The sequence below is a fragment of the Amborella trichopoda genome, chromosome 6 (assembly GCF_054954075.1).
Source record: "Amborella trichopoda isolate Santa Cruz 75 chromosome 6, AtrichopodaSantaCruz75HAP2 v2.0, whole genome shotgun sequence".
Classification (NCBI taxonomy): domain Eukaryota; kingdom Viridiplantae; phylum Streptophyta; class Magnoliopsida; order Amborellales; family Amborellaceae; genus Amborella; species Amborella trichopoda.
In genome coordinates, this window is record NC_142341.1 from 20,632,568 (window position 1) to 20,696,530 (window position 63,963).

General features: G+C 44.7%; 1 protein-coding gene across 1 annotated transcript; it reads left to right on the forward strand.

Moving 5' to 3' along the window:
• Positions 1 to 46,242: 46,242 nt before the first annotated feature.
• On the forward strand, positions 46,243 to 47,732 carry LOC148781664 (uncharacterized). Its single transcript, XM_088870876.1, has 2 exons — positions 46,243 to 46,300; positions 47,182 to 47,732. Exons 1-2 carry the CDS (start codon positions 46,243 to 46,245, stop codon positions 47,730 to 47,732), a joined length of 609 nt encoding a protein of 202 aa, XP_088727002.1.
• Positions 47,733 to 63,963: the final 16,231 nt, after the last annotated feature.

Here is a 63,963-nt window from a genome sequence, read left to right on the forward strand (position 1 = left end):
AGAAAGAGAAAGACGAGAAAAAAATAAAGATGGTGGTGAGAGAGAAAGAAAAGAGATAGAAGGAGAGAGAAAGAGAAAGAAAACAAAGATACCCACGCCGTTGTCCCTATGATGAGAAAGAAAGACAAAGAGAGAGAAAAATGAGAGATAAAGAATAAAGACAGAGGAGAGACAAAAAGGAGATATAAGAAGAGAGAGAAAGAGGAGAGAGAAAGAAGAGAAAAAAAGAGAAGAAGAAAGAGAAAATTACTTGTGATGTTCAAGGAGAACCGCTCGATTTTTTCTCTCTCCTCTCTCTTCTCTCTTTCCAAACCGTGGCCCAAACTTTAGTCAAAAGATTATTTTATTTATTGATTCAGAAAAGTCCTTTTACATGAGGTGTGTACATGTTTATATAGAAGTAGGGCCCAAACATGGGTGTATAATCAAATTTTGACCTAATTGATGAAAATTAACAATTAAATAAATTAAATAAATTCTAAATATTGGGGGCAAAAAGAGGATTTTTCCCTGCCTGAACAATTTGTGAAATTTCAAATCAATCCCTGTCATGACCGTTCAAACATGCGAACTTTTTACCACTGATTTGGGGCTTATCCGGTCTCCATTCGACCAAAATATTATTCTTTTTCAGATAAGCTCAAGAAGACGATCATTTTGATATCAATTTCGAACCATAGATCGGAGTTTTGAATCATGATCATGATGTGGCAAAAACATGGAGAAAACGTGCAATCTCAAATTTCGGATTTAACCTGTTTCTCAGTGTTTTTTGCTGATTTCTTCGCTATAGCATAATGAGCAAGTTGTCACGAAAATTCTACAAAAAGAACGGCTCGATTTGATCCCTAGATAACCGTTTTCCAAATTGGGAAACTTTGGCCGGAATCTGGATTCCGATAGTCGAAATTTGTCACTGTTCATCCTTGATTTCTAACGAATCTGACCATCCATCTTACACGAGGTTTGACCCGGAGGAAGCTCTCGACCTTGTAGTCATAACGGATCCAATTTTGCGTTGATCCGACACACAAGTTCCATGATGTAGGCGTTTAATCGAGGAGACGTGTGGCTGGAAAGTTTCTGCTACTTTTGAAACTTTCCGACAAACTTCTCTCTTCGATTTCTCTCGGCTCAAGCCGTGTCATCGTGCGAGCCATATATCAACTCAATCGAGTCAATGAGACGAGCATGCTTCCAAAATTTGGGCTCGATCCGACCCAGGATGAGGAAGATACGGCCATGTGAAGTTTTCCCCCGAAATTGAGAACCACCGTTTCCATTAATGGAAACTGGTTCACAGAGGGTTGACCATAATAGTGTACGACCTGCCTATTTTAGGTAATTTGGACATAACTTACTCTAGAAGTATCTAAATGGGCCAAAAATTGATACGCGGGGCTTTTCGAATGTTCTAAATTCAATGGCGATGGTTTGGAGACCATTTGATGCTCCGATAATGGCTCTATAGTTCATGGTCCATTTTCGGGATGATAGAGGCAGAATTTTCTGAAACTGCTTTGTCGTATGCACTACCTAAAACTCATCAGATTGTGACGAAACTTGGCAAGTGTTCTTAGGAGATCCTTAAGCACGATCTTGAACCTTATACGGCCATTCTGAGGCTTTTGAAAATTTTACTTCTGGATAAGGGCTTATTGACCTACAGCTTTCGTAGTCCACATGCATCTTGGTACCTGCATACCGAAGTTGCGAACTGCTCACTCCTTATTCGCATCGAGGATAAGTGATGGAAAATAACCTCAAACAACTTGTCCTACCGAATGTTGTGCTTTGAGAGAAGCGAGAAGTACAATACTCGAAAAAACAAGTTGTTCCTTCGACTTTAATTTTCTTCCTGGTCACCGGATCACACGAATGCCACAGGGACACTCATACAAAGCTGCTTGCCGGAGGGGTGACCAAGGTGATCTGATGGCTGGGGGCCTTGTTTAAGGGCTTGTAGACCCAGACGTGGAGACTTTCTGAGGGAGAAGAGACATTTGAGGGATGATTTTAGAGTTTACACCCTATTGGACGTACAAGGTGCTTTAAAATTCTTCACCCTTGTCGAACTTTTTGCGGCTTTGTTTGCTGCTACACCATGTTTACTTTGACAAGCAGGTACCTCTAAGGGCCCCATCCTACCGAGCCCAGTCGGGTGTCTTTTGTTGGTTGTCCCGAATGTTTGATCCGGCTAAGGAGGGATTTTAGCGAGGCGGCCTTGAAAGGGAACTACCCTGGTTGTTGTGGGCAGGTATTTACCTGATTTGACAGTTTCTTGCCTGTGATGGATCTTGTTTTTAGGTCCCAATAATAGGGTATTCAACTACTAAGGAATTTTCTTGAAATGTCTGCTGAAGCCGCCTATGGAGGCGAGCACTGCATCAACCTGCTTATTGGTCCAAGTGTCATAACAGGTTTTCACTTGGACAGGGGGAAGCGGTGTCGTAGAGACGATTTTCACCAACTCCTTTTTATTAGGCTATTTTGCCCATGACCTGATGGCCATGTCTGCCCTCTTTTCATTTTTGCTCTTGGTGCCCGGTTTTTATTTTACGAAACACTCTTACTCATGGTTTCGTGACCATGCCCATCCGTCATTTTTACTCATGGTATTCCCCTTTCGAGTTTACACCATTCCCGTTTTTCTTGTGGGCGCAAGTTTAAGGTCATGCCTCTGAGACTTGCGCAAAGCAGTTTAACGTCATGCGGCTAGGACATACACTATAGTTTAAGGTCATATAGCTGAACCGTGTTGGTGATGGATGATGATCTATAAAGGCCATGGAGTGAGTATGGTGGTGGTTTGACTCACTTTGGGGTGATGGCATGAGACCGTCTGTGAATGATGGATTGTGTTTGGATGGAATGTGAATAATGGTGACCCACTAGCTGACGGTAAGTATGAATGGTGGAATGGTTCACCATGGTTCCATGAGCGTGGGTCCGACTCACTAGGGAATGTTGCGAGTTCTTGAAGGGTTAAGGAGATGGACTCGCTGGGAGGCAGTGGAGATGGTGCGGACATGTTTAACGTCATGCCACGAGGCTAAGCAGTTTAACGTCATGCGGTCAGGACGTGTACTATAGTTTAGGGTCATACAACTGGACCGTTGTGCAAAGTTGTTTAACATCATGCGACCAGAACGTGCACTATAGTTTAGGGTCATAAAGTTGGACCGTTGCGCAAAGCAGTTTATCATCATGCGACCAAGACGTGCACTATAGTTTAGGGTCATACAGCTAGACCATGATGAGTTGCCATGTATGTGGGTCGCCAACGAGGGGTGGACTCACTGGGAGATGTGAAGTGGATGAGGCTCCATGGAAAATGGGTCCACAAATGGTGATTTGACTCACTGAGGATGAAAATGGTTGAGACCATGGTGATAGTAGCCCAGTGCGATGGTAGTCGGAAGCAGACTCACTAGGGATTATGGGGTGTGAGAATGACTCCCTGGAGATAAAAGATTAGGGCATGAATATGACTCCAATGGGGATGGCCAAGTGATGATGGTCGAACCTTGCTGATGTGAACACGAACGGGCCGGCTTGGGGGGGCATGCATGGAGGCGCATGCAAAAGGTGGGTTGCAAAGGCAGACGGGTTACGCTCGGCAGTACAGGGGTTGTTCTCTGTGGTAGTCTCCAAGAGACAGATGCATAGTGTCCAGCAGCGGGACTTCTCCTTAGGGAGGCACTCTCGCGTGCACGACAGCTAGACGGCGTGTGGAACGCACACGGCATCTTGAGTGAGTGTGTTTGAGCACACACGGCGTTGAACACGCACGGCGATGAACACGCACGGCGGTAAACACATGCGGTGGTGAACACACATGACAGTGAACATGCATGGCGGTGGACGCGCTCGGCGGTGGACGAGCGGCGGTGAACACGCACGGAGGTGAATACGCACGGCGGTGAACACGCACGGTAGTGAACGCACACGGCGGTGAACGCGCATGGCAGTGAACATGCACGGCAGTGATCACGCATGGCGGCTTGAGTGAGTGTGCCTAAACACGCGCGAGTGGCGGTTTATTGAAGGACCTCGGACTTAGGGCTTGGGACCTGCAACCCTAATCGATTTGACTTCATGGGGAAAGGTCTTTTAAGGTATTTTGCCCCGAATTGACACCCGAGGGGTGCTTTTAATGGTCCTCATCCTTGTTGGACATGCTGCGGTAGGGACTCGCATGACAAGGAGTGGGATCATGGGAAATTAAGGTGTATGATGGAGGCTTAAGGGGGGCTATGAGTGGTGTGACTCAACTAGGATGGAGGCCAGGAGAGTCTTGAGGTAATGATGTGTTTCGTCATGGTGATGCGTGGAATGAATACAATGGGTGGTGAAAGCGCCCCATCAGGTGTAGGGGTACACGATGGAGACTGTTGTACGCCTCTTTGGGATATTTCTTTGTAGAGGAGGGTGTATGCCTTGCATGCTCTACTTCGAAGGCTCACAGTCAAAACTGTGGTACACCTCTTTGTGATATGGCATTGCAGAGGCAACCACATGGCTTGCATGCTCTGCTTCGAAGGCTCACAGTCGAAACTGTGGTACACCTCTTTGTGATATGGCATTGTAGAGGCAATCACATGGCTTGCATGCTCTGCTTCGAAGGCTCACAACTGGAACTGTGGTACCTCTTTGGGATATGGCATTGTAGAGGTGGTCGCATGCCTTGCATGCTATGCTTTGAAGACTCATAGTCGAAACTGTGGTACACCTCTTTGTGACATGGCATTGTAGAGACGGTCACATGCCTTGACGGTTGCATGCTTTGCTTCAAAACCTCACAGTCGGAACTGTGGTACACCTCCTTGGGATATTACTTTGTAGAGGCAGTCGCATGCTTTGGAATGCATGCTATGCTTCGAAGACTTACAGCTAGAACTGTGGTACACCTCTTTGGGATAGGGCATTGTAGAGGTGGTCGCATGCTTTGCATATTTTGCTTTGAAGCCTGACAGTTCAAACTGTGCTACACCTCTTTGGGATATGGCATTGTAGAGGTGGTCGCATGCTTTGCTTTGAAGTCTCACAGTCGAAACTGTAGTACACCTCTTTGAGATATGGCATTATAGAGGTGGTCGCACGCCTTGATGATTGCATGCTTTGCTTCGAAGCCTCACAACCGCAACCGAGGTACACCTTGATTAGGGAGGTGTCACAACCCCACTCCCTGACCCCTACCGTCCCATACCGGAGGGCGACAGCGTGCGAAATCATGATCACAGAGGTCACGAATGTTACTCAGGTGGGAGTGGCTCAATGCATATGATAAAAAGAATCAGAAGAAAACTACAAAAGAAAACTAAAACTCCCACTAGAAACATAACAAAAGTTAGATAAATTAAAACCTTTCATATCCATAGCATTCTCCAAAAGCCATATACAAAAATCCAACATATTACAATCGTCCAAGGCACTGCTGGCCTGCCATCAAAAATACATAACTTCAATAACAAGAACTGCGCAGTCGACAACTAACAAACACCTACATAAGAACTATAGAAGAATAAGGATCTACTCGTCGAGCGTGAGCTTTCCATCCACCAAACACAATCACGTCCTGCCGTTCTCGACTTGCAGCAGTCAATCTACAAGGGTGGAAGCAAAAGAATGAGTTAAAAGCCCAGTAAGTAGATCACAGCATTATGCTTCCCTGCCTATGAGTATTATCGCACAGCACAGATCAAGATGCTCAGCCATGCTCATAAAACAGGAGTCATGCATCACAATTATGTCACAATAATAGGATGATGCTTTTCAGGTAGAGCAGGCATAATATAAGATATCAAAATTCACATTTGTTCAATGTTGTAATTATCATTCATATTCCCAGTACAGATAATGGATATCACCTGAATTAGCAGTTCAGGAAGACATTTCCTCAGGAGTATCATGATATGCATTCCTCAATAGTAGTCATTCATCTATAACTAAACATGCTCTACAGTATACATACTTATCACAAAGGAGCATACTCTTATTTGATAATAAAGCATATTTTCATCCCTTAGCACTCACAGAGCCAGGTAGTGCATTACACTCCAAGGTATGTACCTTACTGGCATCAAACACACAGGCAGGCCTTGCGATACTCTCAAAGCGGCGCCCACTCAGATAACAAAATCAGAATATCCACTACTAATGGAGAACCCATTGTGTAGTGGCCAGAATTACAGCATTAGTCAATGCAGTATGCCTAAAGCATACCGAGAAATCACTTATTATCTCGTGGTCATGCAATACGCTCAAAGCACACCACTCAGTCACTTAACATAGTATGGTCATATAATCAGGCCCTACAATACCCTCAAAGCAGGCACCTCACTAATATCAAACTATCACATATCTCAGGCAATGCAATACTCTCAAAGCATGCCGAGAAGTCACACATAGCTTATCACCTCATGCGCACCTCATGAGAAGTTACGTCCCAGGTAATGCGATACGCACAAAGCATGCCAAGAAATTCCCATATCACTAGAAATATCATCATGTCACAGCTGGTCGTGCAATACACTCAAAGCATGCCAATAACTCAGTATGTTAGTACCATCACTCACACAATAGGTACCCACATACATAATACATAAGCAACATGATACCATCATTCACACAATAGGTATCCATTCACATATCACATATCACATAATGACGATATCATTATCTTATTATGATAGTAGCAATATCACATTTTGGGTGTGGCACATCACATTTTAACAGTATCACAAGAACAGTAATTTAGTAACAGTGGCATTATTTCAGTTACGCCTTACCGCTCAATTTCCTGCCATCAAGGCAATGACGTGTGCTTACCATTAGGGCCGTAATCATAGAACCATTTAGAGTTTGAAGATGGTTCGAAAACTAATTTTCCTCCTATCTTTCAAATCAGGTAGTTTGAAAATAATTGGACCTCGTTTGGCCCCTCAAAAGTTCAAAAAAATGAAGATATTTTATCTGAAATCTGCTGTGCAGTGATGGCAGTGACATATCTTTAACATTTACTTCATAACTCACAATCAAGAAGAAATTTCAAAAAGTGCCAAACATGTAAATTTAAGTTTACTCATGAACCGTTCAAATGGCAGTTGTTTGGATAGAGGCATAAATTCCGAGTTTTATAAAAGTTGTCCACAGTGACAGAAATGGAAGTGATTTGAAAGAAATTGAACCTCACTTGGTTGTTCAAAACTCTTGACATCAGAGACATCAGTTCTGTGTTTTTACCAAAACTGTCTATAGTGATCTACTGGCAGGTTTCAAAGTATAACTTTACATAAATAAAGAATCAGAGCAAGGTCAAAACATAAAAATTATAGTAGACTCATTAATCGTTCAAATGGCTATGATTTCATGTCATTTGGACTCTAATAGGTCAAGCAAACTCTCAGTACAACAGAAGCGATGTTCCTGAAAATTTCCGCAATTTGATAACAGTGACATTCATGCACTTTTCACATCATATCTTCCAATCTATCAAGAATATCATTTAGACATAAACATCAAACTCAAACTAGACTTAGAAATATTTTCAATGGAGGTGCTTAAAGCAATTCTGATATCATTTGATAGGTCAACAGAGGGACGTACAATACTCCCTGGAATTCCACAGTCCAGCCATACATACCTCAAAGAACAAAGCATAACTTTTAAACTACACAAGATAATCGCATGAAACCAATTCTAGATTAAATTAGATTCACAAGAACATCAACTCACAAATTTAAAGGCTCAACATAAATCAGAATAGTGCATATCATGTTATACAAAGGAGCCTAAATTTCAGGAAAAACAGAGCACAAACACATACATGCAAATCCTATTCTTCCACACAAATTTCTATACAATCTCATGCTAATCTCATGCTTACTTTCAAGCTTATTCATGCCCAAATCATTCTTCATACATGCTTAGATCCATTCTTCAATTCATGCTTCATAATAAAATACACAATAACATGATCTACTTACCTTGAGCTCTAAACTTGCTCCAAAACTCTTTCACATAGCCACTTCTCCAAGCTCCCCAACATGAGACTCTAAGTGTCTTAGAGAGAGAGAGAAAGAGAAAGCAAAACGTGGGAGAGAGAGGGGGCCAAAGCTCTTGAGAAGGGCTGAGAAAGGCTCTATTTATAGAAGAGAAAAGGGCAGCAAATGACAAGTGTCATTCATGCAAAGCTAAATAACATGCATGAGGAGAGACAGAGAGCAAGCATGGAGACATAATGATTATGGGTACAGCAAGCATGGGAAACAAAATGATTATGAGAGAGAGAGAGAGAGAGAGAGAGAGCTCCCTAGATTACCATGCACTCAACCACTCATGCACGACGGTACACAATCGGCACTGGGCAACTGAACAGGCGCTGGCCTCTCACACGACTCCAACCGGCGCTGACCTCTCACACAACTCCAACCGGCACTGGCCTCTCATACAATTCCAACCGGTGCTGGCCTCTCACAACAACTCCAATCAGCGCTGGCCTCTCACACAACTCCATCCGACGCTAGCCTCTCACACAACTCCAATCAGTGCTAGTCTCTCACACAATTCCAACTGGCGTTGGCCTTTCCACACAACTCCAACCGGAGCTGACCTCTCCACACAACTCCAACTGGCACTGGCCTCTCTACACAGCTCCAACCAGCGTTGGCCTCTCCACACGGTTCCAACCAACGCTGGCCTCTTCTCCTCAGTCGGGAATAGTTTGGGTCATCACACCTCGGAGGGGTGGTGTCCTTTCACCGAGGACATAGTGAAGGAGGATGTGGTAGGGGATGTGTAGGATGATGTCATGCGGTAACCCCGTGAAGACATGTAAGAATAAGAAGCAGTTTATAGTTGTGAGACTGGACTATACATTGTGTAATTTAATGTCTTGCTGCAAGGACGTGACATTTTTACTCGTGATGACCCATAGGGCAAGATCAACATGCCCATCATTTGAGAGTGAGTTCCTCGAAGGGTTTTGACCACCCCCCCTTTTTTTGACAATCTTGCCCATAATACCCTTGCGGGTTTTCACTATGCCATCTCTTTTTTTTTTTCTTTTTCTTTTTGACATATTTTGGCCATGGTGGCCTTAAGGGGTGCACACCATGTCCGTCATTTCTTTTCTCTTCTTGCTCTCTTTTGATATTTTTACCCATGAAGCCCTTGAGGGTTTTCATCACGTCCGTCTTCTTCTCTATTTTGTGGAGGCGTGTTTAAGGTTATACCATCGTGACCGTCGATTTGGCATGATCTAAGGTCATCCGCCGAGACCTGAGGGCATGTTTAAGATCTTGCCTCCGGGACTGTAGGGCATGTTTAAGGTCTTGCCTTCGAGACCATAAGGGTAGTGTGTTTTATGGTCGTACACCAAGATCGGAGGGCATATTTAAGGTCTTGCCTTCGAGACCGTATGTTGTGCAGTTTAACGTCGTGCCACTAGGACATGTGCTATAGTATAAGGTCGTATAGCTTGGACCAAGTGTGGCACTGAATCATGTATGGAATCAAGACCCAAGTTTAACTTTCCCTTCTTTATGAAGTTTTGGATGATGTCCTTAGTAGCACGGCACTCGTCACTCTCGTGATCAAGCATCCTATGACATTGGCAGTAATTGGGTTTGTTTTCCCTTCCAACGTCCCCCGGTCATTTTGGCACGGGTAGCTCGATCATCCCCTCTGATAGGAGGGTCTCAAGCAATTTGAGGACCATGCCCTTATCAAAGGAATAACTCCTGTGTTGACTTTGATTTGAGGAGTGCATGGTATTTTCCATGGCAGCTGATGACTGATCATCATCCTTGACCGATATGAAGGGCCCAGATATACCTTCATGGTGCTTGAGCAAGCCTTCGATTTGTATTGCCTTGTTGATCATCTTGGTGAATGTAGCGAGCCATGATGAAGTGACATAACAGGTCAATTCTGAGTGCATCCCGTCTATGCAGTACTTCATCTCTTGAGGCTCACCTATTGGTGTGGCCAAATTGATGGCCAGAGTGTGCCACCTCCTGATATATTCGATCACTGGCTCGTGTGGCTTTTGTTTCACTTCAAGGAGTTCAAAGAGTTGCACTTTCCTTTCAATGTCATAGAAGCACTTGAGGAACTCTTCTTCCATTTTCTCCCATGATGAAATTGACCCTGGTGGTAACCGAGAGTACCATTTGAATGCAGCTCTTGTAAGGGTTCCCACAAATTGACGAAGAAATAGATGGTCATTGTTCGTCATATTGCCACAAGCAGCAATGAAGTAGGCTTTATGTTGTTGTGATGAGCCAGTGCCATCATACTTGGAGAAGTCGAGTCTTTGGTAACCCGGTGGGAATGGAATTTGATCAACAGAGGTTGGGTAAGGCTTTTGATTACGGTTCAGCTCCTCCATCACTGGGATATTACACTTCTTCAATGATTTAGCTACCATGCCTTTTACTAGTTCTCAATTCCCAACTTGAGTCGATGGGGAAGAGACCGACATTGAGGGAGGCGAGGGTTGGAGTGGCCCTTCTTTTGATTGTGCTATTTCGATTACCAAGCAAGGTGCTTGAGGGACGATAAATAAGGTTTGGTGCCTCGAGGGGGTGCACTCAAGCATACGAGACACTAATACCTCTTAGTGCAAAGTTTCCATCATTTCATCTTTTGACCTCATTTGGGCTTGTAACTGCCTTAATGTGGCCTTCAACTACACAATCTCATCTCCATAGGATTCTGGTACTTCATTGATTATCATAGCCTCAATAGCTGCCATACTTGAGGGCTCTTCTTTGATTTTCCCATTACATGCCACGAAGCTTACAATCTTGGAATCAACTGTTGTCGCTTCAACAACATCATTAGTGAGAGTCATCGAGCCTTCCCCTGGGCCTACTTCATTTTCAAGGCTTGGGTATCCTCATCATCTAATGAGAATGTGAAACTCTCATAAAATGATGAGGTCACTGTTTTAGCGTATTTTTCAGCACCTTGGTCCTTGATAGGATGTAGGTCAATAAAGCCTACAAAACAGTGGAAATTCTCGACGGTCTCAGAATGGCCGAATTGGTCAAGATCTTCATTAGCAATTCAAAAGACCACCTACCAAGTTTCATCGCGATCAGACATGCTTAAGGCAGTGAACACAGAGAAACAATTTCAGCGAAATCAGTCTCTAACACCTTGAAATGGACCCTGTAACTAGAGCCATACTTTTGGTACGTCAAACAGCTATGGGACAATCTCCATTAGATCCGACATGGTCGAAAACCCCTATGGCTCAAGTTTCGACTTAGTCGGGCACTCCAAGACAAAATTATTAGTAAACTATAGAAAAGGGGTAGGCCGCACACTATTCCCGTGTGGCCACCCTGCACTAAAATACCATTAAAGGTGGTTGTTTTTACAGTCACTTTCGAGGTGGCCTATAACTCACTCGTTCTAAGTCGGATTGCTCCCAAATTTGGTGAGCTTGTTCGTCTCATCAACACGAGCAATTCAATATGTGGTACGTCCCCATGATGACGCCCGAGCAAAGAGAAAAACTAAATGAAAGTTGTTGATCCGTGAAGGAAGTTGCAGAAAATTCAGCAGCAGCACACCTCGTTCGAGCAGCCAGGTCACAACGCTCGCATACCCGATCGGCACGAAACCAATTGCATTATGTGCATGAGGTCCAAGGCTATCTCTGATCCGAACCTCGCGTATGATGAGCGGCTGGATTTCACACATGAAAGCATCAAAGCTGCTATAAATTCTGGCAGCCGGATTTCAAGATTCCGGTCAAAACTCAAGACGACAAAATCTTCATCTGGATACGAAATCAATCTATAGTTGTTGCAACGTGATCGTGAAGGCATGCTCAGTGTGATTCAATGAAGAAGTCACGAAGAAACATCAAGGAAAGAGCACACAATCAATCCAAAGTTTTCAAGATTTATCCAAAATTCAAGTCTCATGATCATGGCTCAAAAACATGATTCATGACTCGAAGTTGGTATCAAAATGACCGTCATGCCAAGCCTTATAAGAAAATTATAGTCTTTCGATCAAACGGGCATCGGAATGACCCTGGGTCAGCCACGAAAGATCACACAAGTTCTCGGGCAGCAGCAGGGAATGTTCTGAAATTCCACACATTGCTAGGCCGAGGCAAAACAGTCCTTTTGCACCCATTTTTAGAATTTCTTTAAATTCAATTAAATTGTAATTATCTTCAATTCTAGGTATTTTTTTAGCGTACACCCACGTTATAGCCCAATTCTATATAAACAAGCAAAACAAGCAATGCCTCATTGTAAAAAAAAGACGGATTCATTCTTCTTGAATCAATCAATAAAATTCTAAATTTTTCTTGAGCTTGTGGGTATGTCTTGGAGAGAGAGAGAAGAGAGAGAAGAAAATGGTCGGTACCCTTCGAGCAGGTAACTTTCTCTCTCTTCCCCTTTCTCTCTCCTCTCCCCTTTCTCTCTCCTCCCCCCTTTCTCTCTCCTCCCCTCTTTCTCATCTCTATCTCTTTCTCTCTTCTCATCTCTATCTTTTTCTCTCTCTTCTTCTCGTATCTATCTCTTTCTCTCTCTTCATCTCGTCTCTATCTGTTTCTCTCTCTCCTTCTCATCTCTTCCTTTTCTTCCATCACAATCGGCCCTAGTGCCGGCTAGGTCTCTTCTTTTCTTCTCTTCTGGAATAGTCGGTGAAGCCTAGTACGGACTGCATCTTCCCTCTCTTCTTTTGACACAGTCGGCGAAGCCTAGCGCCAACTGCATCTTCTCTCTCTTCTTCTGACACAGTCAACATAGCCTAACATCAACTGCATCTTCTCTCTCTTCTTCTGATAAAATTGATGAAACCAAGTGTCGACTGCATCTTCTCTCTCTCTTCTTTTGACACAATCAGTGAAGCCTAGCATCGACTGTGTTTTCTCTCTTCTTTTAGCACAATCAATGAAGCCTAGTGTCGACTGCCTCTTTTCTCTCTTCTCCTCTGTATAACACAGTCGGCGAAGCCTAGCGCCGACTACCCCTTGTAAGGGCCAAAATTTTCTCCCAATCCAGTATTGCCACGTGAGAAGAGAGATGTAATGGCGAGCGAGAATGGGTAAGGATTTTCACCGTGAGGGAAAGGCATATGGAGTATGATCGTCTGAGGCATTACCGCACATGTTTAAGGAGGAGCGCCAGGTAGAGTAGCACCGATTGGAGTAGCGCCGGTGGGATAAGAAGAGAGTAGCACCAGTTGGAGCAGTGTCGGTTGGAGCAGCGCCAGTGGGATAAAAAGAGAGTAGCGCTGGTTGGAGCAGTGCCGGTGGGATAAGAAGAGAGTAGCACTGGTTGGAGCAGCATCAGTGGGATAAGAAGAGAGTAGCACCAGTTAGAGCAGCGATGGGTGGAGCAGTGCTGGTTGGAGCAGCGCCGGTTGGATAAGAAGAGAGTAGCGTGCTGGTTGGAGCAACACCGGTTGGAAGAGAAGAGAGCAGCACCAGCTAGATGTTTGATAGTGCAGCATCGGGAGTGTCTTAATCAAACGTACAGCCTCTGTACATGTCAGAGCCGCCCCGTACATGTTAGAGAAATGAGTGATTGTGTCAGCCACAGTGTTTTCCAACCACCCTCCCCTTTTAAGCGTTAGGCAACATGAGTCTCTCTCATTTTTCTCAACTCTTCCTTCTCTCTTGAAGTTCTGCTACCCCTTTCAACACTAGCCCACTGGTGAAGCCAAGGAAAGCCCATGAAGGCCATGAGTGAGGATTTGTGATACCATGAGGAGTCAAGGTAAATGGGTTTAGCTTTATGCATCCATGAGTGTTGTAAAAATGTTGAAATGGATTAGATGATATAAAGGAAAATGTGAATAATGAATGGGTTAACATGAGGTTGAAGTTTCAGTTTGTGCTTCTCAATGCCATGACTGTGTCTATCACATGTTTGATCTTTTTATTTATGGAAACTCATGAAATCACTCACTGTGAGACTCTTTATCACAAATAAGGTTCCAAGCCCAAAGTGTAGCTTGGCTAGGAAATATTAAGTGTTCTTTAAAAGTACATTAACTTGAGCATGTGAATTTCTAGAACTATGGATGTTTTTTAATCTATACGTTCGATGACCAAATGGTGTCCAAATATGACCTAATTGGTCCAAATGAAAGACATGTTTGTATACTCCAAGTTTACTTTTTTTGTCATGATAATATTTTGCATGGATAAAAAGATATGACTCTAAATGTCGAGGCATGACACTGTTCACAGTCGCTGCTATTTCCAGCAACTATGGCCCTCTTTGAGCAATACTTTTGACCTAGCTAATGGTATCCAAAAAATTTGAAATTACTTCCATTGGAAAGATTTATGAATGTACTTAAAGTTTCATGTTTTGAGATGTTTGAAACTCCCCACTGATTTAGAGCTATGACCTCGAAATGCGCGAACACATCACTGCGCACTGTTGCAAGGAAATTTCCAGCAACTAAGTTTCACATTTTACTGAGCTATTGACCCATCAAATGGCACCCGAATTTCTTCAAATCACTGTTTTTGTAAAGAAATGTGTATTAGCTCAAAGTTTCATGTTTGAGCCATCTTGAAACTCCCCCTACATTGGGAGCTACACCCTCTCTAAGAGGGGCATGTCACTATTACCTGTCACTACATCATTGTATGACCATGCGACGCCAAGTTATCTTGATATATGATAAATGTAAATTCCGTATGATAAATTCCATGAGAATTCCATAAAGATATGTGAATGATGTCGTGTAAACTGTACTGTACTTTGTGAGAAAAAAGGGCTACAAGCACGATAATGATAAAATGAATTAACAATGAATGTCAAATGCTACAAAGAAAGCTTGTGTAAATGCCCTGTGATAGCTTATGAAATGCATGTCTTTTGCTAAATGCTATGACGTTATGATGAAATATGATTCATCTGTTATGAGGCAATGAATGGCCACTGTTTATATTATTATTAGCCACTACGCGGTGGGACACTCACTAGTAGTGGGTGTTACTATGATATTGCCTGCTACACGATGAGACACTCATCGGTAGTAAGGAAAGAGATGCCATCATATCCCCTAACCTGCTTAATGATAGGAACGAGTTAAGGGAGAGGATAAAGGGTCGCACCCTAGATTTATGAAATGATATGGGATTGATGCCTTGCAAGGTAAGGGTCAATCGAAACCCCAATCCGCACTGGGGACTGTGTGAGTGTGTTGCATGTATTACAAAGAGGATATCCCACTTGTCATTATCCTCCCTCCTGTGTGATGGTAGAGGTCTTAAGCAATGGGATTGGCTTAGCCTGATGGATAGGGCCTCTACTACGAGAGTAGGTGATTTAGGAAGTGCATGGGTAATGATTGAATATCTTTATAGCATTATAATGATGGAATGATTTATGATTTCACAAATTGAAGGCTCTGATCTCACTGATATAGCGATGACTGTCGTTTAAATGAAATGTTCATATTCGTTGTCTTGACTTGATATGCATTTATGATAAATTATGACTTTATATTGATAAACTGTACTGTTGTCACATATGTATAGAACCACCATAGATTCATAACACTAGACCTGCTTGCTGGGCTATATAGCTCATCCCATTATTTCTCCTCTCCATGTAGATTGATAGCGGCAGGTACAGGGTTGGAAGTTCGTGTTTGGCAGCTTGAAGATAAAGCTAGTGTCCTTGAAGAATGTGCTTAGACCTTGTTTATGTCTAGGCTATTTAGCCCTGGTTTTGTTTTGTTCTTGATAGATATGTGTAATATTGGGCCTAGATGCCCCAAACTGAATGCAATATTTTGGAAGATTTTTATATTATGAATTTTGGTGTGCGGAGTTTTTCCTTACTCTACTGCTAGTTAAGCTTGTCGCTTTAGCTATCTTCCATGGTTTACTCGATTTCCGAATATAAAGGCATTGAGTCCACTTCTACCGGAGTGACAAACGTTACATTAAATCACGAACCTGAGCTCGATCGCCCGTCACAGTAAGTAGGGCAGGGTCGTGACACCCCTTCTCTCTCTTCTCCTCTCTATAATATAGTCGGTGAAGCCTAGCTCCGACTGCGTCTTCTCTCTATTATCTTCTGTATAACACAGTCGTCAAAGCCTAACGTCGACTACAGTTTGTCTCTCTTCCTTCTAAACACAGTCAGTAATGCCTAGTGCCGACTACGTTTTCCTTTCCTCTCTCTCTTTTATTCTCTTGCCTTTCATACTCTTCTCTAACTTTCTTCTCCCTCCTTCCTTCTGTTCCCTTCTTCTCTTATTTCATTTCTTATTCTTTCCTCATAACCATCATTCTGCTAATCTTTCATTCGACTAAAAGGGATTGAGGCTATCCTCTCATGGTAGTCATGTCATCTAGCTATAATGTTGTTGTGCCAGGATTACTTGGCCCGCTTTATTGCCACGACAGACTGACCATCGTGCCTAGCTAGTCGATATTGGCAATGACGTCTAGTAGTAATCCTGTGAGCCGGTCTTAGTTACTGAGCCAGTTTTGCTACCACGTCAAGCCAATTATTCACCAGCTTAGTCACCGCTCTGATCCTCTCCCTCAGTTGAATTCTTCTCTCCCCCGTCTTTCTTCTCTTTTTCTTTTTGAATGCGCATGCTTGTGTACATTCATCAAAGAGGAAAAAGGCAAGGTCTAACTCACCTGTATTAGAACCTTTGCCATTTATGTGTGTGATTATAAAAAACAGAAGAATACACGCTAAGGGAGCAGATTCCGAATCATATTTATTACTGTGGGGCTTTATTCATAATCTAAGAGGGCGCCCACGTGAGCCAGCCCGAGTAAGTCCTGAACCCACCGTAAATTCCTCTCTCACATGTTGGTAACACCTGCCCCCATTCTCGAGCGAGGTTTCTGAGAGAGCGATCTCAAAAATGTCACAGGTCTTCCTCCAAAACTTGAGACGCGTGCCGCCCGATCCCCAAAGCATTCGGAGGGTGCGATCGAGGCACCTTACCAGCTTCGCGACTCCACTGGGGACTTACTACCCCTTAATCAGATTGATCTTGTTTGGCTAGTTTCTTATTTTATCATCTGCTTTCATTATCTTTTCACATTTTATTTATGGCTTGCAGGTTCTGTAACCCATTTATCTGTATCGGGGATTTTCTTATCCCCACATTCAAGAGTGTCCCTAGGGAACAAGTTCCTTCGACTTCGTTCCCAACCATCCTCTTGAGCAAAGACCCCTGGTCTAGCTCCCAAGTCTTAACCTGGAACGGTGTGAGGCGGGACTTAAAGGTCCCTCACCCCATATCCTCGCTCTGGTGGAAACTCCACTAAGGTGCCCTGCATCGGCAGTACTTCTGTTGCCCCACACAACATGCACCCAGCCACGGCAAGTCACTTGTTGGTCGTGTTCCTGAGGTACATCGAAAGGCTTCCCAGTCCCTTTTTGCAAAAGGCAAACAAGTTGTCATTGCTTCAGGGGGTCGCCATAAGGCTACCCCCCACATTTTGTACCATTAGTCTCTATCCCTAGAGGCTCAACACATCGAGGTGGAAACCCCATGGTTTCCATACCTCACACACACCACAAGGCTCGTGGGTCACCCACTCGAGTCACACTTCGGAGCAACTTTTGTGCTACCCCGAGTCAGCATCCAGGATCGTACCTTCGAAGGTCAAATCTTGCGCACGCTGATCACATGCATCTCACTGCTTGGAGCAACGCCATCATTACGCCAACTGAGTACACAGGAGACGACCTCCTCGTCTTTGCACTTTGCACACCCAAGCGCACCCTGTAAGGGGTAGGCCTATACCTGTTCTCTTACAGACACCAACTTGTAGTTCTTAGCCTCCTAGGGCCAGATCACTTTCACGAGCCCGGGCTGACCCCTAAAACTCCCATAATCCTTCTTCAAGGGCCGCACACGTGTCACCATCACAGATGCCCCCTCGCCCTTGACTCAGACCTCCTCATGAGTCAACCCTTCTCCTCCTTCTTCGAACAAGCACCTTCAACCTTGGTACTCGAAGGTTTTCCCCAAGAGTCCCATCCTGAACTAGCCCCGTCACTTTGGTCGTGTCTCTGAAGCTCATAAGAGTGCTCAAGGCATTGACGTGATGGAAGATCGAGTCCTTCAACCTCCCTGACCCAAGATGACTCCAGTTCCTAGCCCTCATCCATTGCCACATCTGATGGAGATAGTTCTCTCCTATGCAAGAAGAGCTGACTAGCTGCGACCTAGATCGCAGTTTTGGCGCAAGGTCCATCAAAACCTCAAGGTTAAACGTGATAGAGGTCTGCAAATTTGACTAGGGAGGTGACCAAGGCAATCAAAACAACCAATTCGGACGACCCTCTTCACCTGAATCCCTTCGAACAATGAAGCCTGAAGAAGAGCTCCATGAGCCTTTGATGTGGTTACTGTCGTAGAAGAAGACCCATCCGCTCAGTAGCCACGATCCCAAGACCATCAAGAACCTATCCAAACGCGATCAGCATACAAGAGTCAAGTTCAGTCAACGCATGCTAACCCCCTGTTGACTAACCAATCACGTACGACCCGTCAAGTTTGCAAGCCTCAGTTGCCACTAATGTTGACCCCCATAGAGAAACGGTCAGCGCAATGGTTGTAAGCGAGCTCGGTGATGCGCAAGAAGAGCGCATGAACAAGTTTGACGAAATGGTGTGCGCGATGATGGAAAAGATCAATCATATCACTGTCGCACGCCAGTCGGCTAACAATGAGATCAATTCCCATCACTCTGATGGTGCACCTCCATGACAGCCCCCTCCTTCTACCTCACAGGACAATTCTATCCCTCATCCCATCTCTCAGATAGACATAGCCTAAAGAACAGACAAATCCCGGGGATACAGGGTGCGATGCCTTATCAAAGGTCATACCCCTCTTATATCGATCAGGTCTCATTTCCCTCATATTATAAGAAATAGAAGTTTCCTTTATTCAAGAGAACCACGTCCCCAAACCAACATATTGCCCACTTCCAGCCAGCATGTCGAGAAATAGTGGCTGACGAGAGACTTCTTCTCCGACAGTTCATTGAGACCCTCAATGGCCCAGCATTCCAATAGTAAGCCCGACTTCGTCCAAACTCAGTGCCTACATGGGAGGAGATGGAGAAACTATTCTATCAACGCTTCTATGAGGACTAGAGAGAGGTTCAAACCATCGAACTTCCCCCTAACTCAAGACCCCGATGATCCCGTGGATCAGTTCATATTTAGATAGAGAAATTTGGCTTCCCTCCATCCTAATCCTATGCCTGAGAAGCAAGCAGTCCAAACTTGTGTCCAGAACATGCAACATGAGATCGCTCTACATATCGAGGCCTCTAATCTGACCTCCATGTCAGAGTTGATCTCTAAATCAATTCGCATAGAAAGTCCATCATGCCACCATGGTGGGACACGACAACCATCTACAAGCTTAGCAAACAAACGGGGCAATGGTAGCTCTTGGAATAACACAAGGGACATTCAAAAGGGGTAATCAGTGCAGTCGTCATGGTCACTAATTCAAAGAAAGCTCCCTCCCAAACTTTGGACCTCTCTAAAGGGATAAGCACTGCAAAGGTTAGACCCTAAGCTGGCAAGCATCAACAATCGTACAATCGGGTTCCCCCACCAGCCAATCGTGATCGAGGTGATTATTTCACCAGATATAAGTACAAGGTTTATCCCTTCGAGAAGGAATGGGTCCTTATGTTGTTCCGGTTATTAGTGGAACATAATATGATCCAACTTCCAGAAGCCAAGTTCCCTGAGCAACCTGGCCATGACACTCAGGTGAATTATTGTGCTTACCATCGGAGGATCAATCATTCCACAGATGATTGGTACGCCTTGAAGGATATTATCGAAGCCTTGATTCAGAAGTGTCAGATAAAGCTTGAAGACTTAAAGAAGACCTTTGGGGCAGCTGATTCCTCCCATGCCATAACCATCCAAGAGGAAGACGAAATGCCTGGTATCCTTTACGCCTTCTTCATTATAATGCTTCAGGAAGGCATAATCACACTGAAGCAGGCAAGGCAACCCCGTCGCCTTGCTAAGGGGATTAAAGATCATTGGTGTCGTACCATCTGATAAGAGGCCATTACTTGTCAGAATGCACAAGTTTCCTTGTTATATTCGCAAAGAAAATGAGGGAGTGTCAAGAATTTTACAATTTCCCCATAAGTGATCCCCATAAGTGATCCCCAAGTCATTCCTCTATCGAGGCAAGAAGATCTCACAAAGCAGGACCTTCCTATCAATGACTCGGATTCTGCCGAATACTTGACTTCCCAGCCATGGATAATCTACCATGGCTGAAGCAGACTCAAGTCCTTAACATGAGAAACAATTCACCAAGTTAGAGCTTATCACAAGCCCAGCGAGACGAATCAGACATCACCTCAGAAAACAAGAAAGAGACGGGGACCAAGGGCAACTCGCCGAAGAAACATGACCGCCCAACCCACAGTCGAGCAGGAATTTCTCAGGCCTCTTCCTCCACTATCAACTTTACTAGACTTCATTCCTGACATGATCCCTCTTCCTTCTTCATCCAGTCAAGAAGATGTTCATGTGCCATCTCCCACTCAGCACACGTCCAATGAGGGTGACGACGTTAAAAGAACTCTGTAACAGTCTAAGGGAAAGACCTAAAAGACCCCCTGCACTCATCCAACCCTGGTGATGACGTAAAATGCTGCCCAGATCGGTCTGATGAGGAGAATGACCTTAAAAGTTCCTCACCTTCTAACCCTTCTCCTTCTTCTTCTCCTACTTCTCATTCTCCCTCTTCTACGTCCCCAACAGGTACAACCTTGATATGCCCGGACTTCGAGGCTCTCGACTAAGAATTCAAAGGAATCAATAAAAGAAGGATGCAGCGGAAACAATTGAGAAAGACCCTGGTACAGGCAGCAAGATTCCTAACAGTTGTTGATGCCCTGGCAGCTATAGCCAAGGTAGAGCCACCTTCAAAGATGCACAAGAAGTCGAAGCCAAAGAAACCCGAGTGGCCCCCTGAGCCTGACTTTGAGCAAGACTGAGAGAATTGAATGGGCAAAGCTTCTATTATCAGGGAGCTTGCCACGTGGTGCAAATTTCATGAGCAATATCCACCACGAGGAAGATAAATCTTAGATCAGGGAGGACGTTGCAGCCTCCACCGTAGAAGTCGGGTACCTTGAAGTTCCCCAGTCCGCCACTACCTCCTAATCCAAAGACTAGTCTGCCTATCTTACAGCTCCTTGGGCTCCTTCCTAATCCCAATATTTCAAATGATACACCTATTCTCCAATTTCTTGGGACCCCTTTGATCTCGTACACTCATTCACTTCCAAAACCTCAAACTTCTGTCACTCAAACCAAGCTCACTGTGCAATCAAGTCAGCCAGCGGACCAAAATAAACCTTTTCTACCCAAACCTGATCCTCAACCCATCATACCACCCAAACTAGTGGCAATACTAGGAACACAATGCCCTGATCAAGAAAATGTGAAATACGATCTGATAGGGCATCTACAAAAACTTCCGGCTCTTCTTAGTATCTACGACGCCCTCATGCTCTCAAAGGATTATCGGATGGCTTTGGTTCAAGCTCTCTCTAACCCTGAAGTGTATGAGACTGAAGGAGAACCCATTGAGGCAGACCTGGTGATTCTACAATGATGTATGCCAATCACCTTTTTAGAGGACGATTCGCAGCTGGGAGAATCGACCCCTCTTTATCACTAGCGAATTACGTGCATGCCCCATCAACCGAATCACGTTAGATGGAGGGTTGGCAGTTAACCTCATTCCAAGGAGGATCCTTACTCGATTAAGGTTGGGGTTCGAAGATCTTACCCCGACCCACGTCACTGTTCAAGGGTTCAACCAATCAAGGGAGAAGCCATCTAGCACAGTACGCCTTCGTTTTAAGTTCGGTGAGCTAAACGATTATGCCCAATTTCATGTAATCGACACCGACACTTCCTACAATATTCTCCTTGGTCGACCATGGCTCCATGACTAGGGGTGGTTCCATCAACATTACACCAATGTTTCACGTATAGCCGAGACGGGAGACAGCATACGGTCTATGCTGATAAATGACAGTTCGTTGTGGCCGAAACTCACTATGTCGATGCTAATATTACTTCACAGATCTGGCGTCGCCCCAGAAGCCAAACGATGGAGGTCACAAGTCTACAATCAAGATAGTGTTGTTATCTCATGAAGATGTTGAGGACATTGGGAGAACATTTGTGAGCATATTCAAAGCAGAAGAAAGGCAGGGTCGAGTATTACCCTTAACCACCCTTCATTCTAAAATCCCAATCAACATCCCTCAAGATACTACTTCTCTTAAAAAGGATTCTCCGCCCTCTGCCCGCAGTTCTGATCCACCTTGGCTGGAAGATGAACCAAAGGTCATTCCTGAGATTAAGCAAGCCATGGGGATAGAATTCCCAGCTCCAAAGATAACCTATACGCTGGACCAGTAGAAAGTCTTACATATCCGCGTTGCGCTCTTGAAGGCTGAAGTGGTGCGACAACCAACACGAAATATTTTCAAAAATCTGGTTGCTATAAGTATAGAGGATGCTCCTCGGACTGGTTACCAGCTGAAAGTTCTACTTTTCCCCGACCTCTCAGGAGGAAAGCAGTTCGATAAAGAGCAACTTTCTTCCCCTCAAGGGCTGGATCCCCTAGCAAACTTAAGAACCGAAGTTCGTAGTCTCCAGAGTTAGTTGGAGGTCAAGCGTATCACTTCAAGACATCTCAAGGAGTTCGTGCCGGAGACTAAAGCTATGATAAGCTTGAAGTAAATGCGCCACTAATGGAGGCTGAAATCCCTCCTGACTGGACTATCTATAGCAACCAGGCTCACCCAATCATGAGGAAAATGAGCTATGATCCCTTGGCCAATCAGACATTAAGAGGATAAAAAGCAACTCCCCATTTCGAAGCCATCCAAGTCACGACAGCCCACCACGGGGCTAAACAAGGCCTAGGGTATTAGCCTCTTGGGGCAATAAAAGTGTGGAGAGGCATTCAAAAAAAACAATCACATGAGGTGTAGCAAAAGTAAGAAGAGAATCATGCAGCAAAGTCAATCAAAAGAGAGAAGCACTTTATTTATCAGTTAAAAACTGTACTGGCAAGAGGAAATTACATGTTCAGAAACTATCTATCATCCTATTGATCTCTGCACTGCCCACTGCAGGAGAAGTCTCGGTGCCCTGGACACGCTCCTTCAGTTTTGTCACCATTTGAGTCTCCTTGGCCATCGCCATAGTTTCCGACTCAATTGTGCCATTGAGTTTGGACAAATCTTTGACCAATGAGGCTTCCATGGGCCTCCTCTAAACCATCTCCGTCTCATGGCCCGCGAATTCCTACCTCAATATTCGCATCTCCTCTCTGATTTCAATCATTCCCTTGTAGCTTTCTTATGCCTCCCTCTTGAGATCCTACTGACGGCCAGTTATCGTGGCCTTCTTCTTGATGCAAGCATCTATTTCCTTACGACGGCACAAGATCGACTCTTCCAAGAAGGCTAGCCTGCTAGTTTCTTCCTCATGATGTAGCACCCCCAACCGCGCTCTCCAACTCGTTTAGAGTTACATTAAAATAGGAAAACACTTTTGGTGCACTCTCAATTACGGTGGTCACAGCAAAATCCTTCCGTCTTTCCAAAGCTTCGCTTAGCTCATTGAAAGGCAACTCCCTCAAGGCCTGAAGGCATGCTCGAAGCATGCCTGCAATCATGTTATAAACCCCACTAAAGATGGGCTTAGATGGTACTGCTAGGATTACTACTACTGAAGAGGCTTCAGCTTCAAGGACTGAGCTTGTTTAAGTAATAGAAATTTGAGCCACTGGCTCCTCTGGAAAGATGGAAAAGCCCAGAGCTTCTTGCCCCTTAGACTCGGAGGCAGCCCCAGCCTCAACCTGCCTGGGTTCTTCAATGTCAACCTCGCTACCTTGACTCTCGCTCATGGGAACCTCTACTTCTGTTGCAGCAGGCTCTGAAGAAACATGTTCCCCTTGCTCTTCACGCTCTTGAACTGCAACTTCAGCATTAGCAAGTTTAGGAATCGCCTCCTCTCCAGCCAATTCAGCTCTAGCCACAGCTTCTTCCATTTGGCTTCCACCTTCAACAGCCAGAACCTCGGCCACGAAGAGCTCAGTCCCCTCATCGTAATGACCTAGGACCATGGAGGCAGCAACCTCTTGGTGCTCGGGCACATCATCAACTCCGGGCTTTTCTTCTTGAGTCATAGTCTCTGCCTCGATCAGGGCACTGAGCTCTTGATGAATGGATACCACATGAACATTATATTCCCTTACTGGAGTAGTTTCTTTGGGACCTGCAGCCTCATCAGTACCCGTCCGAGCTGCCTCCAACTCAAGGACTACCCCTGTATTTACCGCCACAAGATCCGGAGTCACCTCCCAATCATAAGCAATGACAATGGGCTCAGAGCTACAGGAGTCGTCTGCCTCAGTTTCTGAAGAAAAAGAAGACAATTCACGAGAAGCAGAAAACAGTCCAGACATTGTAGAGGATGATCCTGGAGGACTTCTTAAAAGATCAGAAGAGAAAGAGCTACCTCCTGGTTCTAACATCATAGGAAGGTTGGCACTCTTGCACCTCTGAGTATGCCCACTAACTGAAGACAGTGCATGAGTATAGGCAGCGGTTGAGCGCTTTCTTTTCGTCCCCCCTGTCAGAGTCGGATCGGCCGCTTTAGATCCACCTCCCTGAGAAGGCCCTTCAGCTAATTTACTGTGGGGACCACTCCCGATTAGGGTGTTCAAGTCATGTGGGGGACGCTTTTCATAACCAGGGACTTGCCGCCCCTCATCCCACTCGAAGATGGAACTAAGATTATCAAATACACTCCCAGTCCTCGTCTTCATTGCAAGAAATTTTAGCAAGGCCTCATCAGCTGCTACCTCGCACAAAAGCCCTAAAGCTCGCCAGTTAGAGGGATAATCTAAGACAAATACCGCGCGAGGAGCAGGAGCATCCGCCAGTCTTCTTTTCCTTGTATCCTGGTGTCAATTACCGTTCGCCCCTTTTCAAGGGTGATCTTTATCTCAATATCCCTTGCTGGTGATTCTCCACCAGTTCACATAGGCCTTGGTCGTTCGGAACCTCCAGCCAAAGTGGGGTAATACATATTTGCTGGTTTCTTTCATCTCTAGGCTCATAGACCAAGCAGTCCGTATATGCTCTGGTAGCCAGCACTCATGGAAATTTTCAAACTCTTCCATCTTCCCCTTGTTCACTTTACTCCGACGCTTTTCGAAAAACACCGAGAAGGGGCAGCCTTGATCAAGCTCGTGCTGACAGGCGAAGCAGTGAGGGAAATACCCCTCTAACCTGGCACTATGCGGAGTCCGATAAGGTAAGACTACCCCTCAGATGCTCAGGATGAACATGAGCTCCTTAATGGTTGTTGAAGCACCGTCTAGCTCCTTCCCGAACTCATCAATGAATGCACGGTTAGTGAAGCTCTCGACAGGGAAGGGGACCCGCCTCTTGTTCAAATAGTCATTCCCAAATAGACCTCGAGCCTCCCCTAGGGTGAGAAAGATAGCCCTCTGGTTGGAAATCCTCATCAAGAAGGGCCACAATTTATCTCCTGAGCTCTGATGCTTGACATAGGTGTTAGGGAAATAGGCGCCTAGCCAGTCGTACACATAATGCACGGGGAATGGAGTTTTAAAATCCCAAGGAAATGCCTCTCTTCCTACAATGTCATGCCCTCCCTCTTTACCCTTGTAGCCCTTTCCACGGGAGATGGCCCCCAAGCCATGGTAAATGTTACACGAGACTGGCTGAGCAAGGGCATATTCACGCCCTCTGGCCATGTCGCATGCAACATACAATACGCCGGGATGAATGTCGTCCCCCCATCCAGAAAGCACTAATTTGCAACAAAATAAGGTCAAATACACGGCCAAGAAGACACGGTCATCACCGTTCTCAAGTTTATATACATGAGGCATCTCCTTTGCAACTTCCTTCCCTTTCCCCTTAGGAGTGCCTTGACCACCCTCGGGATAATCCCCACAAAAGAATTTCACCCATTCCCTAAGGTAGGGAAGTTCTCCCCGAAAGCTATGTTCATATGCATGCAATGAACAAGTGCCACCCCTTCTTCAATACTGACGTTGCTATCATTGCCCTCGCGTACTTCGAAACAAATGGGGTCAGTAATGAAAGTGACACTGAGGGGCCACTCTGGTTCGCATACTGGCTAGGTCAGCCGAATGAGCTCACCCCTTGATAAAACCTCACCTGTAAAATCACAGGCATCGATTTCTCCCTCCCTTGGCAGCATCTTCACATCAGAAATTTGGTAAGAAGAACCAGCCATTATAAATGGCTTAGTGGTTTACTCCCAAAAGTTGCTAAGACACTGGATCAGTGTCGACTGAGTTTGCCAACACTTAGCGTCAGTTATGTTTCCCAATACTTAGCGCCAGCTGTGTCCGCTTAGCGTCAGCTGCGTCTACTAACCCTTAGTGTCAGCTACATTTGCCAACAGTTAGCACCGGTTGAGCTTGTCAATGCCCAGTGCCGGTTGCGTGCCAACGACTAGCGCTGGTTGAGTCTGTCAACACTCAACGCCAGTTGAGATTGTCAATGCCCAACGCCGGTTGTATCCTCCAAAGGTCAGCGCCTGTTGTGATTGAATCTCTCACACGTGCCACGAATCCTAGTCATGGCACCTCAAACTCAGGCGTGCCGACTGACAATCATCACCACGTCCTTCAGTGCCACTTGACACACAAGCGAATGCCAACCGTCACCACGTCTCGTTGCTCCACCTGATGCATGAACGAGGTAACCGTACATGTCCCTACGACGGTTCACCTCCCGCAACCACACCTTCCTTACGACGGTCTGCCTTCGGTAACCATTTATTTTCCTAGACCTTTCAGTTTCTGTCGGAACTCCCTGTCGTTCCCAAAAAACCTTTGCAACCGCTCAAAACCTCTTAAAAATCACCCAAAACCCCCAGGAAAACCCCCAAAGCTTGCAGAAATGCTCACTATTACATTTCTCGCCTCTTCTACCCACAAAAATACCATCGTCGGAGCTCTTCCCTCCATCGGAAAGTCCTCTGTGCTAAAAACTCTCTCGGCAACTTCACTAAATTCTTGGCAAAGTCTGCTTGCCGAAGGCCTTCCCAGCAAAACTGTCGGGAATCCCACTGTTTGCCGAAAACCTTCCCTGTAAAACTTTTAATGGAGTCCCACTGCTTGCCAGAACTTCAATTGGGCACCCTCTCCTCACTGTTAAGAAAACCTTTTGCTTAAGTTTTTTCTACCCTTGGTGAAAGTGATGAAAATGGGATTTTACCCCCATTTATAGACCACATTAGCCTCAAATGCCCCTCACAAACTGGGAATTCCAGTCGTGTCCAAGGGAAGCCAAGCGATGATGACCCGGGTCAGGCTTTGCTCGAGGACCGAGGTAACTCTCATCGATCCATGCCTAGCACTGGCTACTAGGTTGAAGTGACTTGGCGCCGGGAGAATTTCAAACAACTCTAGTGCCGATTGACTTAGCGCCAAGTGAATTCTAGACATCCCTAGCGACAGTTGACTTAGCACCGGGTGAATTTCAAATGACCTTAGTGTCAGTTTACTTAGCACTAGTTGTGTTCAAACGATATCACGGGTCGTTCCCAATGCTAGCTGAGTTTTAACAACTCAGTGCTGGTTGTGTTTTCAAAAACTCAGCGCCGGTTGAACACTCGTAAGAAACATTGATTGTTACACTTGACGCCAGCTGTATTTCAAGCAGCCTCTTATTACCTACTCTAGGTTGAAGCCTTGTGTGCCCTACCACTATCCCCAGTGGAGTTGTACCCAGGCTGTTGCACCCAAGCCATGTTCTGTCATCCCCAATGGAGTTGTACCCAGGCTGTTGCACCCAAGCCGTGACCTATCATCCCCAATGGAGTCAAGAGTAGGCCATTATCCCTCATCCCCCAGTAGGAGTCACATCCATACTACAGCCCATTATCCCCAATGGAGTTAGGGTCATTCTTACCTCTTCAATTCCTAGTGGGTCTGTTTCACACCAAGCTATCTTATCTCCAGGGAGTTGGGTTATCTGTCATAAGCCAATTCTTCATAGAGTCTCATCTTTCACCCCAGGGAGCCATGCTTGCCCTCCTAAGCCCTATTGAAGTCCACTTCTGTTGGCCATCTTTCATTAGGTCACCATTTCCATCTGAGCCCTCAGTTTGTGAATGGTCTTAACCACTTTATCCCCATGGAGTCAGATTTTCCATCTATAGACCTATTCCCCATGTAGCTCCACCTAAATGGCGACCCAACCCTGGTCCGTGCTACATGACCCTAAACTACACAGCCTTGGTCAGTGCTGCACGACCCTGAACTGCACAGCCTTTGTCCGTATTGCATGACCCTAAACTCCACAGCCCCAGTCTATGCTGCATGACCCTAAACTACACAACCTCGGTCCGTGCTGCATGACCTTAAACTGCACAGCCTCGATCCAAACTATATGACCTTAAACTGTAGCGGAGGTCTAATTGCACGACCCTAAACTGCATGGTCCTTGTTGTATGACTTTAAACAGCATAACCATGGTCCGTGCTACATGACCCAAAACTGCACAGCCTTGGGCCGTGCTGCATGACCCTAAACTGCATAGCCCTGGTCCATGCTACACGACTCTAAACGGCACAGCCTCAATTCGTGTTGTACGACCCTAAACTGGATAGCCTCGGTCCTAGTTGTATGACTTTAAACTTCATAACCATGGTCAATGCTGCATGACCTTAAACTTGCATAGCTTTGATCTAGTTGCACAACTCTAAAACTGCATAACCATGGTCTAGTTGTATGACCTTTAATCATAGTGTATGTCCTAGCCGTATGACGATAAAAGGCTCAGCACCATGGTCCAAACTATATGACCTTAAACTGTAGCGGAGGTCTAGTTGCACGACCTTAAACTACATGATCCTAGTTATATGACTTTAAACTGCATAACCACAGTCCAGTTCTATGACCTTAAAACCATAGTGCACATCCTGGCTGCATGACATTAAAAGGCTTCACACAGGTCCTGGAGGCATGACCTTTAAAACTTTCCTCGACATACGTGCACACACATTTTAAGTGCACTCTCATGCACTCCTTCCCTAACCTACCTGTTAGTGTGCGCGCACCACCTTCATTACCTCCCCAGTGAGTTTATTCACTTCATCACCATACCTCATTCCCCAGTGAGTCTCACCCACACTCACAAAATGGCGAACCATCCCGCCATCCATACTCGTTGTAAGTTAGTGGGTCACCATCGTCCACTCATGTTTCATACATCATCCATCTCTCATAGGTAGCCTAATGCTATTTCCCCAAGTGAGTAAAACCACCACCATACTCACTCCATAGCCTCCACAGACTACCATTCATCACCACCATGGTCCAGCTGTATGACCTTAAACTATAGTGCATGTCCTGGCCACATGATGTTAAACTGCTTCGCACAGGTCCTAGAGGTATGACCTTAAACACGCCTTCACAAAAAAAATGATGAAATAATGGGCATGGTGTATAACTTAACAAGGCAACTCTATGAGTAAAAATGATGGACGGGCATCGTCATGAAACCATGAGTAAAAGAGTTCCATGAATTTAAAAAACCCGGTACAGTGAAATCCCCAAAGGGCAGCGTAAGTAAAAACTGATGAAAAGGGTGGACATGGCCGAAAGGTCATGGGTAAAAGAGCCCCAAAATGAAAAGAAGTTTGTGAAAATCGTCTCTATGACGCTGCTTCCCAAGTTCAAGTGAAAATCTGCAAAGGATGCTTGGACCAATAAACAGGTTGACGCAGCACTCGCCTCAACAGGTGGCTTCAACCCTCACTCAAAAAAAAAAAATCCTAATAACACAATGTCAGGAATCCAAAAATACGTGCTTCAAGGAAAATATTCCGACAGCCTGAGTCTAGTTGCAAAAGGACTTGAAAGACAGAAGACTCGTCAAGATAGCAAGACAAGTCTTATGAGGAAGAACATTATTCCCACGAGGTCATAAACACACTCTAGAAACAAACACTACAAAGGCAAGAAACTGACAAAGCCAAGGTGAAACCTGTTAGAGACTTCAGCTCGCTTAGCCGGCAGGCCCAGACCTTCGGGAAATTCTCGACAGTCTCAAAACAATGCAAATTCCCGACAATGGAAAGCAGGCCAATAAAGCCTACAAAATAGTGGAAATTCCCGACAGTCTCATAATGGCCCCAGAATTGGAATCAGCAAAGTCTAGCACCGACTGGATTCTCTCTCCTTCTCTTCTATTGCAATCAGCAAAGTCTAGCACCGACGGGATTCTCTCTCCTTCTCTTCTATTACAGTCGATGAAGCCTAGCACTGGCTAGATTTTTTCTCTCTCCTCTTTTGTTGCAGTCTGTGAAGCCTAACACCGACTGGATATTTCTCTCTCCCTCTCTTCTATAACAGCCGGTGAAGCCTAGCGCCGATTCGATTTTCCTCTCTTCCTTTTCTTCCATCACAACCAGTGCAAGCTTAGCGCTAGCTGGGTCTCTGCTTTTCTTCTCTTCTGGCACAGTGGGTGAAGCCTAGCATCGACTTCATCTTCTCTCTCTTCTTTTGACACGGTCGGTGAAGCCTAGCATCGACTATGTCTTCTCTCTCTTCTTCTGACACAGACGGTGAAGCCTAGCACCGACTGCATCTTCTCTCTCTTCTTCTAACATAGTCGGTGAAGCCTAACGCCGACTGCATCTTCTCTCTTCTTTTGATAGCATCGACTGCATCTTCTCTCTCTTCTTTTGACACAGTCAGTGAAGCCTAACGTCGATTGTGTTTTCTCTCTTCTTCTGGCACAGTCGGCAAAGCCTAGTGCCTGCTGCATCTTCTCTCTCTTCTCCTTTTTATAACACAGTCGGCAAAGCTTAGTGTCGACTGTGTTTCTCTCTCTTCCTTCTAAACACAGTCGAAAATGCCTAGCACCGACTGCATCTTCCTTCCCTCTCTCTCTTTTAATCTCTCGCCTTTCATACTCTTATCTTCCTTACTTCTCCGTCCTTCCTTCTTTTCCCTTCTTCTCTTATTTCATTTCTTATTCTTTCCTCATAACCATCATTCTGCTACTCTGTCATTCGATTAAGAGGGATTGAGGTTAACCTCTCATGGTAGTCCTGTCGTCTAGCCGTACTGTTGTTGTGTCAAGATTACTTGGCCCACTTTATTGCTACGACAGACTGACCATCGTGCCTAGCTAGTCAGTATTGGTAATGACGTCTAGTAGTAATCCTGTGAGCCGGTCTTGGCTACCGAGCTCGTTTTGCTACCACGTAGGCCAACTTAGTTACCACTCTGATCCTCTGACTCAGTCGAATTCTTCTCTCCCACGTCTTTCTTCTCTTCCTTTTTTTGAATGTGCATGCTTGTGTACGTTCATCAAAGAGAAAACGGGTGAGGTCTGACCCACCTGTCTTATAACCTTTGCCATATATGTGTGTGATTGCAAAAAATAGAAGAATACAAGCCAAGGGAGGTGATTTCGAACCAGTTTTATTACTAAGGGGCTTTCTTCATGATCTAAGAGGGCGCCCATGTGACCCAGCCTGAGTAAGTACCAAACCCATTTAAATTCCTCTCTCACCAGTTGGTAACACTAGCCTACGTTCTCGAACGAGGTTCTTGAGAGAGCGATCTCAAAAACGTCCCGGGTATTCCCTCGAAACCCTAGACGTGTGCCGCCTAATCCCTAAAGGATCCGGATGGCGAGATTGAGGCACCTAACCAGTCACATCATCATCATTGAGGGAGCGTGTTTTCGAGATACCAAAAGAACATGCGATCATCCTCATAAGGAGCCATGACACCTTCAAGACATGAAGCCCATATGTAGTCAGTCTCATAAAGATTCATGGCGTCTTCGGGAGCTAGAGGCGTCAACGAAGGGAATGTGTGCCATCTCATCCTCTATTAGGGAATGATTTTCCTCGAATGAGAGTGACGAGCTCTCGTCAGAGGTAGGAGTCATTAGGTGGATGAGGACGAGGGATGTCGCCCCATCAGAATTGAGCTCTTCATCACCAACGGGAATGTGAAACCCTCATAGGATGAGGCTATACTATCATCGTTAAGAGCGCACATGCAGCACGCAAGACATGGGGGAAGCATGCAACTAACTTCACGGGGAATCATGGTGCCTTCAGAGAATGGAGGAGCCATTTCAGTGGGGCTACCAGCAAGGGGAGTGCAGCTCATCCCATCCAGTACTGGGGAGTGGCTTTCCTCGAATGAAAGTGACGAACTCTCATCAAAGGTAAGAATATCTGAATGAGAGAGGGTGAAGGAGGCCACATCATTAGAACTAGCCAGAGGCGACAAGAGTCCACCACTTCTTTAAGATTCTAGGACGAATCCCGATGAAGGCCGAGAGAGGGTGAACAACAACAAAGTCTCATTCTTGCTTATGAGATTCATCTCAACAATGAGCTTGTCAACTCTTTGAAGCAAGTCAACAGTACCGATTCTCTTTTCGGTTTCATCTTAGGGAGCTGGGATCTTGAGGAAGACTTTGGGAGGAGCTGATGGATCATTTTGTTGCATCATGGGAAGAAGACCAATCTTGTTATAGTTCAAACTTTCCACCATCGAGGGGTTATGAGCAACACCCTTGGTGGGTTTGGCTTCCATCTCGGGATTGCCCCACAGCAATGCCTTCCGGCTCAACCGAAGTCTATGGGAAATTAGTTCGGGCCCATGAGCTGGCCCGAGTTCAGTCTGATCGAAAAGGTCATTACTCTCAGTGCCTCGACCTGAAATGGGTTCAAGTGATGGCTCAACTAGCTCAGAATTGAAGGGTCACTGGGGTTTGACCGGCTCTTTGCCCCTTCTGGAGGCTCACCTTTGCCAAAGTCTAGCTTGGATCTTCATAGATAATCGGCTTCATCATGCCTTGAGAAATCGTTTTGGTGTTCACCTCATGTCATGCTTTTCCAACATCATCTGCATCAAGGGGAATGAGAGGGCGAAAAGGGCTCACATCATTGGAAGGGAAGTCTTCAATTACTTTCTTTTCTTTGCCCCAGAGCTGGGCTTTCAATGTCTTAGTCTCTTGGCTCCATTTCCGGGCTTGACCATGATTTCCCTTCTTCATGGCTAGGTAGTACTATCTTCGACCAAAGGCAAGCTGCTCTTCCAACTCTCTTTCATAAATTCCTTAAGAACCACGGGAGGCCCTAGATCCGTGCATGTGTGTACAGTGCAGAGTTGTTCAAAGCAATACTAGGACTACCCCAAGAAGGGACAAAGGATCCGGCTTTAGCAGTGCTAGCCTTGTCGTGGAGTGCGCATGCTGAGGCCACTTGGTGGCCATCATTTGTGCAGTGAACAGGCATGTGCTCATGTGGACCACGGCTAGGTCGTGTGCTCGTTGGGGTGTGGCTTTTGAGCCGCCAGGAACAGAGTGACAAATATGGATCATGCTTGGCGGAGTGACCATCAGGTTGCTCTTGTGTGTGGGGCTAGGCTCTAAGAGATCTATACCATGATGATGGACCGGGGTAGCCTTAGAGCTACCCCAAGATGCGGACCTTATAGATGAACCGCTAGTCCTAGTGGGTGGGTAAGATGAAATAGCTTTAAAGCCTCCTCTTTGTGTCAAACCTCCAGAAATGGGGGTTCGAAGTGACGCAAAATGAGGGGCATGGTTGTACGGCGACCCACAAAAGCAACGGCAGATGAGCTGCCAATCACAAAAGAGGGGGCGGGCGACCCTTTTGGGTGCCTCGAATAAGACAACCGACAAATAACCTTCTGATAGCCAGATGAGTGTTGTGAGGGGTGGCTACTGTGTCACATGTGCAAGTGACACCGACAATACATTTGTCGATGCTGAGAAGCATGGAGTTAGGGACTTGCAAGTCCCTCCTCGCCCCAAGCCAGGTAAGAACCCAGGATCGCAAAACTGAATTAACGCTCAAAAAGAAATCGGGGAACGAAGTTCGTGGAACCTGGTCCTCGGGGACGGACTCCGAGCGCAGAGATTATGAAATCCCTGACTTGGACATAAGGGTTGAATAACCCCGATGATGTGGAAGTGTGTGTCAAAACAACAAAGAACCTGTCAAGCAAGATGAGCTGACAATGGGTTAGCGTGTCCCCAGTGGAGTTGTCAAGCTGGTTAGATGCCTTGATCTCACCTTTCAGGTCAGTTTGACATGGTGGCGTGATTCCGGGTTCGAGATGAACCCATGACCTGAGATCACTCTCTCAGAAACCGTGTAAAGGAGACACGGGCAAGAGTACCAACCGGTGAGAGAGGAATTAGGGTCATGAGGCAGGAGGTGGAGTTCGTTGTTGGATTTTAGGTGAGGAAGTTTGGACTAAAGCGAGACCAGGAAAACGAAAGGATAACGAAATGAAACGAAAGAAAAGAAACAAAAGTGAAACGAAAAGACGGGATGGGACGACAGGAAGAGCAGAGAGAGGGGCTCGCTTTGGGTTTTTTTTAGAGAGAGAGTGAGAGGTTACAGAGAGTAGAGAGAGAGACGAGAGCAGAGAGGGTGGTTGGTTGCTGGTCGAAGGTGGAGGCGATGGTGACAGAGGGCTGGTTTCCGGCAGCAGCGTGCGAAGCAGCAGCAGAGTGGTGGAGAGAGAGAGGTGACAAGGTGAAGGGACGGGGATAGCCAGCGAGAGGTGGCAAAAGTGGGGCTGGATTGCCGCTATTAGTGGAGGACAAGATGGGGAGATCTGGTTGCAGGTGGTGGCTGGCTCTTGAGTGGTTTCAGATGGGTGAAGATGACTCGCGAGTGAAGAGAATGGAGGAGGAGGATGGGAGCTGCAGATAGGTGGTTGTGGTCATGTGCAGCGGTTGAGGTGGAGTGAGGGCAGCGGTTGATCCTACCGTGGGTGTGCTAGTGGTGGATTGGAATAGTGTGGACATGAGGGAGTCGAATGTGAGGGAATTGGTCACAAAAGATTTTGGTCGTGCAGAGGTGTGTTGTGGTCATGGGCGGCGGTTGAGGTCAACTGCCGCGTGTGTGTGCTTTTTTTTTTTTGGGTTTTAGGTGAGCAGAAGAAGGTAAGGGAGTCGGTGGACGTGAGGGAGCAGGGCGGGAGAGAAGAAGAAAGGGCTATCATGATCAAGGAGGAAGTAGGTAGTCATGAAGGTGCATGGCGTGAGTAAAAAAAGAAGAGAGAGAGGTGTTGTGAGAGGAGAGAAGAGAGAGAGGGTGTCGTGAGTGTAAAGAAGAGAGAGAAAGGGAGCTCGGAGTGTAGAGAAGAGAGAGAAAGGCTGTTGTGAGTGTAGAGAAGAGAGAGAAAAGTCGTCGTGAGTGTAGAGAAGAGAGAGGTGCAGTGAGTGTAGAGAGAAAGAAAGAGAAGAGAGAAGGGGAGAGAATAGAGAAAAAGAGAAAGAAGAGAGAGAAAACAGAGACGGTGGGGAGGCCCGTCAAAAAAGGTAAGCCCACGTCTTGTCCCTGCGATGAGAGAGCAAGGCAGAGAGAGAAAGAAAATAGAGACAGCAGCGAGGCTCGCCAAAAAGGATAGGCCCACGTCGTTGTTCCTACGATGAGAAAGAAAGATAGAGAGAAAGAAGAGAGAGAAAGAAGTGAGAGAAAGAAGAGAGAAAGAGGAAAGGAGAGAGAAAGATGAGAGAGAAAGAAGAGAGAGGAAGAGGGGAGATAATAAAGAGATAAAAAGGAGAGTAGATAGAAAATTACCTGTGATGCTCAAGGGGTACCGCTCAAATTGTTCTCTCTCCTCTCTCTTTATTCAAACCGTGACCCAACTTAAGCTAAAAGATGATTTTCTTTATTGATTCAGAAAAGTCCTTTTACATGAGGTGCGTAGATGCTTATATAGAAGTGGGCCCAAACATGGGTGTATAATCAATTTTTGACCTAATTGATAGAAATTAACAATTTAAAAAATTTAAAAAATTCTAAATATTGAGGGAAAAATGATGATTTTTCCCCTGCCCGAACAGTCCATGAACTTTCAAATCAGTCCCTGTCATGGTCGCTCAATCATCTGAACTTTTTGCGATTGATTCAAGGATTTTTCGATCCCCATTCGGCCAAACGATTATTTTTTTCTTGATCAGCTTGGGAAGACGATCATTTTGATATCAACTTTGAACCATAGATCAAAGGTTTGAACCATGATCATGACGCGGTAAAAACATGATGAAAACGTGCAATCTTAGATTTCGGATTTAGCCTGTTTCTCAGTGTTTTACGCTGATTTCTTCACTATAACGTGATGATCAAGTTGTCACGATCATTCTACAAAAACAAAACAGCTCGATTTGATTCCCAGATAACCGTTTTCCAAATTGGAAAACTTTGGCCGAAATCTGGATTTCGGTGGCCGAAATTTTTCACTGTTCATCCCTGATTTCTGACGAATCTGACCGTCCATCACACGCAGGTTTGACTAGGAGGAAGCTGTCGACCTTATGGTCATAACAGGTCTGATTTTGGGTCGATCCAACACGTGAGCATCGTGATGCGGCCGTTTGATTGGCGAAACATACGACTGAAAATTTCCTGCTACTTTTAGAACTTTCCGGCAAACTTCTCTCTTCGATTTCTCATGACTCGAGCTGTGTCATCATGCTTGCCACATACCAAATCGACCGGATCGACGAGACAAACATGCTCCCAAAATTTGGGCTCGATCCAACCCGAGATGAGGAAGATACAGCCATGTGAAGTTTGCCCCCGAAATTGAGAGCCACAATTTCCATTAATACAAACTGGTTCACCGAGGGTGCATCGTAATAATGTACGACCTACTCATTTTAGGTAATTTAGTCATAACTTGCTCCAAAAGCATCCAAATGCATCGAAAATTGGCACCCGGGGGTTTTCGATCATTCTGAGTCTAATGGTTATAGTATGGAGACCATTTTACGCTCTGATTATGGTGCTATCGTTCAGGATCCATTTTCAACATGATAGAGGCAGAATTTCTGGAAACTGTTTTATCGTCTGCACTGCCTAAAACTCGTCGAATTGCAACGAAACTTGGTAGGTTTTCTTAGGAGACCCTTAGACACAATATTAAACCTTCTTAGATCATTCTGAGACTTTTTAAAATTTCTCTTCTGGATCAGGGCTTATTGACCTACGGCTTCCGTAGTCCACAGGCATCTTGGTACCTATGGACCTAGGTTGCAAACTGCTCTCTCCTTATTCGCATCGGGGATAAGTGATGGAAAATAACCTCAAACAACGTCAAAAGAAAAATAAGAAAAAGAAACAAAAAAATGATGGGGCATGGTTGCATCACTAACTATCGTGGGCAAAAGTCGTCAAATAAAAAGATGGGGCGCGATGAAAACCCAAGAGGGCATCATGAGTAAATCGTGAGAGAAAATGTGTATACAAGGAGGGACCCTTACTGTCGTGTGGTCTCTTGGAAGGAAGTAATGAAAAATGAAGAAATACAAGCCATGAAAATTACAAGTAAAAGGTAAAACATTGTGTTTCATTCATATAGGAAAAATTTGTGTACAAGTATCTGTATACAGTAAAAAAAAATGAAACAAGAAAGAGGAAGAAGGAGTGAAGCCCCTTCTAAAAATGATCGATGATCCCATTAATCTTTAGCCTGGGCTCTTTGGGCGTCGCCTTAGCCCCCTGAGCGCACTCCCTCAGTTCAGCCACCCTTCGAGCCTCTTGTGCCATGAAGGCAGTCTCTGACTCAATGGAGAGGACGAGTTCCAATAGCTCCTCAGCTAGGACCACTTCCAGGGCCTTCCTCTGATTCATCTCCTGCTCAAGTTCATCAAACTCACCCTTCTATCTCCGCATCTCCGCCTTTATGGCTGTAATCCTGTCCAAATGGACCTTTCCCTCCCTCTAAAGATAGGATTCCTGAGTGGCCACAGCGGCTTTCTTCTATACGCAGGAGTCCACTCCCTCACGATGATGCATGAGTGACGTTTCCAAAGAAACCAACTCACTTGTTTCTGTTTCCTACTGTAGCCCCTTCGCTCTCCAGCCCTCCATTTCATAGATGAGACGGTCGAAGTGGTCAAAGACTTTCAGGTCGCCCTCAATAGCATGCAGCGCAAGGGCATATTTCTAAAGTATGGCGATTGCTAGGCCAAGCTCTGCGAGGGACCCCCCCCCTTAATCGTTGAAGGCACCCGCGAAGCACATCCTCAGTCATGCCTGGATCGCCACTGCCTTGAGCCTCTATTAGGGACAAGTCAGGAATCGAGATCACCTCAGCCGAGGGAATCACAACTGAAGTGGCCTCGGCCAGAGTCACTTCGATAGGAGGAGTGTCAACTCTGGAGAAACAACGACCATGTCCATCGCTGCCTCTGGAAGTGCGACCTTGAAGCCCATACCACCAAATTCCTCAGGGGCCTCCCCTCGAGTAGTGTCCAGGCCTTCATAGCCCATGCCCTCTGCCACCCTAGGGACAATTGCCTCATGTTGCTCAGGTGTCTGATCGGCACTAGGCGGCTTCTTTCCCTGAGGAGTGCTAAGGCCTTCATCACACTTAGCCATCTCATCTGGAGTAGCCGCTTCAGGTTGCTTGCTGAAGACGTGCTCCTCTCCTGAAAGAGGGCTCGGACCCTCGCTACCTGCATCACCCAGGGCAACTGCCTCATGTTGCTTCGATCCCTCGTCAGTTTCAGGCTCATCCCCCCGAACATAATAGGGCCCAGTAGCCCCACTTGTAGCTCCACTTGCCTCGACCAAATCTGAAGGGGCATTTTCCTTGGGACATGCAGCCAAACTCGTCCTCCATGGAGAGGATGGCACTATGGTCAACTCACGGATTGGGTCAATCATCACAGGAGCCACCTCATGCACTGGTGACGCCACACTAAGGTCAAGGGTCGTCTCTTGATCCGAAAGGATAATAATGGGCTCGAAAGCACTAACATCATCATCCCGAATTTCTAAAGCAGTAGGGGATGGAGCATTAACTACTGGCTCTAGCAAAGCAGGTGACCTAGCGTGCTTGAGCCTCCCGGAGGGTGCAACGTTGGACTGGGACCCAGAAGCATCTATGGGCGTAGAATGCTTCCTCTTCTTCTTCCCTTCTTGAGAAGGTGTAGTTTTCCCTGAGGCCTCACCACGCGAAGAAGCTGCAGTGGGGGCACTATGAGGACCACTCCCTATAAGGGCATTCAGATCCTAGACTGGATACCCTTCTTGGCCAGGAACCCTACGACCTTCCTCCCACTAAAAATGGAACTTAGGTTGTCAAAGAGGGCAGAACAAGCATTCGTAGTGATGTCTCGTTTGCTGCTATCTCCCGAAGCACCCCAAGTTGTTCCCAGTTCTGGGGATAATCCAGTTCAAGGACTCGACCAAAAGGAGGGGCTCTGAAGTTCTTACCTTGCTTTGTCTCCTAACGCCAATTGCTATTTATCTCCTTCTAGGTGTGGGAGACCTCCTAGTAGCCGCGGTTGGTGATCCAACACTCATACGCCTCTGTCGCTCTGCCCATTCTGCCAAAGTAAGGTATGACAAACTTGTTCACTTCCGTGACCTCTAAGCATGTTGACCAAGCAATGCAAACATGGACTGCCTTCATGTTCCCATAACGCTTCTCGAATAAGATTGGGAAGGAACACCCCTGGTTGAGCCCATGTTGATGAGCGAAGTAGTGGGGGTAGTACCCCTCCAACTTTGCGTCATATGGGGTCCGATAAGATAAGACCCCTCCTCTAACGCTTAGAAGATATATGAGCTCCTGGATGCCTACAAAAGCACCATCCAACTCATGGCCAAGCTCGTCTACAAAAGCACGGTCTGTGAAACCCCCCATCGGGAAGGGCACTTGAAGCAGATTAGACGACTCGTTGCTGAATAGACTTCGCACATGCCCGGGGGTATGGAAAACGGCCCTCTGCCCCGCAATCTTCGTCAAATGGGGACATATTCTCTCTTCCAAAGTCAGGTTTCTGGTTTATGTGCTGGGGAAGTATGTTGCAAGCCACTCAAACACATAATGAAGTGGGAAAGGAGCCTTGACGTTCCTAGGAAAAGCCTCGCCTCTCACCATCCAAGACCACCTTCTTTGCCTTTGTAGGGCTTTCCTCTTGACACAGCCCCCAACCCATGGAAAATGTTGCACATGACTGTTTGTGCAAGAGCATATTGACGCCCACTTTCTATGTCACAGGTATGTAAAGCGAACCTAGACGAATTACATCTGCCCCCCAAGGAAAGACAAATTTGCAAAGGAACAAGGCCAGGTATGCAGCTAGAAAAATGCCATCACTTGCAGACTGGCATTTATAAGTGGGAGGTATCTCTTCTGTAACGACCTTCTCCTTTCCCCCTAAAGTGCAATCCAACTCGACCGCATCAGGGTATTCCCTATAAAAGAACCTCACCCATTGGGTAAAGGTCACACGACCAACAATGGACTGAGAGCTAAGGAGTTGCTAGGTCTCAAATATCTCCTTAAGACCAATCGGAGGTACCTCTCCCCCTAACGACGCTCAGCCAAAAATGATTGTGTTCTAGGGCACGAACTCATCATACATCGCCCCCATCAATGGTACGCTACCAATAAAATGAAGATCCAGTAGAGAAATCCCTGCCTCACCATGACCGAAGAGCCACGTGTTGCTGACGTGACTCCATGTCTCCAACAGTGCTTTGATAGTATTGGAGCACCGGTCGAAATACCCCAAGGGTAGGAAGGTATTCACTGGAAGCCACCTCCCTATCCAGGCAATAAAGAAGTGCAACCTAATCTTTAGCCGAAATGGTGCAATCATTATTTTCACGGACTTCAAAACGCACTGGTTCGCTGATGAAGGTGACGCTTAGGGGCCACTCTAGTTTACATGAAGACTCCGTGAGCCAAATGGGGTCCCCGCTGACCAAGTTGTCACCAGTAAAACTGCTAGTCCCCAACTCCCCTGCTCTGGGAAGGTTTTTCACTTCCGAAATGTTGTCAAAACCTCGGTCTCCTGAAAGCTCGGCCATTGGGCGCATACACTTGCCCCTTCAAAATGCTTGGCTTAACAGTTGTGCGCGTTTTAACCGCATCAAGCGTTTTTCACTGCTAGCTGTGAAATTTCCGCCTTGCGCATTTGATGCTGCACACGTCTCACCGTCGGGAGCAAAATTCGTTGTCGCGCACTTTTGAGGTCGCACACGTCTCACCATCGGGCGCGTAATTACTGCCACGTGAATTTGATGTTGCACGTGCCTTATTGCCGAGCGCAACCTACTGCCGAACATGCCTTACTGCCGAGCGCAACCTACTGCCGCATGCGTCTTACCATTAGCGTGATCTACCGGCCCGCACGTCCTTCTATCGTGCGCAACACACCACTGTCACCCTCACACATGTGCCTCTACAAATGCCACCTTTTCGGCTATCGTACACTGCATGCACGACACTTTGCCAGCACACTTGTCCCCTTCGCACGAGTGGACCCTAAGACCCTTCCTTTACCCTATGAACTCTTCGTCGGAAACCGTCGTGCCTTGTCAGAAAATCTGCTACAGCTCACTGGTGAACCTTCCCTTCCTCTGCCTGGCACACTCCTCCCGTTGGAAAACGATTGTGAATGCTCGGAACTCCCTTGCTCACTGGCGAGCCCTCTCTTTTCCTTTTCGGCAAGTTCTTTTCACTGGAAAACACTACCGAAGTGCCCGCTACCTCCCTAGCAGTCACCTGAGCTCACTAACCTTACCCTCCTCACTACCGGAAACCCCTACAAACTGCTGGAAACCTCTACAAACTGTCAAAAACCCTCGGCTTCCCCTTCATTTTCCCTATCAAAATCCTTGCCAGAATTCTCCTTGCTTACCGAAATTCCCTCTCTCACTGTTAAAACCCTTAACTATTTTTTTTTTACCAAGGTAAAGCAGTAAAAGTGGTTTAAGCTCCCTTTTATACCTAGGGCTTCCCAAATTTGCCCCCCATAAAGTCAAAATGACAGCTGGGTCTAGAAGACCATGCGGTGATGGACCAGGCCGTGCGTAAGCCAGAAAGCGCTCCCTCACCTCATGTTGTCGTGCACAAGACGTTAAGCACCCCCCTCGCCACATGCTGTCATGCACCTATCGCCGAGCGCATTCCCTCTGCGAAGACTGCTGCATGCGTATCGTCGAGTGCATTCTGCCGAACGTGCCCCTCGCCACATGCTGCCGCGTGCATACTGCCAAGCGCGACTATCTTGCGCATTTTGCAGCATGCGTACCGCCGAATGCGATTGCCACGCGCATTCTGCCTCGTGCATACCACCGAGCGTGAAGACTGCCATGCGCATTCTGCTACATGCGTATCAGCAAGGGCGAAGACTGTCGAGTGCCTACCACCGAGCGTGTTTCCTTTGCGAAGACTGTTGAGCGCGTTCTGCTGCCATGAGCACCTTGCCGTTCATTGCTATGTGCATCTCCCTGTGTTGACTACCATGCACGTTTTGCTGTCGTGCGCATCTATCTCCTACAGATTACCATTAAGTGCAACCCCTATACTGCCAAGCGCAACCCTTCTGCTTCTGCGCCCACACCTTTTGCATGCGCCTCCATGCATGCCTTCCCTAGCTGATCCGTTCGTGTGCGCATCAGCAAGCTCCGACCTTCATCACCTTTCCATCCCCAATGGAGTCATACTCATGCCCCCGATCACATGAGTAGACCCATTTTAATCAGCAGCAAGTCACCTCCACTCCCTAATCCTCAGTGAGTCCGCTTTCACCAACCATCCCTCACTGAGCCATCTTCATCATCTAAACCCACTGCCCATAAATGGTCTCAGCCATTTCATCCTCAGTGAGTTATATCATCATCCGTAGACTCATTACCAATGGACCCTGTAACGACCTAAGAATTTTACTAAGTCAGATTTCGGGAAAAACGCAATAAGTCAGGGAACATGGGGGGCAGCGTCGGCCGCGTAGTGAGAGAGTCATCGCCAGCTGAGTAGGGAGGAGTGGTAATGCCCTTTGGAGACATGAAAGTAAGGCAGCGTCATGCGTGAATGTGCAGAAGGGAGAAACATCACAAACGCGTCATGCGCGTAAGGGAAAAACGTCACTCGCATAAGGGAGAAACGCCGAGCGTAAGGGAGAAATGTCACGTGCAGAAAGGAGAAACATTACATGCTGAAGGGAGAAATGTTGCACGCAAGAGGGAGAAATGTCGTGCATATGAGGGATAAATGTTGCATGCATAAGCGGTAATGCCGCGAGCGTCAGGGGCAAGTGTCGCACGCAAAGGGGACTAGCGTCGTGGGCAGCACTGCCGTGCATGGCCTTTGTTTGCCACTTGTTAGCTGCATGTGAGTGGATTGCCACTTGTCAACTAGGGGATGCCACCTCCCACCTGAGGAGTATTTAAGCCCTCATTTTTTTCCCTTCATGCCACTACCACCCACACTCTCTAATCCTTTCTCTCTCTCTAAAGCAAGTTGAAGGACTTGGAGGAGGCTCCCTTAGCTCACTGTTAGAGTAGCCAATAGGAGAGTTAAAGAGGACTGTAGGAGAAGGATTTAGGAGTTTTGAGCATCTAAGGTAAGTGGATTTGAAAGTTGTGTATCATGAATGTGTTCAAGTTTGAAGTATAAATTGGCAGAAGATAGAAATAAGTGTTTGGATGTTCAAGAGTAAGGTTGAAGTTTTGTAAATCTATGTCCTAGACTTCATGACTGTATGGCCTATGTAAATAATGAAAATGTTTGCTAAATCTTCCTGTAAATTTAGTTTAAGTGGGGTATATTTTGACTGAGTATCAAACTGTGGTTTGAGGGGTGTTGTTTGTGAATGTTTATGCATGTGCATGTAAGAAAATCTTGGGAAAAGAATGGGTAAATGAAATTCCACGAACTGTAGAAGTTTTTGTTCCAAATTGTTCAATGACCAAACGGGGTCCAAATGCACTCAAATTGATCTTGAATGAAATCTATGTGTGTCAACTACAACTTTTATTCTTGTGAAATCGCGATATTTTGCACATGTTATGATTTGTACCTCAATATGAAAGACTATGCCACCGTTAACAGAAAGCACGAATTCAAGCCACTGTCATCTACCTTGCACTAAAATTGTGAACAACCAATTGTGTGTGTCCACTACAATGTTCATGTTAAAGCCATGTTCAAATTCATCATGAATAAGAAGCTATACTTTCAATTATGTAAATAGGTCATTATGGACAGTTTTGATAAATTGCAGAATTAATGTCTTTGTTGTCATGCATTTTAAACAACCAAATGATGCCCATTTCCTTCCAAACCACAGTCATTTTAAATATCTATGATTGAGCATGAAATCATATATTTAGCACATTTTGAAATTCCCCTTAATTTAAGAGTTATTCTACTAAATGTGAAGACATGTTATTGTGGATAACTTTCTTAGGAACTCATAATTGATGTCACAGTGTCACCTAATTTTATTGACCAAAAGATATCCTTTTTATCTTAAACCACCACCATTTGAAAGGTTTACGGGGTCACTTAAAATTGCATGTATAGACTTTCTTGAAGAATCCCCTAGATTAGGAGTTACGCCTATCTTACGGGGATTATGTCACTATAGACAAAACGTTTCAGAAATTGTGCATGTTTGAGTGTGAATGCTATCTAATAAGAGCCATGTGATATTCATGTATTGAATAAGTATGAATACCACGTAGCGAATTCCATGTGATATCCAAATAGTAAATCTGAATGTTATGCAGTGAGTACCATGTTATGAGTGTGAATGCTATTTATTGAATATCATGTGATATTCATGTGCTAATTGGATAGGCCCCATAATGAATTCCAAATAGTGAAATTCTATGCATTGGCAATGTAAAAGGCGTAAGCGCCAAAGTGATGAATACTAAGTGAAGTGTAATCTGACGGCATGCTCCAAGCATGGCCCTCGTTGTGATTGATAATAGTGAAGGGATTCAATGACGCTACGCACGCCCGTGGTGGTATGATGTGACTTGAGTAAGGCCAACAATGTTCCCTGAGTCTCTGTATGATAGGAGGGGAGTAAGGTGAAAAGTGTGATGGGTGGGTCATGCCCCCCGAAAGTCAGTGTTTTATAAAGAGAAAATAGTGAACCGTGTCTTGCAAGTCAAGTGCCTATCAAAAGCCCCAAAACGCGCTGGGGATGGAGTGCGTGAGTACGAGGGCATTACGAAGTGGAGTTACCCCCTTGTCATTGCCCTCTCTCGAGAGAGATAGTAGAAGTCCTAAATAATAGAATTGGCTCAGCCTAGTGAATAGGGCTCCTATTTAAAGATTAGGTGAACCTAAGGAGTGAGTGGTTACTAATCGAATATGTGATTGTGAATACTCGTAGTGATATTAATTTTATGATGATCATGATACTCGATATGCCGTATGTAATGCATGCATGAGTATGATTGCTTTTTCCTTTATGATTGTTTACCAATAAAAGAATTCTTCATGATGCCATAATAGGTATATCACATATGCATAACTACTAGATCCTCTTACTGGGCTTTATAGCTCATTCCTCTCCTTTTCCACCTTTGTAGAATAGAAGCTGCATGTCAGGAGCTACTGGTGGGGTGGTTGATCTGTTGAGGAAGATTCGTGTGGGACGAAAAGATCTTTTGCTTGTATATGTTTATTGGCCTTGGGCCATGCTCTGGGTTGTCTTTTGGAACTATGTATTTTTGTATTTTAGACCTTTGGTGCCTTGAACAATTGTATTATTCCAATATGTTTATGTAATGGCATATATCTTAGTTCTTCTTTTACCTAGTTCCTATGCTTGTGTTAGAGTTTCTTTACTTTCTTGGTTTGCTTGAGTTATCGCTCTTTCAAAGCAACGTGCCACTCAGGTTTTGGACTGCGTTTGCTACCTTTGGATCACAAACCCGCACCTTGCTGCACTTCGGCACAATCGGTAGGCTAGGAGGTGGGGTCGTGACAATTATGGTTTTAAAGTAATTGAGATAGGATTCTTCACTAGGAAGTATTAGAAGTGTCCTTAGGGCAGTTTTTTTGTTAGATTAGTAATTGAATGCTTTTGTGTTAGGTTGAAGGAAATATGACGAGTACTCGTGCTAATAACGCGAGCTTTAGCAATGAAAACACATAAGCCTTTGGAGAGTTCTTTCGGACACTTGGGGCCATGACTCAAATCATGAAGGGAAATATGTCGGCCCCGTCCACCACTACCTCTCACCTAGCAGACAGTGAGTTGATTAAAAGATTCAGGAGGTTGGCACCTCCTGCATTCTTAGGGCATGGGGGCGTAGAAAAAGCCGAGAGATGGAAGAGATAGATGAAGAAGATTTTTGTGGTGCTGCAGTGTACGAAGGAGTAGAAGGTTAGACTAGGCACCTTCATGTTAGAAAGGGAGGCTGAACACTGGTGGAACCTAGTAAGGCAGTCCTGGAGGGAATTAAGAATTGAAGCCACGTGGGATAATTTCCTGGTGGTGTTCAATGAGAAGTATTTTCCTAAATATGTCAGGGAAATGAAAGAAGTTGAATTTATCAAACTTCAATAGGGGAGGTTAACAGTCGACCAGTACGTTGCCAAGTTTGCAGAACTTTCCCGTTATGCACCTCACATTATCAATACAGAGGCATGGAAGGCCAGTAAATTTGAAAGAGGGCTCCGGTCAAACATCAGGGGGAGAGTGTTGACAGCCAATCTTACATCGTATGCCCCTCTGGTAGACCTAGTGATGAAAACTGAAAGAGATTGTGAAGATTATCGCTCAAGAAAGGAAGGAAAGGCGAGATAGGCTTGACCAGGGAATTTTGGGAAGTCGGCTTGGCCACCTGTAAAGAGGGATTTTAGAGGAAGACCCTACCCTAATAATACGAGGACTCAAGGAAACCTATCTGGGCAATAGAAGGGATAATTGACACCCGGTGTGTACCTATTGTGGAGTGGGGAATCATACTGAGGCTGAGTGGTACATGATATTGAACAAGTACCATAAGTGTGGCAAGCCCGACCACTAGATCCGAGATTGCCCCATGGTAAAGCCGGAGGACCGACCAAATGCTCAAGGTCGAGTGTTTGCGTTGACAAAGTAGCAGGCCAAGGCATTTATCTCGGTGATAAGTGGTACGCTTTTTGTTTGTGGTAAAGAAGCAAGGATTTTGACTAACCCTGGTTCTTCTCATTCTTTTATTGCACCGCATTTTATATGTCATATGAATGTTAAGCATGCATGCCTTAATTATACTCTGATAGTGCATATACCGGTGGGAGACCCTATTGAAACTAATGAGGTACTTATGCTATGTGAAATTTTGACAAAGGGATGTGTCATGCCTGCAAACTTAATGTTAGTAAATATTCAAGATTTTTATGTTCTTCTGGGTATGGATTGGTTATCTACTCATCGAGCTACTATTAATTGCCATGATAAGGTTGTGACCTTTAGGCGCCCTAATCAACCAGAATTGCATTTTGTGGGCATTCCAGATGTTTCCCCTCTACACCTTATTTTGGCCCTTCAGGCTTCCTGCCTGTTAGCTAAGAGATATGTGGGATTTTTAGCTTATGAAGTAGAGAAACAGGGTGTCCAATCTAGGTTAGAAGACATTCCAATGGTACGAGAATTCCCAGAAGTGTTCCCTGAGGAATTGGTATCTTTACCTCCCATGAGAGAGATAGGATCTGAAATAGACGTGGCCCCTGACACAGTTCCCATCTCTAAAGTACCATATAGGATGGCCCCAGCTGAATTGAAAGAATTGAAGGAACAATTACAAGAAGTCTTAGATAAGGGGTTCATTTGACCTAGTGTGTCGCCTTGGGGTGCGCCAGTCTTGTTTGTGAGAAAGAAGGATGGATCCTTGAGGCTTTGTATTGATTACCGGCAGTTGAATCGCGTTACAGTGAAAAACAAATACCCTTGGCCCAGGATCAATGATCTTTTTGACCAGTTGCAAGGGGCCCAAATATTCTCAAAGATCGATCTTCCATTGGGTTATCACCAATTGCAGGTCACGGAAGCAGATATTCCCAAAACCACATTTAGAACTCGATATGGCTATTATGTGTTTATGCTTATGCCGTTTGGTTTAACTAATGCCCCGGTTGCCTTCATGGACTTAATGAATAGAGTGTTCTGACCTTTTATGCATAATTTCGTCGTAGTCTTTATTGATGACATTTTGGTGTATTCAAAGAATTCAGAAGATTGAGATTGGTCCTTCAAACCCTAAAGTCAGAAAAATTGTATGCCAAGTTGAGTAAGAGTGAATTCTGGCTTCCCAGTGTTACTTTTTTGGGACATATCATTTCTAAGGATGGGATCGCAGTCGACCCTTCTAAGATTGAAGCTATACTTAAATGGGGAATCCCGATAAACATAACCGAGATCCAAAGTTTTCTGGGGTTGGCAGGATACTATCCGCAATTTGTGGAAGGTTTCTCAAAAATAACACTTCCTCTTACTCGCCTGACCCAAAAGAATGTGAAATATGTATGGTCGATCGAGTGTGAGGAAAGTTTTCAGGAATTGAAGAAAAGATTGACCACAGCCTCTATTCTAACTTTACTTGAACGAAATGAGGACTTTGTAATCTATACATATGCCTCCAATAGAGGGCTCAGGGGTGTACTCGTGCAAAGGGGAAAGGTCATTGCTTAAGCCTCTAGGTAATTAAAGTCGTATGAGCAAAATTATCCAACCAGCGATTTGGAGCTTACAGCTGTTGTTTTGCCTTAAAAATCTAGAGGCACAACCTCTATGGGACCCAGTTTAAGATGTATACCGATCACAAGAGCCTCAAATATCTATTCTCTCAGAAGGAATTAAATCCAAGCCAAAGAAGATGGATGGATCTGTTAAATGACTACGACTGTACCATTGATTACCACCCGGGCAAGACTAATGTCGTGGCTGATGCTCTTAGTAGAAAGCCCATGGTATCGATGGCATATTTGATGGTTAAAGAGATGAAGATGTTAGAAGATGTGGTAAGTTGGTGTCCAACCTTACCTTTAGGTAATGAGATAAGAATGATTGCTGGTATAAGGGTTGATTCCTGACTCATTCAACAAATTCGCTTGGCACAAGAAAATGATCATCAGCTTCTGAAAATTCAGGAAGAGCTGGATTTTGGGAAGAAAGACTATTTCTCTGTGAGTGGTGATGGGTTGTTAAGATTCAAAAATCGGGTTGTCTTCTAATAAATGAGGATATAAATAGAACTATTTTAGAGGAAGCACATCGCTCTCGTTATTCCATTCACCCCAGGAGTACTAAGATGTATCAAGATCTGAAAAGAACATTCTGGTGGAACAACATGAAGAGAGAAGTGGCCTTATTTGTTTCTAAGTGTTTGACATGCCAACATGTAAAGCTGAGCATCAGAGACCCGACAGATTTTTACCACCTTTGTCGGTGCCCAAATGGAAATAGGAGCATATTACCATCGATTTTGTCTCGGGCTTACTAAAATTGAATAACGGGTAGGATAGCATTTGTGTCATTGTGGACCAATTGACCACGGCTGCACATTTTCTGCCAATCTGCACCACTTACAACTTAAATAAACTTGCCCGGTTGTACATTAAGGAGATAGTCAGATTGCATGGTATACCAGCCAGCATATTGTCTGACATGGATACCAGGTTCACTTTAAGGTTTTGGACTATTTTATAGTCGACTTTGGGGACAAGACTTAGTTTTAGTACTGCTTTCCATCCCCAAACAGACGGACAATCGGAATGAACCATCCAAACTCTGGAGGATATGTTGCAAGCTTGTGTAAGCAACTTTAAAGGAAGCTAGGATAACCACTTACCGCTAATAGAATTCGCTTACAACAACAGCTTCCAAGCCATCACACAAATGGTGCCTTTTATGACCTTATATGGGAGGTAGTGTCGATCACCTATCTATTGGAATGAAGTCAATGATAGAAGACTCTTGGGACCAGAGATTGTTCAAGATACCTCAGAGAAGATTACTCTGATTCGGGAAAGACTCGAGACAGCACAGAGTCGGTAAAAGAGCTATGTCGATAACAGAAGAAGTGACCTTAAGTTTGAAGTGGACGACCGGGTTTTCTTGAAGGTGTCGCCGACGATATTATGAGGTTTGGTAAGAAAGGAAAATTGAGCTCACAATTTATTGGGCCTTTTGAGATTCTAGAAAGAGTTGGGAATGCGACCTACCGACTTGCCCTACCGCCTGAACTAGAAACATTCATGATGTTTTCCATGTGTCTTTATTAAGGAAATATCTGCCTGACCCATTCCATATTATAAGGTGTGAACCAATCCTAGACCAAGAAGACTTGTCTTGTATTGAACAACCAATAGAGATTTTGGATCGGAGAATACAAGTATTGCGTAACAAAGAAGTCCCTGTTGTTCGTGTTTTGTGGCAACATCACTTACCAAGAGAATCAACTTGGGAACGAGTAGGTGAAAATCGAAGCAAATATCCTCAGTTATTCAAGGAAAGAATTTGACGACAAAATCTATTTTAAGGGGGAGATGATGTAACAACCTAAGAATATTACTAAGTCAAATGTCGGGATAAAGGTAATAAGGCAGGAGCTTGGGGGGCAGCGTCGACAGCGTAGTGAGAGTGTCATCATTGACTAAGTAACGAGGAGGGGTAACGCCATTTGGAGACATGAAAGTAAGGCAGCACCTTGCGTGAACGCGCAGAAGGAAAAACACGGCACGCGTAAGAGAGAAACATTGCACCCATAAGGGAGAAACGCCATGCGCATAAGGGAGAGGGAGAAATGTCGTGAGCGTAAGGGAGAAACATTGCGCGCGTAAGGGAGAAATGCCACGCACATAAGGGAGAAGCGATGTGTGCCTAAGGAAGAAACATCGCACGCAGGAGGGAGAAATGCCACATGTAGGAGGGAGAAATGTTGCATGCAGGAGGGAGAAATGCCACATGTAGGAGGGAGAAATGCTGCACGCAGGAGGGAGAAACACCGCATGTGTAAGAGATAATGTCCCACGTCTGGGGCGAGCACCACACGCGAAGGGGACAAGCGCGGAGTGCAGCACTACCGTGCATGGCCTTTGTTTGCAACTTGTCAGCTGCATTTGAGTGGCTCTCCACTTGTCAACCAGGGGATGCCATCTGCCACCTGAGGAGTATTTAAGCCCTCTCTTTTTTTCCCCTCATGCCACTACCACCGACACTTTCTCATCCTTTCTCTCTCTCTAAAGCAAGTTGAAGGACATAGAGGAGACTCCCTTAGCTCTCTGTTAGAGCAGCCCGTGGGAGAGTTAAAGAGGACTGTAGAAGAAGGATTTAGGAGTTTTGAACATATAAGATAAGTGGATTTGGAAGTTATGCATCATGAATGTGTTCAAGTTTGAAGTATGGATTGCCAGAAGATAGAAATAAGTGTTTGAATGTTCAAGAGTAAGGTTGAAGTTATGTAAATCTATGTGCTAGACTTCATGACTGTTTAGCCTATGTAAATGATGCAAAAGTTTGCTAAATCTTCATATAAATTTAGTTTAAGTGGGGCATATTTTGACTGAGTATCAAATTGTGGTTTGAGGAGTGCTTTTTGTGAATGTTTATTCATGTGCATGTAAGAAAAGCTTGGGAAAGGAATGGCGAAATGAAATTCCAGGAACTGTAGGTGTTTTTGTACCCAATTGTTCATGACCAAACGGGGCCCAAATGAGCTCAAATCAGTCTTTATTTAAATTTGTGTGTATCTATTACAACTTTAATTCATGTGAAATTGTGATATTTTGCACATGTTAGGATTTAAACTTCAATATGAAAGACTATGACACTGTTAACAGACAGCAGTAATTTCAGCCACTGTCATCTACCTTGCACTAAACATTTGAACCACCATTTGATCCGTGTGTGTGTCCACTACAATGCTCATGTTAAAACCATGTTCAAATTTATATGTAAATAGGTCACTGTGGACATTTTTTATAAATTGCAAAGTTGATGTTTGTGTTGTCATACATTTTAAATGACCAAATGATGCCTATTTCCTTCTAAACCATAGTCATTTTAAATATTTATGAGCAAGCTTGATATCACATGTTGAGCACATTTTGAAGTTCCCCCTAATTTAATAGTTATATTACTAAATGCGAAGATATGTCACTGTGGATAACTTTCTTAGGAACTCAGAATTGATGTCATAATATCACCGAATTTGATTGACCAAAAGATATCCTTTTTCTATTAAACTACCACTATATGAAAGGTTTATAGGGTCACTTAAAATTGCTTGTACAGACTTTCTTAAAGAAGCCCCTAGATTGGGAGTTACTCCCATCTTACGGGGATTATGTCACTATTGACAGAACTTTCCAGAAATTGTGCATGTTATGAGTGTGAATGCTATCTAGTAAGTGTCATGTGATATTCATGTAATGAATAAGTATGAATACCATTTAGTGAATGCCATTTGATATCCAAATAGTAAATATGAATGTTATGCAGTGAGTACCATGTTATGAGTGTGAATGTTATTTAATGAATTTCATGTGATATTCATTTGCTAATTGGAAAGGACCTATAATGAATGCCAAATGGATAAATTCTATGTGCTGGAAATGTGGAAGGTGGAAGCGCCAAAGTGATGAATATTAAGTGAAGTGTAATCTGATGGCATGCTTCAAGCATGTCCCTCGTTGTGATTGATAATAGTGAAGGGATTCAATGACGCTATGCAAGGGTTACCCATGGTGGTATGATGTGACTTGAGTAAGGCCAGCAATGTTCCCTAACTCTTTGTATGATAGGAGGGGAGTTAGGTGAAAAGTATAATAGGTGGTTCGCGCCCCCGGAAAGTTAGTATATTATAAAGAGAAAATAGTGAATCGTGCTCAGCAGGGCAAGTACCTATCAAAAGCCCCATAGCGTGTTAGGGATGGAGTTCGTGAGTACGAGGGCATTACGAAGTGGAGTTACCCACTGTCATTGCCCTCTCTCCCGAGAGATAGATAGGATTGGCTCAACCTAATGAATAGAGCTTCTACTTAGGTATTAGGTGAACCTAATGAGTGAGTGGTTAATAATCGACTATGTGACTGTGAATACTCGTAGTGATACTGATTTTATGATGATCATGATACTTGATATGCCGTATGAAATGAATGCATGGGTATGATTGCTAACTAGATGCTTTTTCCTTTATGATTGTTTATCAATAAAAGAATTCTTCATGATGCCAGAATAGATATATCACAAATGCATAACTACTAGATCCTTTTACTAGGCTTTATAGCTCATTCCTCTCCTTTTCCATCGCTGTAGAGTAGAAGCTGCAAGTGAGGAGCTACTGACGGGGTGGTCGATCTGTTGAGGAAGATTCGTACGGGACAAAAAGATCTTTTGCTTGTATGTGTTTATTAGCCTTGGGCCATGTTCTGGGTTGTATTTTGGAACTATGAATTTTTGTATTTTAAGCCTATGCGGCCTTGAACAGTTGTATTACTCCAAGATGTTTATGTAGTGGAATATATCTTAGTTCTTCTTTTACCTAGTTCATGTGCTTGTGTTAGAGTTTTTTTACTTTCTTGGTTTGATTGAGTTACCGCTCGTTCAAAGCAACGTGCCACTTTGGTTTTCGACTGCGTTCGCTACCTTTGGATCATGAACCCGCATCCTGCTACCCTCCGACGCGACCGATTAGGGCCAGGAGGCAGGGTCGTGACAGTTATAGTATCAGAGCAACCGGGATAGGATTCTCCTCCTAGAAAGTCTTAGAAGTGTCCTTAGGGCAATATGTGGGTTAGATTAGTAATTGAATGCTTTTGTGCTAAGTTGAAGGAAAGATGGCGAGGACTCATGCTAATAATGCGAGCTCCAGCAATGAAAACATAAGCCTTTGGAGAGTTCTTTAGGACACTTGGGGCCATGACTCAGATCATGAAGGAAAATATGCCGGCCACGTTCACCCCTGCCTTTCACCTAGCAGACAGTGAGTTTATTGAAAGATTCATGAGGTTGGCGCCTCCTGCATGCTCAGGGCATGGGGGCATAGAAAAAGTCGAGAGGTGGAAGAAACAGATGGAGAATATTTTAGAGGTGTTGTAGTGTACGGAGGAGTAAATAGTTAGACTAAGCACCTTCATGTTAGAAGGGGAGACTGAACACTGGTGGAACCTAGTAAGGCAGTCCAGAAGGGAATTAAGAACTGAAGCCACGTGGGATAATTTCCTGGTGGCGTCCAACGAGAAGTATTTTTCTGAATCTATCAGGGAAATGAAAGAAGTTGAATTTATCAAACTTCAACAAGGGAGGTTGGCAGTCGAGCTGTATGCTACCAAGTTTGAACAACTTCCCGTTATGCACCTCACATTATCAATACAAAGGCGTGAAAGGCCAGTAAATTTGAAAGTGGGCTCCGACCAGACATCAGGGGGAGAGTGTTGGTAGCCAATCTTAAGTCGTATGCCCCCTGGTAGACCTGGCGATGAAAACTGAAAGGGATTGTGAAGATTATCGCTGAAGAAAGGAAGGAAAGGCGAGACCGGCTCGACCAGCGAATTTGAGGAAGCAGGTTCAGCTACTCGTAAAGAGATATTTTAAAGGAAGACCCTACCCTGGTAATACGAGGACTAATGGAACCCTATCGGGCAATAGAAAGAATAATCGACACCCGGTGTGTACCTACTGTGGAGTGGGGAATCATATTGAGGCTGAGTGCTACAAGAAATTGAACAAGTGACTTAAGTGTGGCAAGCCAGGCCACTGGATCCGAGATTGCCCCATGGTAAAACTGGAGGACCGACCAAAAGCTTAAGGTCAAGTGTTTGCGTTGATGAAGCAGGAGGCCAAGGCATCTACCTCGGTGATAAGAGGTACGCTTTTGGTTTGTGGTAAAGAAGCAAGGATTTTGATTAACCCTGGTTCTTCTCATTCTTTTGTTGCACCGCATTTTACATATCATCTGAATGTTATGCATGCATGCCTTAATTATACTCTAATAGTGCATATACTAGTGGGAGACCCGATTGAAACTTATGAGCTACTTTTGCAATGTGAAATTTTGGTAGAGGGATGTGTCTTGCCAGCAAATTTAATATTCTTAAAATATTCAAGATTTTGATGTTATTCTGAGTATGGATTGGTTATCTACTCATCGGGCTACTGTTAACTGCCATGATAAGGTTGTGACCTTTAAGCGCCCTAATCAACCTGAATTGCATTTTGTGGGCATTCCGGACATTTCCCCTCTATGCCTTATTTCGGTCCTTCAAGCTTCCCGCCTGCTTGCTAAGAGATGTGTGGGGTTTTTAGCTTATGTAGTAGAGAACAGGGGTGTCCAATCTAAGTTAGAATATGTTCTAGTGGTACGAGAATACCCACAAGTGTTTCCTGAGGAATTGATCTCTTTTCCTCCCATGAGAGAGATAGGATTTGAAATAGACGTGGCCCTTGGCACGGTTCCCATCTCTAAAGCACCATATAGGATGGCCCCAACTGAATTGAAAGAATTGAAGGAATAATTATAGGAACCCTTGGAGAAGGGGTTCATCCGATCTAGTGTGTCGCCTTGGGGTGCGTCAGTCTTGTTTGTGAGAAAGAAGGATGGATTCTTGAGGCTTTGCATGATTACAAGCAGTTGAATCAGGTTATAGTGAAAAACAAATACCCCTTGCTCAGGATCGATGATCTTTTTGACCAGTTGCAAGGGGCGCAAATATTCTAAAAGATCGATCTTTGATCGCTTTATCACCAATTACAATTCAAGGAAGAAGATATTCCCAAAACCACATTTAGAACTCGATATGGCCATTATGAGTTTCTTGTTATGCCGTTTGGTTTAACTAAGCCCTGCCTTCATGGACTTAATGAATAGAGTGTTCCGACCTGTTCTGGATAATTTCGTCGTAGTCTTTATTGATTACATTTTGGTGTATTCAAAGAATTCAGAAGAACATGAACAACACTTGAGAATGGTCCTCTAAAGTCAGAAAAATCATATGCCAAGTTGAGTAAAAGTGAATTATGGCTTCCCAGTATTACTTTACTGGGACATATCACTTCTAAGGATGGGATCGCAGTCGACCCTTCTAAGATTGAAGCTGTATTTAAATGGGGAAGGCCGACAAACATAACCTAGATCCGGAGTTTTCTGGGGTTGGCAGGATACAACCGGTGATTTGTGGAAGGGTTCTCAAAGATATCGCTTCCTCTGACTCGCCTGACCCAGAAGAATGTGAAATTTGTATGGTCGACCGAGTGTGAGAAAAGTTTTTAGGAATTGAAGAAAGGATTGACTACAGCCATGATTCTAACTTTACCTGAAGGGAATGAGGACTTTGTAATCTATACCAATGCCTCCCATAGAGGGCTCGGGGGTGTACTCATTCAAAGGGGAAAGGTCATTGCTTATGCCTCTAGGCAATTAAAGCCGTATGAGCAAAATTATCCAACCCGTGATTTGGAGCTTGCAACTATGGTTTTTGCCTTAAAAATTTGGAGGCACTACCTCTACGAGACCCAGTTTAAGATGTTTACCAATCACAAGAGCCTCAAATATCTATTCTCTAAGAAGGAATTAAACATGAGCCAAAGAAGATAGATGGATATGTTAAAATGATTACGACTGTACCATTGATTACCACCTGGGCAAGACTAATGTCGTGGCTGATGCTCTGAGCAGAAAGCATGTGGTATCGATGGTGTATTTGATGGTTCAAGAGATGAAGATGTTAGAAGATGTGGTAAATTGGCATCCAACCTTACCTTTAGGTAATGAGATAATAATGGTTGCTGGTATAAGGGTAGAATCCCCACTCCTTCAACAAATTCGATCGGCACAAGAAAAGGATGATCAACTTCTAAAAATTTGGGAAGAGGTGGATTTCGGGAAGAAAGACGATTTCTCTGTGAGTGGTGATGGGTTATTCAAGTTCAAAAATCGGGTCCATCCTCCAATGAATGAGGATATAAAGAGAACTATTTTAGAGGAAGAACATCGCTCTCGTTATTCCATTCACACCAAGAGTACTAAGATGTATCAAGATCTGAAAAGAACATTCTGGTGGAAGAACATGAAGAGAGAAGTAACCCTATTTGTTTCTAAGTGTTTGACGTGCCAACAGGTGAAAGCTGAGCATCAAAGGCCCACCAGATTATTACATCCTTTGCTGGTGCCCGAATGGAAATGAGAGCATATTACCATGGATTTTGTCTTATCTCGGGCTCACTAAAAACAAATAACATGCAAGATAGAATTTGGGTCATTATGGACCGATTGACCAAGGCTGCACATTTTTACCTATCTGCACCACTTACAACTTAGATAAACTGGCCCGGTTGTACATTAAGGAGATAGTCAGGTTGCATGGTATATCAGTCAGCATTGTGTCTAACAGAGACAATAGGTTCACTTCAAGGTTTTGGACTAGTTTACAGTCAGCTCTGGGGACAAGACTTACTTTTAGTACTGCTTTCCATCCTCAAATCGACGGACAATCGGAACGAACCATCCAAACTCTAGAGGATATGTTGTGAACTTGTGTAACTAGCTTTAAAGGAAGCTGAAATAACCACTTACCCCTAATAAAGTTCGCTTATAATACCAGCTTCCAAGCCAGCATACAAATGGCGCCTTTTGGGGCCCTATATGGGAGGAAGTGTCGATCCCCTATCTATTGGAATGAAGTCGGTGATAGAAGACTCTTGGGACCATAGATTGTTCAAGAGACCTCAGAGAAGATTGCTCTGATTTGGGAAAGACTCAAGACAGCACAGAGTCGGCAAAAGAGCTATGCCAATAACAGAAGAAGCGACCTTAAGTTTGAAGTGGGCGACCGGGTTTTCTTGAAGGTGTCACTGATGAAGGGCATTATGAGGTTTAGTAAGAAAGGAAAATTGAGCCCACGTTTCATTGGGCCTTTTGAGATTCTAGAAAGAGTTGGGAATGAGGCCTACCGACTTGCGCTACCGCCTAAACTAGCAAACATTCATGTATTTTCCATGTGTCTTTATTAAGGAAATATTTGCCTGACCCGTCCCATATTATAAGGTATGAATCAATTCCGGTCCAAGAAGACTTGTCTTACATTGAACAACCAATAGAGAATTTGGATCGGAGAATACAAGTATTGTGTAACAAGGACATCCCCCTGGTTCGTGTTTTGTGGACACATCACTCACCAGGAGAATCAACTTGTGAACGAGAAGATAAAATTCGAAGTAAATACCCCCAGTTATTCAAGGAAAGAATTTGAGGAAAAAATCTATTTTAAGGGGTCGATGATGAAATAACCTAAGAATTTTACTAGGTCAGATTTCGAGAAAAAGGCAATAAGGCAGGGAGCTTGGGGGGGAGCATCGGCAGCGTAGTGAGAGAGTCTTCACCGGCTGAGAAGCGAGGAGGGGTAACACCGTTTGGAGACAAGAAAGTAAGGTAGCGTCATGCATGAATGCGCAGAAGGGAGAAACGCCTCACGCATAAGGGAGAAACACCATGCGCGTAAGGGAGAAACGTCGCACGCGTAAGGGAGAAACGACGTGTGGGTCAGGGAGAAATGCCACGCACATAAGGGAGAAATGTCGCCCACGTAAGGGAGAAAAGCCATGCGCATAGGGGAGAAACATCGCGCACATAAGGGAGAAATGCGGCGCGCATAAGGGAGAAATGCCGCACATTGAAGGGAGAAATGCCAGGCGCAGGAGGGAGAAATGCCGGGCGCAGGAGGGAGAAACACCACATGCGTAAGAGGTAACACCATGCGCATCAGGGGCGAGAGCCACGCGCATCAGGAGTGAGAGCCGCGTGCGAAGGGGACTAGCGACGTGTGTAGCACTACCGTGCATGGCCTTTGTTTACCACTTGTCAGCGGCATGTGAGTGGCTCTCCAGTTTGCCACCTGCTACCTAAGGAGTTTTTAAGCCCTCTTTTTTTTTTCCCCTCATGCCACTACCACCCACACTCTCATCCTTTCTCTCTCTCTAAGGCTCATCCTTTCTCTCTCTCTCTCTCTCTGTATGGCAAATTGAAGGACTGGAGGAGGCTCCCTTAGCTCACTGTTAGAGCAGCCAGTTTGAGAGTTGAAGAGGACTGATGGAGAAGGATTTTGGAGTTTTGAGCATCTAAGGTAAGTGGATTTGGAAGTTATGTATCATGAATGTGTTCAAGTTTGAAGTATGGATTGCCAGAAGATAGAAATAAGTGTTTGGATGTTCAAGAGTAAGGTTGAAGTTTTGTAAATCTGTGTGCTAGACTTCATGACTGTATAGCCTATGTAAATGATGCAAATGTTTGCTAAATCTTCCTATAAATTTAGTTTAAGTGGGTATATTTTGACTGAGTGTCAAAATGTGGTTCGAGGGGGTGCTGTTTGTGAATGTGCATGCATGAGCATGTAAGCAAAGCTTGGGAAAGGAATGGGGAGATGAAATTCTAAGAACTGTAGGTGTTTTTGTACCCAATTATTTAGTGACCAAACGTATTCCAAATGAGCTCAAATTAGTCTTGAATGAAATTTGTGTGTATCTACTACAACTTTTATTCTTATGAAATCGTGATATTGTGCACATGTTAGGATTTATACTTCAATATGAAAGACTATGTTACTATTAACAGACATCAGGAATTCTAGCCACTATCGTCTACCTTGCACTAAACTTTTGAACAACCAGTAAGTGTCCAAATTCTTTTAACCTACCACCATTTGAACCGTGTTTGTGTCCACTACAATGTTCATGTTAAAGAAATGTTCAAATTCTTCATGAATAAGAAGCTATACTTTCAATTATGGAAACAAGTCATTGTGGACAGTTTTGATAAATTACAGAATTGATGTTTCTGTTATCATGCATTTTAAATGACCAAATGATGCCCGTTTCCTTGCAAACCATAGTCATTTTAAAGATTTATGAGTAAGCTTGAAAGCAAATGTTGGGCATATTTTGAAATTCCCCCTAATGTAAGAGTTATACTACTAAATACGAAGATATGTCATTGTGGATAACTTTCTTAGAAAGTCATAATTGATGTCACAGTGTCACCAAATTTGATTGATCAAAAGATATCTTTTTTCTCTTAAACCACTACCATTTGAAAGCTTTACGGGATCACTTAAAATTGCATGTACAGACTTTCTTGAAGAATCCCCTAGATTGGGAGTTACGCCTATCTTACGGGGATTACGTCACTATTGATAGAACTTTCCAGAAATTGGGCATGTTCTGAGTGTGAATGCTATCTAGTAAGTGCCATGTGATATTCATGTATTTAATAAGTATGAATACCACTTAGTGAATGCCATGTGAATTTTATGTAGTGAATATCATGTGATATTCATGTTCTAATTGGAAAGGCCCTATAATGAATGCCAAATAGTGAAATTCTATGCGTTGGCAATGTAAAAGGCGTAAGCGCCAAAGTGATGAATACTAAGTGAAGTGTAATCTGACAGCATGCTTCAAGCATGACCCTCGTTGTGATTGATAATAATGAAGGGATTCAATGACGCTACGCGCGCCCGTGGTGGTATGATGTGACTTGAGTAAGGCCAGCAATGTTCCCTAACTCTCTGTATGATAGGAGGGGAGTAAGGTGAAAAGTGTGATGGCTGGGTCGTGCCCCCCGAAAGTCAGTGTATTATAAAGAGAAAATAGTGAATCGTGCCTTGCAAGGCAAATGCCTGTCAAAAGCCCCAAAGGGCGCTGGGGATGGAGTGCGTGAGTACGAGGGCATTATGAAGTGGAGTTACCCACTTATCATTGCCCTCTCTCCCGAGAGATAGTAGAAGTCCTAAATAATAGGATTGGCTCAACTTAATGGATAATGAGTCTACTTCGGGATTAGGTAAATCTAAGGAGTGAGTGGTTAATAATCAAATATGTGACTGTGAATACTCATAGTGATACTGATTTTATGATGATCATGATACTTGATATGCTGTATGAAATGAATGCATGGGTATGATTGCTAACTAGATGCTTTTTCCTTTATGATTGTTTATCAATAAAAGAATTATTCATGATGCCAGAATAGATATATCATAGATGCATAACTACTAGATCCTCTTACTGGGCTTTATAGCTCATTCCTCTCTTTTTCCATCTCTATAGAGTAGAAGCTGCAAGTCAGGAGCTACTGGCGGGGTGGTCGATTTGTTGAGGAAGATTCGTGTTGGATGTAAGATCTTATGCTTGTATGTGTTTATTAGCCTTGGGCCATGTTCTGGGTTGTCTTTTGTAACTATGTAATTTTGTATTTTAGACCTTTGGTGCCTTGAACAATTGTATTACTCCAAGATGTTTATGTAATGACATATATCTTAGTTCTTCTGTTACTTAGTTCATGTGCTTATGTTAGAGTTTCTTTACTTTCTTGGTTTGCTTGAGTTACCGCTCTTTCAAGCAACACGCCACTTAGGTTTTGTATTGCGTTTGCTACCTTTGGATCATGAACCCCTGCTACCCTCCGGTGTGATCAGTATGGGCCAGGAGGCGGGGTGGTGATAGAGCCTCATCCACTTCACATTCTTAGTGAGTTCACCCCTCACTGAGCATACATGGCTACTCACGCAACGGTCTTGTTGCATGACCCTAAACTATAGCACACGTCCTGATAGCATGATGTTAAACTGCTTTGCACCACGGTCCAGTTGCACGACCTTAAACTGTAGCACACGTCCTAACCGCATGACGTTAAACTGCTTTACACAAATGGTTCAGTTGCACGACCTTAAACTGTGGCACACATCCAGGCCGCATGACACTAAATTTCTTTGGACAAACGGTCCAATTGCACGACCTTAAATTGTAGGTCACGTCCTGATCGCATGACGCTAAACTACTCTGCACAAACGGTCCAGTTGCATGACCTTAAATTGTAGCACACGTCCTAGCAGCATGACACTAAATTGGTTTGTATAAACGGTCCAGTTAAATGACCTTAAACTGTAGCACCTGTCCTGGCCGTATGACGTTAAACTTCTTCGCACCATGATCCAGTTACATGATCCTAAACTGTAGCATACATCCTAGCTGCATGACATTAAACTGCTTTGCACAATGGTCCAGTTACATGACCCTAAACTGTAGCGTATGTCTTGGTCGTATGACGTTAAACTGCTTCGCGCAATGGTCTGAGCTATACGACCTCAAACCATAGCCCAGGTCTCAGTGGCATGACCTTAACCTCGCCTCGACAAGTCTGTGCCCCTCTACTGCGCACACGACTTTTGCATGCCCTTCCACGCATGCCTCCCCTAGCGGGCCCGTCCGCACGTTCATACTACCTTGACTTTCTCCTCAATGAATACAGCTCCATTGCCCTTCATAACTCGCAACATTCCATAGTGAGTACATCTCCATTGCCCTTCATAAACTCGCAACATTCCCCAGTGACTCGGGCCCATGCTCATGAATTCCTGGTGAGCCATTCCATCATCCATACTCACCGACAGCTAAGGAGCCACCCCTTATCCATCTTCCACACAAAACACCACCCATCATACATAGACGGTCTCGTCCATCTCCCTGAAGTAGTCAAGCCACCACCATACTCATTTTATGGCCTCTACAGACTACCATCCATCGCCATCACGGTCCAAGTTATACGACCTTAAACTATAGCGCACGTCCGGCCGCATGACATTAAACAAATTCACACAATGGTCAAGGCTATATGACCTTAAAACATAGCCCAGGTCCTAGAGGCATGACCTTAAACATGCGCCCACAAAAAAATGGGCATGGTGAAAACCCAAATGGCCATCATGAGTAAAAGGGATAGACATGCATGGTCATGAAACCAAGAGTAAGAGCATTCCAAAATAAAAACCGGGCACAGTGAAAACCCGAAAGGGCAGCGTGAGCAAAAATGGAAAAAGGGCAGACATTGCCATCAGGTCATGGGCAAAAGAGCCTAATAAAAAGGAAGTTGGTGAAAACCGTCTTTATAGCACCGCTTCCCCCAGTCTAAGTGAAAACCCGAAAGGGATGCTCCGACCAATAAGCAGATTTATGCAGTGTTCGCCTCCAGTAGCCACTTCAGCAGGTACTTCAAAGAAAATCTTCGATACCAGAATACCCTGTGATCGTGACCCAAAAACAAGAGCTTCAAGAAAATTCCAACTGTCAGAGTCCGTGCATGAAAGGACCCAGGAGTCAGAAGAATCGCCAAGACGGCTAGTCAGGGTTCTATGCTAAAGGACCAATTCTCAAGAAGTCAAACAAAAACAAGAAAGCCACGACGGCAAGCCAAAGATGCTCTCGAAGGCAAGAAACTGTCAAACCAGGCCGACACCTATCCACAGCAACCAAGGTAGAGCCCTTTCAAGGCTGCCTCGCCAAAACCTCCCTGATTGGACTAGATGTTCGGGACAAGCCAATAAAAAGCCCCCGACTGGACTCTGTAGAATGGGGCCCATAGAGGTACCCTACTTGTCAAAGCAAACTTGGTGTAGTAATAAACAACGCCCACCAAGGGCTTCTTAGCTGTCTATCCAAAGAAGAGCTCATGATGTGGATGATGGGCATTCCATGAGATGTCCCCCACCAGAAGCAAAACAAATTTAACTGATTGGGAAGAAAGCCTTTCAGCAAGGCTCCAGAATGCCAGACAGCCTGGATACTAACCGACTGGGTCTACAAGCCCTTAAGCAAGGGCCCTAGCTGTTGGAACTCAAGAGCACATGACGTGGACCATGGACATTCCAAGAGATGTCCCCCACCAGTAGCTCAAGTCTCTTCTCCCCCCTAAAGTCTCCATGCCTGGGTCTACAAGCCCTTAAGCAAGGCCCCCAGATGTCTGAGCACCTTGGTCACCCCTCCAGGAAGTAGCTTCGCATGAGTATCCCTTCAGCGTTCAAGTGATCTGGTAGCCAGGAAGAAAACTAAAGTCGAAGGACAATTTTGATTCTGAATGTTGTCCTTCTCGCTTCTCTCGAAGCACAAATCTGACGGGACAAGCTGTTTGAAGGTATTTTTCAACACTTGTATCCCCGATGCGAATAAGGAGAGAGTAGTTCGTGACCTAGGTTCGTAGGTACCAAAATTCTTGTGGATCACTTTTCGCAAAATCACCC

Bases quoted from the DNA above. Each gene is read 5' to 3' on its own strand.
- LOC148781664 (XM_088870876.1), top strand. From the start codon at position 46,243: ATGGAAGAGATAGATGAAGAAGATTTTTGTGGTGCTGCAGTGTACGAA. The intron at 46,301-47,181 runs GTTAGACTAGGC...ATACTCTGATAG, and splicing joins AGTGTACGAAGGAGTAGAAG to TGCATATACCGGTGGGAGAC.